Source organism: Apium graveolens, chromosome 2 (assembly GCF_009905375.1).
Source record: "Apium graveolens cultivar Ventura chromosome 2, ASM990537v1, whole genome shotgun sequence".
Lineage (NCBI taxonomy): Eukaryota > Viridiplantae > Streptophyta > Magnoliopsida > Apiales > Apiaceae > Apium > Apium graveolens.
This window is the reverse complement of record NC_133648.1, coordinates 3,881,242-3,953,330: the sequence shown is the minus strand read 5'-3', so window position 1 is coordinate 3,953,330 and position 72,089 is coordinate 3,881,242. Positions and strand designations below refer to the sequence as shown.

At 32.6% G+C, this 72,089-nt stretch overlaps 8 protein-coding genes across 17 annotated transcripts; 3 read left to right on the top strand and 5 right to left on the bottom strand.

Moving 5' to 3' along the window:
• Positions 1-17,947: 17,947 nt before the first annotated feature.
• Positions 17,948-34,608, top strand: LOC141706747 (uncharacterized). 9 transcript variants are annotated; one of them, XM_074509570.1, is made up of 21 exons: positions 17,948-18,077; positions 18,411-18,621; positions 23,863-23,919; positions 24,271-24,298; positions 24,379-24,501; positions 25,819-25,930; positions 26,289-26,323; positions 26,415-26,468; positions 26,594-26,701; positions 26,936-27,052; positions 27,938-28,006; positions 28,718-28,797; positions 29,171-29,299; positions 29,378-29,648; positions 29,944-30,039; positions 30,271-30,438; positions 31,030-31,160; positions 31,277-31,442; positions 33,192-33,316; positions 33,423-33,605; positions 34,293-34,608. In XM_074509570.1, the coding sequence occupies exons 2-21, from the start codon at positions 18,521-18,523 to the stop codon at positions 34,330-34,332; spliced, it is 2,193 nt and encodes a 730-aa protein (XP_074365671.1). In that variant the 5' UTR covers positions 17,948-18,077; positions 18,411-18,520; the 3' UTR covers positions 34,333-34,608. The 9 variants fall into 9 exon arrangements, 8 of the variants coding, with proteins under 8 accessions (XP_074365671.1, XP_074365670.1, XP_074365674.1 ...); XM_074509569.1 differs by having other exon boundaries at positions 26,286-26,323; positions 29,381-29,648; XM_074509573.1 differs by having other exon boundaries at positions 17,949-18,077; positions 26,594-26,662; positions 29,947-30,039.
• On the bottom strand, positions 18,964-23,437 carry LOC141706749 (uncharacterized). Of its 2 annotated transcripts, XM_074509575.1 has the most exons (3): positions 22,744-23,437; positions 21,262-22,518; positions 18,964-21,177 (listed from the first exon to the last, which is right to left on the bottom strand). In XM_074509575.1, the coding sequence occupies exons 2-3, from the start codon at positions 21,614-21,616 to the stop codon at positions 19,832-19,834; spliced, it is 1,701 nt and encodes a 566-aa protein (XP_074365676.1). In that variant the 5' UTR covers positions 21,617-22,518; positions 22,744-23,437; the 3' UTR covers positions 18,964-19,831. The 2 variants fall into 2 exon arrangements, with proteins under 2 accessions (XP_074365676.1, XP_074365678.1); XM_074509577.1 differs by having other exon boundaries at positions 21,262-23,437.
• A 19-nt stretch (positions 34,609-34,627) lies between the features above and the next one.
• Positions 34,628-36,588, bottom strand: LOC141684371 (pentatricopeptide repeat-containing protein ELI1, chloroplastic-like). The gene has a single exon (XM_074489299.1). The coding sequence runs from the start codon at positions 36,586-36,588 to the stop codon at positions 34,969-34,971; it is 1,620 nt and encodes a 539-aa protein (XP_074345400.1). The 3' UTR covers positions 34,628-34,968.
• A 516-nt stretch (positions 36,589-37,104) lies between these two features.
• On the bottom strand, positions 37,105-39,826 carry LOC141706746 (uncharacterized). Its single transcript, XM_074509566.1, has 3 exons — positions 39,616-39,826; positions 37,589-39,223; positions 37,105-37,450 (listed from the first exon to the last, which is right to left on the bottom strand). The coding sequence occupies exons 1-3, from the start codon at positions 39,682-39,684 to the stop codon at positions 37,385-37,387; spliced, it is 1,770 nt and encodes a 589-aa protein (XP_074365667.1). The 5' UTR covers positions 39,685-39,826; the 3' UTR covers positions 37,105-37,384.
• Positions 39,827-45,719: 5,893 nt separating this feature from the next.
• LOC141684361 (uncharacterized) lies at positions 45,720-46,295 on the top strand. The gene has a single exon (XM_074489289.1). It carries the CDS (start codon positions 45,720-45,722, stop codon positions 46,293-46,295), a length of 576 nt encoding a protein of 191 aa, XP_074345390.1.
• Positions 46,296-48,788: 2,493 nt separating this feature from the next.
• Positions 48,789-50,769, bottom strand: LOC141684351 (pentatricopeptide repeat-containing protein ELI1, chloroplastic-like). The gene has a single exon (XM_074489279.1). It carries the CDS (start codon positions 50,767-50,769, stop codon positions 49,150-49,152), a length of 1,620 nt encoding a protein of 539 aa, XP_074345380.1. The 3' UTR covers positions 48,789-49,149.
• A 516-nt stretch (positions 50,770-51,285) lies between these two features.
• On the bottom strand, positions 51,286-54,007 carry LOC141706745 (uncharacterized). Its single transcript, XM_074509565.1, has 3 exons — positions 53,797-54,007; positions 51,770-53,404; positions 51,286-51,631 (listed from the first exon to the last, which is right to left on the bottom strand). Exons 1-3 carry the CDS (start codon positions 53,863-53,865, stop codon positions 51,566-51,568), a joined length of 1,770 nt encoding a protein of 589 aa, XP_074365666.1. The 5' UTR covers positions 53,866-54,007; the 3' UTR covers positions 51,286-51,565.
• A 5,893-nt stretch (positions 54,008-59,900) lies between these two features.
• Positions 59,901-60,476, top strand: LOC141684344 (uncharacterized). The gene has a single exon (XM_074489268.1). The coding sequence runs from the start codon at positions 59,901-59,903 to the stop codon at positions 60,474-60,476; it is 576 nt and encodes a 191-aa protein (XP_074345369.1).
• The last annotated feature ends 11,613 nt before the right edge of the window (positions 60,477-72,089 follow it).

Below are 72,089 nucleotides of genomic sequence, written 5' to 3'. Positions count from 1 at the left end.
AAACTTTATTTCCTATCATATTTGTGTTTTCGTTAATACACAATATATGATAAATTGCTATTTGTCGTATTTAGTTTGTGTACATGAAAATATGAAACTGTTTCGTATCATGTTTAAATTTTAAATACACGAAAATGAAAATACACGAGATGGACTATGTACATGAACCGTATACCACAAATTAACATGTCTTGTTTGTTTACGGTATGTTGTTTTTTTCATTTTTACCAAACAGCTTGAATGCCTGGATAATGAAGCTGCCACAGCCAACCATTTCCTTCCTCATATAATTATTTTTCTGTTCTTCCGGATATTGCCTAACTATATTTCTGCTCACTCTTGCATTTTGCTTACATCATCGATGTGTAACGGTTTTACATTTGCTATTATTTTTAGACCTCAAAATGTTTTACATTTGCTTTTATTTTTAGACCTCGTTCGTGTCGTATATTTTTTTGTGTCGTGTACTCAAAAACCTAACACGAAATCAATCCATTTAGGGTATGTGTACTTCCGTTTCGTATCGTATTTCGTGTGATATTGAATTTTAATATTAATATAATTAATTAATTAATATAAATATTGAATTTTTAGGTAAAATATATGATAAATTATATAAAATATATATATTTAAATCATTTATATTTACATCATTATAAAGTTATGCATTATTTTTAAAGTATTCTTATAATTATACATATTTATATTTACATTTATTCAATTTAGATATTAATATTTATATATTCAATAAAAATATATTTATTTCGTATATCTCGTGTCGTGTCGTGTATCCAACGGGTAAATATAAAACCGACACAATATCTCATTCGTGTATCCCGTGTCGTGTATCTTTTCGTGTCGTGTACTCAAAATGCAAATGCAAATAAAAACACTAAATTTTTGTATTAAGTTCGTGTTGTGTTTTCGTGTCGTCTTAAAAATTGTTGGGTCTAATTATTTTTAAAAATGTAGACTTCATGTTTAAACAAAATCTCAAAATGTGAATACACTATTTTGTTCAGTAACCTAATACTGCCGCCGTCCGCTTAAATTGTTAATATTGTTTAAATTAAATTATTGATGTCATTTAAATTGTATAAGGAATAATTTGAACAATATTAATAATTAAAATGAGACGAATGTAACATATATTTGGAAAGTATGAAGGGTAACATGTATTTAGGAAATATCACATAATTCTATATTTTAATTGATAAATCTAATCTTTAACAATCAAAATATCATAATTTTTGTGAAGCGAAAGAAATAATCATTTAATTGATAAATTAACAAGACAAGGCATTATTAATTTATTAGTATATACCAAAACGAATATCACGGTATTGATAAAACCATGTAACGAGTCAGTTGTTTGCAAGTGTCATGACTCATGATACCATATCTAACGTAAGCATTATATTTTGTATATAATTAGAGTGAAGAAGTTTTGATGGTATCTTTTGATCGTTATGTTAGGTTAGTAATTTATTATTACCGTGTGATTCACGGGATAATTATAGTTTTTTTTGTATATATTTTTCCTGAATATTTATAATTTATTTAGCTAATTTTTAATAAAATAATTTTATTTCCTAGATAAATTTTATGTTCTTTATTAATAATGTAATTTTCTAAAAAATTGTATTTTTTTACTTATATATTTAATTATTATTGTAGCATTATATGTGACATTGATAACCTAACTATAACATATATGTTATAATTTATTTTTTTTAATTTATTATTTGAATTTTTTCATATTATAAATTTGTAAATATAATATTTTAATCATATCATATAATATGTTTACGTAATTATTTTTTTTATTTTTATATATGTTTTTCATAATCTTGTGGAGTTTGACCAAAAATTAGAAAGTTATTTGGATTTGCCTCTTGCGATGTTTATAATAATATTTATAATTTTTTAGTTCTAATAATGATTTTCAAAAAAAAATACTTTACACTTAATTGTCACAGTACTTTTAAATATATTTTATTAGATTCGTATTTCAATTTTGAATTTTAATAAAAAATTTATTATTATATTTCTTCCTAATTTTTATGTTTTATTTGATTCATGTGCTCTAAATTTTTTAAAAGACAAACGGTAATTTCCCTTGAATTTTGTAAGATACATCTGCTCTAAATATTTTAAAAGAAAAACGGTATTTTTCCTTGTTATCTATTCATAAATATTTTAAATCCAATTATTTCTTGTATTATATATATAATATAATACTTTTAATAATATTTTATATCACTTAATAATATATAATTGTAGCTCACATAATTTTTTATGTAGTTATTTTTATTTTATTTATATATTTTTTTTTCTTAATATTGTGGACTTTGTTCAAAAATTTTGTATCTTGCCAATATTTCATCATTTTTCGATACTCATTTTGAAAAAAAACTTTACATACTTTTGAACTTATTTTATTAGTCTGGTTTTCAATTTTAAATTATAATAATGCTTTATGATTATTATTACATTTCTTCTTGGTTTTTATGTGTTATAAATGTATAATTATAGTTTAATTTCTTAATTAATTATCTATTTATAAAGATTATTAAGTATTTTAATGGAATATTACAATAGTTGAAATACATATAGTAGTAATATATTTTGTGGATTTTTATTTCAATTTTAATTTATTATAGTTTTATTATTATTATTATTATCATTATTATTATTATTATTATTATTATTATTATACCTACACTTTCACCCGTGCATCCTCGCCTTATTTTTTTTCTATTTTATTATTGATTTTGAAAAAAAATACTTTACATTTAATTTTTATGGTACTTAAAATATATTTTATTATATTTGTATTTCAATTTTAAATTGTAATAATGTATTATTATTATTATTATTATTATTATATTTTTCAAACTTACTCATTCCAATTTTTTTTAAGAAAATGATAGTAATTTAACCCGATTATAAATGATTTGTTAATTATTACTTATATTTATTTTTATTAAAATAATTATTTTTTGTATTATATATAATATAATAATTTCAATATTTTTTATATCAATTAAGAATATATTATTATAGTTCAATTTCTTAATTATAAATGTTTATTATATAGATTATTAGATATTATATAGATCAAGAATATATATTATTATAGGTTATACCTAGCACGTGCAATCCACCTATGTGACGACCAAACCATGTAACCGTACCACCAAAACTCTCTTACTCTAATTATATATATATAGGATATAATTTTTGAAAAAAAAAATACTATATTGAGAGGCGTGATGTGCAGATCAAGACAACAAACACATTAACCTATGATAAAATTTCAAAGAGGAAAAAAGTCATAAAACTATAAAATGCATATATTCTTTTTATTTAGGACAATTAAATAATTTAGGAATAAGTAATAGTAATAAAGTTTTTTTAAAATGTATGAATAAATTTTTTTTACATGTAATATTATATAGGTAGAGTAACTAAAATAAAATATATGAAATTTGAAAATTTTTGCCCGCAAAGGTCGGTTCAGTTGGTTAAAGAGGGGATAACTATTTTCTTGGTCACAGGTTCGAATCTCACGGGACGGAAATTTATGATTGTACCTCCTGAGTCAGAATTTGTCGCTTAAATGCGGTTTATCTTGGTTCACGTAGTTTGCAGGCTATTACGTGTACGTAGGGTTTACCAGTGCACTCGAAGGGTAGCGGTTGCGGGTTAACTACGGTAAAAAAATTGAAAAAAATTAAATTTAGAAAATATAAAATTTCAAGGAAATAAAAAAATTAAAAACTGTATATAAATATTATTTTACAATTTTACAATTTTACAAATAAATTTTTGTACAAATAATTTTAATATAAAAAAATTATAAATAATATGAATGCTTCCCGTGCAATCCAGGACTACAAAACTAGTGTATGAAATGTAGCCAAGCAAGTTCTTGTTTTTTCTTGAGAAATATGACTTGTAACCTTATAAATGAGTATCTGTTTTCATAATCTATCGGGGTGAGATCCACTATCTGGGACGACAGAGGATAAACTCTTAACCAATTGAGCTATCAACCTAGCCTGTTAAATATATGATCCTATTGGGTCTTCCTCTAACGCCTTAAGATTTTAGATGAGCCGGTTACTCAACATATTTTTCTCCCTTTTTTATGTCGAAAGTATATGCTAATCGAAAATAATGAGATGTCAAAATTATGTGATAATTAAAGGCAACGGGATGTTGAAAGTCTGTATTAATTAAAAATAAGATCAATTTGTAAAATATACATTTAATTAGGAAAATAAATTACGATATTCAAGTTTTTTTTCAAGTTTAATTATATAAGAAATCAAGTTTATACATATGTATCTATAAATTAAAATACTTATTAATTATTAATCCACTTTATTAAGAAAAAATCGGAAACAATTTGAGAAATCTAGCATTGTGATTTTCAAATAATTTGATTCCTTAATAATCTAAACCATAACAACTGAGATTAAACATAAAAAATTGTTCTAACAAAGTCCAAACGATTCATATAATCAAGAACGGATTACAAGGGGTGATGGGGTGATGGTGTAGTTCATGTGGTAAATGAGGACTATGCCTTATCGAACCATTAGAGTTCGATTCTCTTTACTTAAAAAAGAACGGACAACAAACATGCCAATGTTATCCGGAGAACATGGCGGATGTACACATGGTACCAAATAAAATTATTATTTATTAAAATTTGAAATAGAAAAATATTCGAGATATCAAAGTAAATTTCAAAATTCTCAATATTACGTATCGTAATTTAATTAATGTCGGCAAAAAAGATAAACGAGGTGAACTCCCATTCATAGTTTCATACACGGTCAAAAAACCTTATCCGTACTTAGCAATACCGCCATAGATTTCAATGAATATTTGGAAATAAGTTGTCATGGCTTATGTAAAAAATTTATCAATAATACAGCGATAACAAAATATTTGAGAAAAAGGTTTTTGGAAGAAATTTTTAGAAATTCGATCATTTTTAGTTGTGCTGGTTAAGGAAGTTAAACTTTTGAAATAAACAATATTACATCTCCAATAGAATGAAACATTAGCTAAAAATATGTCAAACACGCATAATATATATTTTAGATATTATGTAAAAAGTTATTCACTCTAATGATGCATTCCTCTTAACTAAGAGTGCATTATTTTTAACTAAAAAATTAGTCAATCTCTATAAGTTAACTATATTTATCCAACCTATATTAGTAAGGGGTATTGAATTACAGTCTGTCTATATGACAGTTTTCTCTCTCTGTTTATATGACAGTTTTCTTGTTTTCTCAATATTTCAGTAATCATCATAGTATTCGTATCATTCTCATCACACTAATCAAATCTGAGTGAATATTATGGAACGTTCGAAACCATCTTTAGAGGAAATGTATGCAAATCTGGTAATTGAGGAGGAAGACGGAGATGAAATAGTGGTGGCAAGGGATGAAGTTGTTAAACAAAAACCAACATATATGTTGGTGGGAAAGTTTCTGACAGAGAGAAGTATAAATTTTCAAGCTATGCAAAATTTAATGGGGTCATTGTGGAGGCCAAAAGAAGGAATGGAGGTGCATGCCATGGGGGATCGGAAATATTCATTTATTTTTTATCATAAACTGGATATGCAAAAGGTTATGGAAGGAGGGCCGTGGTCATTTGAACAGGCGATGCTAGTACTTCGTCGAGTGGAAATGAATGAAGATCCAACTGCAGTCGAGAACAAAGACATGGAAATGTGGGTGCAAATTTATGATATGCCGAGAGGTTTTATCTCGGAAAATATTCTGAAGAATATAGGTGCATCATTTGAAAGATATGTCAACGTGGGTCCAGGAACATTTGAAGGGGGTTGGAAACCATATGTAAGAATTCGGGTAGCATTGAACGTTGAAAGGCCGTTGAAGAGAAGGATGAAGATAAAGAGAGAAGGAGATAGTTGTAGTTGGATTAACTTCAAATATGAGAAGTTGGGTACATTTTGCTTTGTGTGTGGTGTCATAGGCCATTCTGACCGGGATTGTCCTGTTGTTTATGCAAATCCTGATAAAATAATTGATAAGGCATATGGAGTATGGCTACGTGCACCGACAAGAAATGCAAAAACCAATGGAGAATCGAGGTGGATTCGAACTACGGGGGGCAAGGATGCATGGGGAAATCAGATGCAGAAAGATGAAGAATCAAGCGGTTACGGTGATAATCGGGGAGAAGCAAGATTCAAGGAGGTTGATGGGCGGATTTGCGAAATTGGTGGGAAGGGTGGTGAAATTGTAGTAAAATCACGTGATTTGAGGGAGCAGGCGATAGGGGAGAGAGGTATTTTCGATGGGAATCAATTAGCACTTAATGTGATTGAAGGATATAAGGATGATAATATGGAAGGTGTTGTGATTGAGTATAAAAGGAAATGAGGTGATAATGATTTCAATGATGAGCAGAATGGACGGGATAATATGCAAATAAATGAGAATCATCCAGATATGCAGGAGATTATTATAGAATATTATTCAACTTTGTTTAAATCTTCGGGTATGGATGGGAAATTGACAGCTGCTGAAAGTGTATCAAGAGTCTCAGACGAACAGAATGAGTTGCTATTGTTACCCGTAAGTGAAGAAGAGGTTAAAGCTGCGGTATTTTCTATGCATCCTCATAAGTCGCCAGGGTTGGATGGCTTTAATCCTGCTTTCAACATATTGGAGCATTGTTGGAGCAGATGTTACGCGGGTCTGTAAGTCTTTTTTTAGTAATGGTAGCTTGCCAGAGGGAATAAATCGTACATTAGTATGTTTGATTCCAAAAGTTCAGCAGCCGCAGCGAATAACAGAGTTAAGTCCTATTTCTTTGTGCAATGTGCTAATGCGTATTTTATCAAAAGTAATGGCTAATCGGCTGAAGCCATGCTTAAATTCAATCATCTCGGATAAGCAAAGTGCATTTATAGAAGGACGGTTGCTTACAGATAATGCCCTGATTGCATATGAAATAAATCATTTTATTCGAAGGAAGACACAAGGGAAGAGTGGCATAGTGGGACTGAAAGTAGATGTATCCAAAGCGTACAATCGTCTTGAGTGAAATTTTATTGAAAATATGCTCAGTAAATTTGGGTTTAGTCAAGTATGGATTGATAGGGTGATGAGTTGTGTGAAGAGTGTGTCCTATAGTTTTTTGCAAAATGGAGAAATTTTTGGGGATGTTGTGCCACAACGTGGGATTCGGCAAGGTGATCCTATATCCCCCTATTTATATATTCTATGTGCTGAGGGTTTGAGTGCGATTATGAGAAGGCATGAGGGAGTTGGATTAATTCATGGATGTGCAATTGCCAAAGGGGCTCCAGTTATTTCACACTTGCTGTTTGCTGACGATTGTTATTTCTTCTTTCGGGCAACTGAGACAGAGGCAGGCATTATGAAGAGAATCCTACAGAGGTATGAGATGGTTTCAGGGCAAACCATAAACTATAATAAATCAAGTGTTACTTTCAGTCCTAGTACAAATGTGGAGGATAGAGTTCGAGTTTGTTCGGTGCTGGCAGTTCAAGAAGTTAATCTACCTGGTAAATATTTGGGTATGTCGATGGTTGTTGGCAGAAATAAGAGTGAGGTGTTTGACTTCCTGATTGAACGTGTTGGAAAAAAATTACAGGGGTGGGGCAATGTGTCTCTGTCGAAGGGAGGTAAAGTGGTATTGCTAAAGACTGCGGCTCAGACAATTCCGAATTTTTGGATGAGTCTGTTTATGATTCCAGCGACTATATGTAATGTGATAGAGAAAAAAATGCACGGTTTCCTATGGGGACAGGGAGCTAATGGATGTGGAATAAGATGGATGGCGTGGGATAAAGTGAGTATTTCTAAGTATGGAGGAGGCTTGGGTGTCAGGTGTTTGAAGACTTTTAATACGGCTATGTTAGCTAAGCAAGGTTGGCGAATTGTGAAGGAAGTGAATCCTCTTGTATCAAGAATTATGAAAGCTCGTTACTTCCCAAAGACGGACTTTTTGAATGCAGAGTTGGGAGCAAATCCTAGCTATATGTTGAGAAGTATTATGTCTGCTCAGGAGGCTGTTAAAACTGGGTGTCGTAAAAGAATTGGGGATGGGGCAAGTACAAGGGTGTGGCATGTTCCTTGGTTACCTGATCTTGAAAACGGATGTCTAACTACTGTTATGCCAGAAGAGTTACAAGATGTGCAAGTGCAAGACTTAATGAATGAGGAACAGGGTGACTGGGAATATGATATTCTGAATGACCTCGTTAATGTGCGAGATAGAGAGCTCATTAGACGAATACCAATCCCGATTCGTAAGAGAAGAGATACGTGGTTTTGGTTGGATGATGAAAAAGGGCAATTCACAGTCAGGAGTGTCTATAGAAGTTTGCAAGGACCTTTGGATACGACATATGCTGTTTTCTGGAAGAAGTTATGGAATTTACAGATTCCGGGGAAGGTGGTAAATTTTATGTGGAGAGTTTGTCGAGGATGTCTTCCAACTTTAAAAGCATTGGAGATGAAGAGAGTAAATGTGAATTTTAGATGTTCATGGTGCTATAGTGCAAGAGAATCTGATATACATGTTCTGTTTGAATGTGAGTTTGCAAAAACGGTTTGGGGGTTAGCAGGGCTGGCGAATTTGATAATACAAAACACAAATGATACATGTTTGGATGTTTTAACTCGGGTGTTCCAGACTACTACAAGTGATAAAAGTGTGTTGGTTGCAATGATATGTTGGAGCTTATGGAATAGGAAAAATAAATGGGGTTGGGATCGTGTAAATGGGTCTGCGTTTGGAGTGCGAGCTGCAGCAGTGAACCTGTTATCAGATTGGAGCAGAGCACGAGAGATTGAGCACACACGGAGACATCGGATGCAGGAGGAGAGTAGATGGAGTAAACCACCTGTAGGGTGGGTTAAAGTTAATGTTGATGCAACAGTTTTTTCAGATAATACAATTGGGTTTGGAAGTGTTATACGAAATGAAGAATGACAGTTTCTGCGTGCGAGAAGTGGTCGAATTGCTGGATGTTGGAAGCCTAGGGAAGCCGAAGCTTTAAGCCTTAAGGAAGCTCTCTCCTGGGTTAAAGAGTTAAACCTTGATTATTGCATTTTTGAATCTGATTCGAAGGCTCTGGTACAAGCTTGTGAGAAAGGATTGGGAGATAGCTATTTTCATACTATTGTTTCAGATTGTGGTGAATTATGTAAACACTATAATAATGTGCTAATTTAGTTTGTTCGTAGGTCTGCGAATAGTGTGGCACACATGTTAGCTACATATTCTATGTCTGGCCTAAGGGAATGGGTTGATAACCCTCCTGGAGACATTGATCATGTTTTGAGTTCCGATTATTATTAATGCAAGTACGATTATGACAAAAAAAAACTATATTTATCCAACCTCTAATAACATGTAGTTAAATTACACATAATCTATTACCGTATTCAAATAATACATTCTATATATAACAACTTGAAATAATAACAACATATTATTTTTAAAATATATACAATCATTATAGCTAACTTCAAGGAGCAAATAACCTTACAAGTCTAATAAATTTTTAGATGATATCTATTTTAAAGTATTTTAACTAACAGTTTAACAATACCGCTTGAGATGCTTTTACAACATTTTAATATACAAATATCCAATCGGTTATGAAGTATATATATATCTTGGATATTAATTAACGGAAGACTCGAGTTTTGTAAAAAAACGCTATTTAAAAATATAAAAATTAAAATTTATTTCTATTTTTTATTGTTATGAGTTTTAATTATTAAATAAAAAATAAAATTACACATTTTTTTATTCAAGAAAATTATGAAAAAATAATGAAATAGTTTAAAATGATTCTATAATAAAATCACAATTATTCAAATTTATTTCATACTAGGATCAAATTTGAAATCACATTTGTTTTCAAACTTTAAATACTAAAATTTTTATTATATTTAAATATAATTATTATTCTACTTTAGCATTTAATTTTATATTTTTTAAAATAAAATGTACAATTTGTGATGATATCTTATAATATAATGAAGAGTTCTCCACGAATTTTTATATAAAAGAGTTCTCTTTTGAAAAATGACATATATATAAATATATCTTACTATTTAAAATATAATACTTTTATATTTAATAAAAAATAATTATTTTATTGAAATTTTTTTTTGCCATAATTGAAATTATTTATTTATTGGAAATTTATTGCACAACTACCCCTCCTTTCCACGTGATTTTTTATTGTTTTTTTTCACATATTTCGATATACTAAAAAAAAGGACTTTTATCTAATATGATTTTGACTTTTTTATTTTATGTAAAATAAATCTTATATTTTTATACAAAACAAATAAATTGAAAATATATTATGTAAATATATCACATTCGAACACATCCTGAAAAATTCAAAAGTTCACATAAAATGAGACAAAGGAAATATTACAGAATTATCTGCTCTAAAATATTAGGGTATTAGAAAAAAGTCATTTCATGATCTTATATGAAATTTTGAAACTTTTCCTCGATCGAAATTCATTTATGGATTGCCAGCTAAACAGTATTCTGATATCATCACGGGAAAATAAATTATATTTAATATATTAATTAACCACTCCATTCACTCTCAAAATTATAGTACATAAAAAAAACTTTTAGTTGTCCATTTTAATTTTAAATCTAAGTATTTAGATAACTTATAAAGACTGTATTATATATTTCTACAATCAATTGTACTTCACCTTCCTGTAATTTCATTTCAAAAACTACTTTGTTCCGCGTATTGTATTTAACTAAAGTAACAAATATAAAAAAAGATCAGGGTTTTGAGAGTCAGACCCCCGAAACTAGAGTTCTCACCACCATTTTTCCATTCTTCAACCTTCATCCATCAATCGGTCAAACCCCTCTTCGCTCTCTCATCTCCTCTTTATTTATCTATCATTTTCTTAATAAAACCAAAATCTAATTTTTTTGAGTTGAGATCTCTTGGAGTACCTTATTATCAAAATTGTTAGTTGTGCCCATTTTTTTGGAATATTAGTATTTTATGTTATGATGTTATTTTGTCTTTCGTTGCTGGCTTCGGCCGCTCCGAAAATGATTTATATGATATTTTTTGAGATCCGTAAGGCTTATATCAGATTTGAGACAGTGGTGGATATCGCAAAAGCTCATATTTCACAACAAAAAAATGTTCGTATTTTAGGGGTTTATGTTGCTCTAATATAAATTGATATAATTGATAGTTCAAAATATTGAGTTACAGATGATACTTATGTGAAAGTCAATTGTGTTACTACTAATTTCAGAATTGATATAGGTTGAATTACTCGAGATGTCATTATAATACTTTTTATATTAAAAAATTTGAATATTTTATGGGTTAAATAATCTGAAAACAAAAAATTTATTTGGTGAGCTCGATTTTTATTTCACAATCAGGTTGTAGCTAACAGTTCGGGGGTTTGTCTCGGCTGAGGTTCAATATTTTAATAAATTCTTCATTTTGTTGGTAAAAAAAATAAAATAACAAATATCAATATATATGTAATTTGGTCAACATTATAACTTTTAAATATGTGCCATTTTTAAAAAGTGAAGGAGCATATTATTACTCCAGGTTGTTATTAGGGACAAAGGGCATTTGTGGTCAATTGACTAAATTCCAGTGAGAAAACAAAGAGAATATATGATATCTGTACCAAGTAAAATATTAATTAACCTGAGCCAAAAATAAAAAAAATGAAGATTAAGGGAGAGTCACGTGAGCACGTGACGGGGACAGAGAGTCGGTGCATCGATATTCATAAACAAAAGAGATGCGCACGAATTGCGGACACTGCTTCCCCCTCTCTTCAACATGTCTTACCTACTTCTCACGCGCCTCCTTGTCACGTGACTCGTGGATATTTTTTCCACAAATTACCAAAAATACTCCTCACTCTTGCTTTTAATTGTTATCGTTTCCCGAAAAGTATTCGACATTTATTTTATATTAAATTGAAATTATAGTTCTATAACTATTTTTAATTTTTTTACGAATAAAAATATAATGTTAAAATTTTTATTCAGAAAAGGAAATTTTTTAAATAAAATTTAAAAATTATATTTTTTTCATCTTAAAATACGTGTCAGACACTCTTCCATAAATGATAACAATTCAGGGGACAGAGGGAGTAATTTTTTAAACAAAAGTTATGATTTTCTATTTTAAGAAAATATTTGTAAAAATACGCTATAATCAAAATAAATCAGATATGCGACTAGTTGGATATGAGTTTTTTTTTGCATTTGAGGTCGCATGAATTTGTAGAAACTCGTCCAATTTTGCATATAGGTGAATCGAATTGCAGAAAATTAATTTTTTGCAAATAAAATATTATTTTAGATTTTTTTTTAAAAAATATCTTTGTAAAAGAAAATCCAGGTTTGGATATTTTTCAAAAAAAAACCCTATTTTTGTATTATGACGGAGATTAGATTATAATCCGAAATGAGTTAATTAAAAACTTCAACGCAATGATACAACTCAATTGTTGAACAAAAGGGAAGAATTGTATTGCTGTATAATACTGCAACATGTAATAGATGCTAAAAATGTTTTTTTTTTGCACTAGAGTACTATACCGCAATATTATTAACAAAATTTAAATGATCAGATTTTCAAAGACAACAAAATCTTTATAAATAAAACTTTTAAGCACAAATTTTATTCACAAGAAAAGAATAAAACAAAAAAAATAGTTTAACTACTGTTTTTTAGCACCTTAAGACATATACACAATTTAAAACAACAATTAATTTAGGACGAAGCAAATACATGCAAATGAAAATACATTTCCCTCACTTGTTACACCTTGCTCAACTTATATTATTTTCACACTTATAACTTTCATTATGATATTCTATATTCTTATATTCTAGTACCATTCTCATTTACTATCTGCTAGGGCGTGTATGGTGCGATTTGATGCGGTTTCTAGCATTAACCGTAGCCAAACCAATATATGCGGATCGGTCCGGTTAATTGCTATTAACCGCCACCAAACTGCTTAAAACGGTTTTTCGGTTTCGGTTAATCATTTATGGGTTTCGGTTTTTATTCAATTTTTTTATACATTTTTTATTCGTACGATTTTTTATTGGCAATGTGTTGGATAAAAAATAACATCAAGTTAAATGATAATATTACATTAATCATCAAAGATTTGTCACTTTAGAATTCGTTAAATAATTGATATATTTCATAAAGTTATTTTTTGAATGTATAATTCATATTATCTTAAATAATAGGTACGAAATATGATAAAAATATATGTTCACAACAATGAAAAAAAAGAGTATATATCAAAACATATGATAAATTTGATTATATACATATTAAAAAAATTATGATTTAAGAGTATTTATATATTAATCTTAACTAATTTATGGTATTATATTATACAATATACATTACCAATGTTAAGTAAATAGTTAATTAACAAAATATTAGAATTGGATTATGATAATATATACATGTATATATACATAGTATTGTAGATATATATATATATATAAATATCGATGCGGTTAATTTCGGTTCGGTTTTGATTGAAAACCGGAACCGAAACCGCACCGCTAATTCGGTTTTCTTCGAGTTTTTTCGGTTTGGTTTATCAGGTTTTTTCGGTTATTTTTTCGATTTTTTCTGCTCACCTCTACTATCTACTATCAGCAGAGGCGGATCCAGAAATATTTTTTTAGAGGGACACTGAGTAAATTTTGATAATATTTTCAAAAAATTTAATAATAAAAAATATAAAATTTAATTTTAGAGAGGACACGTGTCCGCCGCTACCACCTACCACCGTGACTATCAGTGTTATATAAATCGACCGAAATATCGCTCAAAAATCTCGGGGAGGATATAATTAAGGCTACTATGCAAACTCTCCTAAAAGTGAAAAGGACGGCGCGTGAGGAGTAAATGAACAGCGAAGAAGAAGAAGAAAACAAAAGTGTGCGTCAATCTAATCTGAATGTCTAATCTCTCAGTCTTTATACTCTCTCTATGTCCGCATTGACCGCCCCAAGGCTCTCGCCCCACGACCGTATCTTTAACTGGGACCCACCCCCCTCCTCTGCCTAACCACCAACCTTGACCCAATCACACATTTATTTATTTATTTATTTAATTAATCTCAATTATTATTGCCTCTTTTTGGTGTCAAATTTGTGGTCATGTTAATTTTGTTTATATTCAAAAGGCATTGTTGCACGTGTTGACAAAATTCGCATTATTGCGATAAATGTGGCGGTGTTGCGAAGGACTTAGTGTTATCATTTGATGAGCAACTAGCTCTATAATGCACGAACATGTTCTATAGTGCGTGAATTGATGCTATTTTGATTGTATTTATCGACGATATATTGATGTTGCTTTATGATGGACTGATTAACTAAATATTTTTTTTATAAAATTGAGATCGATGTCGTACTTAACGTGTTTTTTCTCAAAATGAATTGAATATGCAAAAATGAAATCGTAATATACGATCAAAATATAATACAAATGAAAGCACACATATCTCATAATAATGACAACTCATAAAAATGAAATATCGCGGAGTTATTTAAAGAGTTATTATAGTTGTTTACATGGTACAATTAGTGATACAGAATACAATGAATATGAGGTAATCTTACTTTCCATATTAGAAAATATAATGATTGGATATGAAAGCCGACATATTAAATATAATATTGTACAATTGACAATATAAATACATTTTTCAATATATATCATTTTTTATGATAAATATATTAATAGATAGGTCAATAATCAATGGTAATGAAAATTGAAAAATGGACTAAATTGGTTGAACTACTGATTTACGATTTATCAAAAATCGAGAATTTATCGAAATGCTAAATCGAAATAATATCGAACGTATTTTTATATTCTTTTTAAAATATATAAGTAAAATAATTATATTTTAGATGTGTAAAATTGCATTTGTACATCCGTTCTAAGTTATAACATTATTTTGTGTGCATTATTTATTAAAATAATAAGAGTCTTAATCATCTTTTTACGCATCTCTCTTCTTCTTCCCTTATCTTTTCAGTTTTTATTCGACAACGTCTGATTTCTTCATTTAAAATCGTCATTCTTCACTAACTCGATGCTGAGTATATTTCTTCTTCCGTTTTCTCTCTTCATAGCCTCAAATTGTGTGTTTGATTCGTCAAATTTTGAACGGAAAATTGCCAATTTTGATTAAAAAAATGGCAAAATTGTTGTATGCTCCGATTTTGCTCAATAGATTGTTTGGTTGTCTTGTAGCAATTTATCGACGAAATTTTCGATTTCCATAGCACTGCAGTAATCTTATAACTCTTTTACTTATACTTCTGAAAAAATTTTAAATTGGTTAATGTATGAAAAATAATTCACCTTACTATTGTAAAATATTAATGTAATAGTAATGAACTTGATATTTTAATATTTTATTATATATATTCAAAATCTTCAAACCAGTCTTAGTTTATATTCGATTTGGTCATATAATAAGAATCTCAACTTTATTATAAACCACCCTCGTAACCCAATCTTTTATTCATATACAAAGAGAATATCTATTACATTTCTTGAATTTAATACTTGATACACTAACATTGTCATTTTCATATTAGCTAACATATTAAATTTATTTGCTGAAAATAAATTTATTTTATATAAAGTTTTCAAAAAAAATAAGAATTTAGTACATATACAGATAAATATTATTAAATTTTAGATATATAAGTGTTAATATTCAATGATAAATGGTAACATATATAATATTATTAATACTAATGAGTCAGGTGTTATTAATATATGTTATTAAATATGACAATTATTTATATTTATTAATAAGGAGTAATAATGATTTAAGTGTAATTAATACATGGTATTAAATTTGACAATTATTTGTATTTATTATTGAGGGGTAAATTAATAATTTGGAATAAATTGTCTCACCCAACCCCTTATTTGCTCTATTATATATAAAATATATGTTGAATATTCAATTTTTTTTTAAAATATCACAAAATAATACATGTCATTTGTTAATTTGTGAGTTTAGTATTAATATATAAAGGATTTATTTCATTAATAATGAATATCTAATAATACGTTAACAATTTATCATTGGTAAACAATTTTGAATAACATTTTTGAGAATTTAACATTTTTCTTATTTTTTTCTCTACCTATTGGATGAATTTTTTTTCCTAATTTCTTAATTAAACAGCTCCGGTTCTAACACTCCGCATTACATGTTGCCTATTGGTGCAATTATTAAGGATTTGACTTTTGTCGTATGTGTGAGTTTTATTTAATAAAGATATTATCTATTAAAATATTGTTATGAAACTTTAAATGCGATTTAAAAAAATAAAATAAACATATGTTCATTCGACTAGTTTCACGTTTGAATCTGGGGCAATCTTTTCCGTTACTTCGTAAAGGCAGTGTTATAAATTTCGGAAATCGGGATTATTCGGTTGATGTATCGATTTGCGATTTATCGGACAATTTTTAAAAAATCGGATGATTTATCGGCAATTTATCAGAAATCAATCAAATCAGACAAATATTTTTGACCAATTTTTTAGTGATATATCGGCGATTTTTGAAAAATCGGCCGATTTCTATAACAGAGCCTAATGGACACATATGAAACATGCCACGTGTTAATTAAATTAATTAGGAATTTTTTTGAACAAAAATATGGAATTCCTATTGCTACTCACCAATACAATTTACACCGCTCACCCAAACATAGATATAGACCTATATAAAACAATAAAATTGTTAGGAAATCCAAATTAATTCCCAATCACCACTGCTCTTCGTATATGTGAAATGCATCTTAAATTAATAAATTAGAGTAATGGTACGTATTTCGAAAAAAAATCTCAAAAATAATTCTCAACTGACACATGACGTATCTTTATTTGTGAACGTGAGGGGTCTCGTATCATTAATAAAAAGATAACCAATAATATTTGGATACTCTAACGTTCATGTTAAAATTAATAACAAAATTAGTATTTCGAATCAAATCATTCATTGCATCACTTGATACCTCGAAGCCCCAACACCTTAATACGATTTCAAATCATGTCACTTTGAGAATTAAACGAGCCCTTTAATACCATATCCCACAACGCTAAACTTGTAGATTAGCATACCATTATGTTTTGGGCCAGGATAATTAAATGCAATAATGGACGGAAGTTCTAATTGCCCATCAAATCACACACTAAAGCCCATAAATCCCACAATAAACATAACTAGTCCATAACTCAAGCCCGTTAAATAATACCATTCCCTCCTTTTCATTTGTCATTATTTCTGAAAAAGGTTCAGACACGTATTTTAAAATAAATATAAAATATAATTTTCTATTTTTTTTTTAAAATTTTTAAATAAAAATAAAATGGTTAAACTTTTAGGGCTTGATACTCCTAAGTACTCACGTAACTTAGGTCACTACGACAAATTTTTTAATGTGTGTACAAATGGAATTATTCTAATAATAAAGTTTATTTAAAAAATTACAATTATGCCATTAAAAATATACCATGAACTCGGGTAAGTCCCTTAAATACGTATTTAGGGTCATTCTTCCCTTTTAAGTCACAAAAGTATTTTTTTTGATTTTTTTTTTAAATTTACTTTTCATTTATCTTAAAATGGGTACGGCCACTCTCGTAAACGAAAAAATGGGCACGGCCACTCTCGTAAACGATAGCAAAGGGGGATAGGAGTATAATTTATCTTCAAAACAAAATCACATGTAAATCGAAATTGCAAAAAAAAATAAAAAGAAAAAGAAAAAGACCGACAATAAAACAATTAATTAATAATATTTCCATAAATTATTATAATTTGCTCTTGATCAAGCTGCAAGAACTGTTCATAACATATTCAATTATACATATAAAATTACACACAAATTTGATTATCAACAACATTGAATTTAATCGTTTTTAACTCACAGGTATAATCTCTGCTATTCATTGCTTTTACATTTACAATTATACACACAAACATCTGTATGTATATGTGTATGCATTATTGTTTTTGTGTAATTTGAATTTCACCAAACCCTACATTTGAATTATATGTATATGTGTATGTATATGTTGCTCAATTGGTTGAATTGCAAGTTTATGATCGATTGATGTGATTTTAAGCCTGTTAGTTTTCGACATTTTCTCGTAATGTTGGAATTGGATTATATGTATGTATATCGTTTGATTGGATCTCAATTTGTGGTTTGTGTGGGGAAGTGGTTGTTTAGTTATCGGTTTCGTGTTTTTAATCTGTTCAGGGTTTAATTTATGAAGCGGAGACGTGTAGGATAGTTTAGTTGAGTGATCGTGATTGTGATCGTGTGTGTGGTGATTGGTGTGTTTTTCGGAGGGAAAGGGGGGTTGGTGTATGGATAGGGAGGATGCAGCAGCTCTCGTGGAAGCCACGGGGTCGAGGTTTACGGATTTAGAGCTAATTGGAAGAGGATCGTTCGGGGATGTGTATAAAGGGTGAGTAGTAGAAATGTGTACTTAAGCTGTTTTTTTATGTGTTTTATGTCTATCTTGTAATGTTGCATGATTTTAGCTAATTGATTGCTCGTCACTTCAATCTTATTAAGAATTGTTTTGTCGTTATCTGTTGCCATATTGAGTTTCTGACGGCTGTGGTACATGTATACAAATAAATAAGTAATTTTTCTAATCTTTCAGCTGTTCCGACAATGGATTTCTAAATGTGTTTATTTCCTGTGATATATAATGCAATGAATTGAATGCATTGCTAAATAACAATATATTTTCATCTTATCAGAAGGCGAAGCAAGTTAATAATTTTAATGTTTGTTTACCTGTAAGCATAAGGGTGCATTTTTCCACAGGGCAATCGATTAATGGTACTTTGTCGGTTTGTGTCCGGTTTTACAAGAAGTGAAAAGTGCACTTCTGAATTTCCATCTTTTTCTTTCGTAGACGTGTTTTTTTTATGGCTTAATGACCTTTTCAGCCTTGAGGTTTGCACCCGTGCACCCATAAACCCTTTATGTTTAAAGTCATACCTTTTCGCCCCCCGGTATCCAAAACATACCTTTTAACCCTTGGGCCGAGTTGGGCCGCTATAACGTTGGAATCTGGCTGGGGTATTTTGGGCAGAAACTTTCTAATTTTCCCTCCTAAAACAGATAAAACTCTCCCGCCAACAGCAACCCTTGTAGTTATATATAAATATATATGGTAAATTATAGCAAACAGCTTCTCATTCTTGAAATACACAGAACATGGATCCCCATTCCAGGACTATTAAGGAGAATTGAAAAGCTAGAAGAAGAAGCGGAGAAACTTGAAGTTGTTGTTGCTGGAATGAAAACAAAACGAGGAAGGAATGTATTTGTTTATGTTACTATGTTCATGTTGTTAATCTTTGTACTGATGATGAAGAATGATGGGGAGGTTGTAGTGAAGAGACAAAATGAACTAGTTTAATTTTGTTAAATTTCTTACATATGTACTACAGATGCATGTAATGCAAGTATGAATGAATGACAAGAAAATTAAGCCCATATCAAAGTTTCAAACTTAAATTAAGCATACCAAAGTGAAATCAAAAGCTGCAGTTCAGTTTTGCAACACATCATAACAAAAGAAATCAGATCTTTAAAAGTAAACAAAAGCACTGCTTAATGTCTGAAATTGAACAAGATCAACTTAAACAAGAGAGTATTCTTCAAGTGTCCTTGTCCTTCCCTTTTCCTGATTGTTTTGCCTTGGCATCATTCCTCAAATTATTACTTGTTACCTCAATAGCAGCTCTCAAAGCCCCTGAAGTTATGACATTTTTCCCATGAGATAGGAAAGATGCAGATTTCAGCTTTGTTTTCCCAATTATGGTCTTGAATTGCTTCACAGGTGGTGGCATTTGTTTCCCCATCTTCATTGGTCCTGTGTATGTGTTGTGTAACTCTCCAGAATTTGGTCCATCTGCCATTATTGTGTCACCATCATCTTCATCAAGACATACAGGAGTATCACTTGTATTTTTGAACCTTCCAAAAGTTGTTTTGATGTACAATCTATTACTTCTTCTCACATCAGGTGGAGAGGAAGCCCTAGCAGCTCTGGATGTTTTATGTGCCTCAATCTTAGAGCTCATTTCAGCTTTTATCACTTTTCTTCTTTCCTCTTCAGCAACTTTCTGAGGGACTAAGTCATCCAATATTTGAGCTTCTTGCTGCAACTTAAATATCCGAGTCTCCTTCTGCAGTTTCAATTTTTGAGCTTCCACTTGGTACTTCAAAGGCTGGGTTTTTTTGGAGTGCTTGACTTCATCAACTTTCTTCTTCATCTTTAAGTTGTTGACTTGTTCCTTCAATAGTCCAGCTACTTCCTTTTCCTTCACCTTTTCTGCATCAATCTTCATCCTCTTCTTCATTTCTTTGATTCTTTCAGCTGCCATCATAATAGGTGAATCCAGAGTAGTTGTAAGTACTCTGTGACCCCTAAGTTCTCTAATTTTCCTTGCTGCTATTTCAATTGGGGCCTCCTCATCAACAAAAGGTTCATGCACCATATTTTCTGCAGTTGTTCTTTCTTCAGCAACCTGGCTTGGCTGGGTGACTGGTGGACCATCAAACTCCACAACCAACTCATTATATGCAGCTTGCATTTCCTCCTCTTCATGTTCATTGACATTATCCTCGTCAGGTGCTTGAATCCTTGGCTGTGCAGAACTTGATGCCTCAGCCATTGGTATCATTTCTTCTACCACATTTAACAACCCTTTTTGCCTGTCACTAATAAAAGTCCACCCATCCCCAGACCTAATATCAAAGTCCTGAACTAGTAAAGCAAGAAACCACCTCCATGTTTCTAACCTCTCAGCTTCTACTACTGCAAATGCTAAAGGGAACATACAGTTATTAGGATCAATGCCTACTGCACACAATAACTGACCTTTATACACTGTTTTAATATGGCATCCATCTAATCCAATCACCTTCCTGCACCCTAGCTTGAATCCATGTTTTAATCCACCAAGGCAGATGTAGATCCTCCTAAATTGACCAACATTTCCTGCAACAAATACAATGTAAACATAATTTAGCACAAAAGAAAAACAGATCTGAAAAATAAATACTAATAAAATACATGTCAGACCTGGTTCAATGTCAATCTCAACTGTAGAGTTGGGATTTCTTTTCAAAAGCTCTGTCTTGTAATCCCACAGCTTCTCATATTGCTCCTCATGTGTGCCATTGATGGTCTTCATGCACTTCCTTCTTGCTTTTCTGAGAATATGAGCTGGGAAATCAATTTGCAAATCCTTCAAGACAGTCTTGTGGAAAGATTTGATAGGCCAAGTTGGATTTATCCTGAATTCAGGTAGATACTTCCTTGCTAGAAAACCAGAGTTAATAAGGGGAAGACCTCTTTGCTCTCTCACACATGTGTGGTCTGTAAAGGCACAATGAATAAAAGAATAAGTTATGGTCACCAACAATAAAAGATACATTATAACATTAGTAAAAGACTAATATGTACCTGGTCCCACAGTCTTTATTTAGATGCACTTGTCAAAATTTAATCCTGCATAAATGAACCAGGGGCATGGATCCTTACAAACTGCTCTGACCCTAGTTCTATCACTCTTCACAAACTTTACTACCCTCCCCTCAGTGTAGGAATGCTTCATTATGGCCTCTCTGCATTGATAATGATCTGTGAAAATGGTCCCAACAGTCCACTTTATATTGTCACTATCCTTAAACAATGGAAATGATTGCCTTCTCTTAAGGGCATCAAATTCTTCCTCCAAGTCATTGTCTGGCAAACTCTCTAAGTCATCACAGTCACTTTCATGTCTTTCCCCTTCACTTTCATCTCCCACTTCCTTACCTAGTCCTAGGTCTTCTCTGATTCTACCTACCCATTCCACCCCCTCATCAACATTGTTAGCAAAAAGCATGTCATCATCAGTCATAGAATAGTCAGAATCATCAAAATTATAGTCATCAAGTTCATCACTACACTCCCCAACATCATTACTTCCATCTCCTTCAATCCTTTGAAATAAATTATGATCTTCAAACGAGTCTAAACTGGTTTCATCACAATGCTTGACATAAACATCTATATTGTTATTATTTGTCCTAGCAAGCCCTATCATATCCTCTATATCAGTTTGACATCTCATTAGAACCAGACCATTTTCCAAATCTTTACTAGGATTCCTATAGTACATACAAAATAGTCCACTATGACCTATAGCTTTAGTTCGAGCTCTCAAATTATCATAAGTCAATTCCCCTTCAGATTCAAAATAGTACAGTGTCACTCGACCACCAATATATTCAGTTCGTGGTTCCCATTTTAACCTCCCACCATGATATAAGGTCAAATTTATGATACCATCACCTTCAATTGCAAAATAAATCAAGTATAAGCACATTTAACAGCGTGGATACATAATTAAGTCTCTACAAAAACACCCACATAATTATCACAACATGCAACATCAATATACTTCATATATACACAGAATCATCTAATATTTAACAAGATAAGTAACATTAAAGGCTAACTCATACAAAAACAAAGACAATCAATTAAAAATCAGAATGATAGTTTAAGAAATCATACCAGTAGAGAGTTCATCTGAATCGCCCATGATTTCAGACCAATAAACGCTGTTGATCAGATGAAAATCAGAATAAAAAAGTTAGATGAAAGTGAGAGGGTTGAAGGAGATGAAAAGATAAGGGATTTTATGTTCTATACTTACAGTGTCGGAATATCGAGTGTTAAAAGACTGAATTAACCCAGCCGATTTGGGCTGTTCTGTAACGTTATTAAGGCCCAACTCGGCCCAAGGGTTAAAAGGTATGTTTTGGATACCGGGGGGCCAAAAGGTATGACTTTAAACATAAAGGGTTTATGGGTGCACGGGTACAAACCTCAAGGCTGAAAAGGTCATTAAGCCTTTTTTTATTGAAAAGTTGAATTCTGTTCCAAGTGTGCAAGGGTGTTGGGATAATCTAAATCAATAGTGTCATATATACCAAATCAGTAAAGGATGGTGTAAATAAACCTTTATGAATGCTGAAAAATAGAATAAGATTACAAATAATATAAAGTAAACATACGATTTGTTTTTTTTTTGTGAAGATGAACTGATACAAAAGATGTTATTGCTTGTAAATAGAATAAAGAATACGAATCAAATGAAACATAAATAACACCAAAGAATATGCAAGAATTAATCTATATTATAACCAATGAAACCATAGAAAAACTTAAAAAAAGAAAAACTGCCTATATTTTTAAGAGAAAATTCGGCTTCATGGCCCCTTCCACAAAATTTAAGTATTAGCCGTGGTTGCAATGAATCACGAAGATATGGTAGTGCTGGATTTGTTGAATGTTGACAACAAGAACATTTTATCGCAAATATAGACAGAAGGCAACTCTTTGTGAGCGATGATGCAAAAGCAAGAAATCAACTACCAGCATGGCAAGTACTGGAGCAGAATCCATGCCTGGCATTTCTTGTTTATTATTTATTATTTTAAGCCTGTAGACGACAAGGTGGGTGCAAATATTCTGATTGTGCATACAGTTCAACTTGTACAATGCTGTAATATTTTTGATACATTTCCTTCTTTGTTATGTACTTATTGCTTTGTCCATAAAACTTGGCATATCATTATATATTGAAGTTAGCTTACTTTTAGCTACTAATCTTTGTTTCTGGGATTCCAGGTTTGATAAGGAGCTTAATAAAGAGGTTGCGATTAAAGTGATTGATCTCGAAGAATCGTGAGTCTATAGCCTAATTCTTTTTGTTATTGATTCTATCTATAGTATCGATTTTTAACTTGAACTACTCAGTTGTGACGTGTTCTATGCATTTTCTCTATGTAGAATGTGTATCCTGTGCCTATTCTTCCTAAGCGAGCTCTGTTAAAAATGACAATACAATTAATTTAATGTTTAAAGTCTTGACTCTTGATTATGGTGACCGTATGCTTTTATTTTTGCTTGTCTAGGTGTTTGTTTTTGCAAGTGAGTTTTGTTGAGGCATCAGCATAGCCTAACACTTTATTAACTGGACACTCATAATTTCATTCATTGTTTTCTTTAACCTGATTTGTAATTAATTATCTACAGAGAGGATGAAATTGAAGACATCCAAAAGGTATACCCATCTTATATGGAGTCAGATAATAGACATGTAACAAGTTCACATATAATCTTATTTAATGTACTTTCTTTCAGGAAATTGCAGTTTTGTCACAATGTCAGTCTCCTTATATTACAGAGTACTACGGATCTTACTTGCAGCAGACTAAACTATGGATAATAATGGAATACATGGCTGGTGGCTCGGTTGCTGATCTGGTAGGTTCTTTTTTTGACATGAAATGTTTACTTAATCAATTCTAAATAATTGCAACTGGCCCGAAATTGTGGGAAATCCAAGAGAATAATTACCAAGGTCTCTTGGAGAGGCGCATGTTTAATACCATAGTGATTCCGGGAATTTAAAAGCCTAGAATTAACTATTACATAAGTCAACTCATCTGTAACATGCAGAAGGCGACTAGAAGCTAGATCCTTTGTGCTCTGCCTGTGACATGTGTATAGCCTTGGTGCTTTTGTTGCTTTTAGTTTATTTTAACATCTCAAAACCCAAATCTATGCGTAGGGGTTGGTGGGAATTGTTCAAATTTTGATATGGTTAAACAATACATAAAAGCCATACATGTTCGAACATGACACTATTAAGCAATATTGTGAAACTGTGGTGGTCAGGTGGACCTTTGTTGATTATATTTTTTTCTCACCTTTTATTTTGTCCTGTGATTGATAATAATATATGAATAATCTAGAAATACACTACTTACCATACTATGGTCATTTAACTTGCACTAAAAATGTAATTCTTATTAAAGTTATTTTGGCGACTTATAAGTAGTAGTTTTTCCTTATAGGCCTTTTATTAATATATTATATTTGTAAATATAAAAAACAAAAAAGACAAGAATTTCCAAAGTTAAACTAGATGATAACCCGTGTGAAGCGCAAGCCCGATAAAATTCATTTAGATCAATCTAAATTAATAATAATAAAATCAATGCATTTATTACAGCATAATGAAACAATTACATTGATATCATTATCTAATTTAAAAATCAGAATAAAGAATGTCAAATAAATACATTATATAATTTATTTTATTTTATTCAATTAAGCTTACTTTAAGAAAAGTAAGAAAATATAATATACATGATTCTGGTAGATACATTTCCTATGCATCTCAGTAGGCTTAAAATAAAAGAATTGTAATTATGATATGATTCCAACAATATTTCATCAGAGGACAATATAGAATTGTACGGGGGATAGGAATTTAGGGGTGGAACCAAATTTGGTACCAAGTACTATGAAAAGGGGTTTCTCTTATTAAGAAAGGTTATAGATGTGACTATGTGAGGAGGTTAATATTACTTCTATCCAAGTTAAATTTGTAATTGAAAAGAAGTCCCTCAAAATAGTACCTTGTTTCTACTTCTTAAAATTCAACTCATAGGTCAGTTTATTTAAGTCAAAAGCAAAAATTGACGAATGGAACAAAATTTACCATTGGATTACTTTACTTAAGATACTTAAAATGGTTAAATAAAAAGGCCCTGATACAGATGTTTCTTTGTTCAGATTCAACCAAATTATCCATTAGATGAAATGTCTATAGCGTGCATTTTGCGGGACTTGCTCCATGCCGTTGAATATCTTCACAATGAAGGAAAAATTCACAGAGATATTAAAGGTGTACATACTTATCATAGTTGAATACCAGTTTGTGAATTTTATGCCGGAATGTCCCGTATATCTCAGATAGTAGCTAGGATGAATAACAACTCTTAATTACATTTAAAAGAAGATTTTGCAGCAGATTTATACTGCTGATGATTAATCTGTTCTTTAGATACTCTGAAATTATCTGTAACATCTCTCTCTCTCTCCCACCCTCCCTCCCTCTCTCCCTCTCTCCTTCTCTCCCTCCCTCTCTCTCCCCCTCCCCCTCCCCCTCCCCCTCCCTCTCCATCTCTCTCTCTCTCCTCTCTCCCTCCCCCGCGTGCATCCGAATGAGTAATAACAATGTCATGTATATCCTTTTTCAGCAGCAAATATTTTATTGACAGAGAATGGTGATGTTAAGGTATATCTGCTATGTTCTAATAGTAATTATTTCAAATTTCTTAGTCACCTAGAATGCCATTCTGCTTAATTTTTCACATTTGTTGTGATAGGTTGCTGACTTTGGTGTTTCTGCACAATTAACAAGAACAATCTCCAGAAGGAAGGTACTACAGTCACTAAATCATGGCCATGTGTTTTCGCTTTATTCTGAAAATTTCTAATAAAAATGAATATATATAAATATATGTAAGGTATCAGCAGTTGACACTAATGGAATTGACCATGACAGACATTTGTAGGAACACCATTTTGGATGGCTCCAGAAGTTATTCAGAATTCCGAAGGATACAATGAGAAGGTTTTAGTCGATACTTCTGTTTGGATCCTTGTCCATTATGTGCGTGCGCGCGTGTGCGTATTTGTTAGCCATTCGTGTATTCGTGCTTCTTTTCTAAAATTTGTTCTGTACTCTCAAATCATTTTATTGCAACAAGGCTTCACTATATGCTGGCAGATGTTTGGTCTTTGAGGATAGCTGTGTATTATTAGCATTCATGTTCTATTCTTTTCTAAACTTTGTTTTTCATGTTTTCTTGAATCATTTTTTTACAACAGGCTTTGTTTTATGCAGGCAGATATTTGGTCGTTGGGGATCACTGCTATTGAGATGGCGAAAGGGGAGCCTCCGCTTGCTGATCTCCACCCGATGAGAGTCCTATTCATTATACCTCGAGAAAACCCTCCACAGGTATGGGTATTTCTGTTTGTTGCATGACCAACAGGAGATGTTAAGTTAGGTCGTTACCTTTCTGCATGTCAAGTTTATATCCAGTTTTGTCGTCTACTTGGAATAATCATTGAATTTGTCTAATGTACCCCCTCCCCAAAAAAAATCTTTTTCTCCACATAATTTGGCCAACCTATGCAGCTCAGCCATTACCAACCTTGCACCTTCTTGGTACATACAGTGTGGTGATAAGCACTGCTAAACCCCCCCACCTTTTTTCTTGTATACCTTTTTCATGTTATTATATTTCTTTTATCCATACACCATGTCATTGAAATGCACAAGACCTAATATATGCTAATAGTACTTTTTTGAGTTGATTTCTCTCCATTGAAAAGTGAAGCGTAGCAGCGGGTAAATATGGACATAATTGTTATTTATTATATATGTATTTATAAAGATAATTTAGTTGTAATTAGTTTAGTTATTATAAGTAGACAGTTATTCCCTTTATTAAATTATTATTTAATATGTACTAGGTATTAGTTCCCAACTCCTAATTAAGGTTAGTTTACTTATAAGATTTTACGTGGGCACCAACTTATAAGACCTCTATATTATAGAGGTAAATTATATGATTTGGTAGATATTTTATAGCAAGTCCGCGGATTTGTGCCAATCCTCTGCAAAGATAGGTTTAATTTCCCTCCCACCTATGTTATATTCTTTTTAATTGTATCCTACATCCAGAACCAAGCTATGCTGGTGCTTAATCTTTTGGGAGACCTTCAACCTTAATACATGTTTTAAAATACTTTATGTTCTGGTTAACAGTTTCTTTTGTACTTTAGCAAATTTCGCAGGGGTCGAGAGATGATTGATGTTTAATTTTTTTTTTTTTTGCAGTTGGAAGAACACTTTTCTCGTCCCATAAAGGAATTTGTTTCATTGTGTTTGAAGAAGTTGCCTGCAGAGGTAGCTACTTATATAGTAACACATGGCATGCACGTGCTCTCTTTATCAGCTAATATCATATTAAAATTGTTGTGGCGACTAACTGAAATGTTATTTGCACACATATTTTTTTATGTAATGGTGAAATCTTTAGAAATTGTCAAGAATACCTTGATTTCATGCCTAACAATCACAAGTATTTTAGATTTTGAATTACAGAATGTCCTTTAGTATTAGATGTTAAGTTATAGGATATTCTTTAGTATTAGATCTAACAGTTCTCATCTATATGCTCTAAAAGATATAACTGTTATACTATAACTAGCGATACCAAACTACCAACCAAACTTTTAATGGTTCGCCTTTAATAATATAGTGTATATATGGTATCCGTGCAAGACATGGGATGTAAACTAGTATGTAATGAAAGATTAAAACAAAACGAGTTTTAAAGCAAACTTCGGAATTGCAAACGGTATCTGTGCACATGCCCCGGGTTTGAGACTTGGTTTACTTAGCTTCCTTCAAAAATTCTAATTTAAAGTTATAAAAATAAATCGTTGTAATAATAATTGGTCAAGTTATAATTGTTTTTCATTTTACTTGAATGCAGAAGTACTGCATATTGGTCTGTTTTAGAACCTTGTAAACTAGTTTGTTTAATTTTTAAAATTAAAACTGTGCAAAAACTGTATAAAGGAATTCACACTTTCTTTTCCTTTTTTATTTCAGAGGCCGACTGCAAAAGATCTTTTAAAGCATCGATTTATCAGAAGTGCTAGGAAGTGTCAAAGACTTTTGGAGAGAATCAGGTGCATTTTAATTTTCACAGCAACAAGTCTTAATATCAAAACTTCATGGAATTGATTGGTTTTATCTGTCAAAATATGTTTGGCTGGTGCCTACACATGCAATATCTAGATCTTAAATTCACTGCATGTAAGTCTAATATTGAACAATGTCTAATTTCCCATGTCTTTAAATGCTAAAGCCTGCTCTTATGTTTGTTAGTTTGTTGATCATTGGACAGTACTAAAGTAAATGACCACAATGAATGTGCAAATTCAAGTCCTTATATGAAGAATGAGAGGAGGGATGCCACAGATAGATGTAGAATTACTGATGTAAGAGTTTTGAATAAGTGCTACCTGCTGTCCTGATGTTTTGTTTCTTTTATACTCACAGAGAGCGACCAAAGTTCCAAATAAAAGAAGATGGAGAAACCTTTAGAAGCGGTACAAAGGCTATAAGGGAAGCTTCTGGCACTGTGAAGGTGAAAAGGGATTCAAAAGTCGCAGATACTGTTCAAGCCAGGTTGGTCTTTTCTGTCGATTTGTGAAATTAGTTTCTGTTTACATATTGATTGCTGGCTGATGGTGCTTATGTGCACAGTAGTCAGGAAAAAACTTTAAAATCTGCGGGTTGGGACTTCAGCATCGGCAGGTCCTCTAGCACTGGAACAGTGCGAAGTGTTGTAAAACCGCCTCATGCTAGAGAAAGGAAAGTAGAGGTTTCATTCAATCAATCCCTATCGAGAAGAACATTAGCAAGTGGCAGTCGCCGGTCTTTTTCCGGAAGTACAAATAATATTCCTGATGTTTCAATTCAAAGAGATTCTGGAGATAAGGTTATTGATGAGAAACAAGACAACTACCGGGAAAATGTATATCTATGTCCCAGTCCCACTTTTCCTGATGTAAATATGCATGTGTTCTAGTTACTAATGCTGGATTTGAGAGTATTACCATTGAATCCTGGTTTACTTATGCTGTTAACACATATATTTGTTTGCTTGGAGAGTTTGGGTGAAGTTAACAAGTACAATTAATTTTTTCACAAAAAGTTATGGTTGCAGTGGTATTATTATTCTACATACATCATGTTGGGCTTTTCTCCACCCTGTCTCCTTTGTTTAAAATCTTTTTTCCACCCTGTCTCCTTACTTTGTTTAAAATTAGCAGGAAGATTTGGCTGCAAGCGGGACAGGAACCGTTGTTGTACGTTCTCCCAGAGGGGTCAAGTCATCCTCTGCGTTCAGCGATCAGAGTACCTTGGTAGGATTGCAGTTTGATTCAGACAGTGACCTATATTTTTGCTACCCTTCTATGTTAGTACAAAAGTGAGGTCCATGAAATTATATTTCCAATTAAAAGGCCTATGTGCTAAACGTTTAGAAGACATACATGCCAGTTCCATAACATTAGTCTTTCTACTCGAACATGAAAATATTATGTGCATACTTTTTGAGTCTTTTTCTTGACTTTATAAAATCAACTTGGCACCAGTCTAGCAGTACATTTGCTTCAGTAGAGGATGCTTCCACCAGTGGCACTTTTGTTTATCGTGGACAACATGATGATTTGGATTTACCTCGAACTCCAAAGTCCAGACTTGGTATCCAAGAGAAAACTTCAAATGCATCCCTTGAAGACAGTGCAATAAACCTTTCCGAGGTTGGGCATTCTCCGAAACTTATCTCCTTTGTTTAATAGTTGTAACTAATTTAAAATCTGCGAATTGATTTTCTGTTAAGCTATCAATTGTGGTCTACGTGAAAAGGGGCTCGTTTCTTATTATTAAGTAGAAATTATCCCTCAAGTATTTTTGGAACCTTTTGAACCTGATTTGTTTATAACTACTTTCTCATTTAAATTCTATCTTTATAGATTATTATACCGAAAAACTCATGTTATGAATATGTTCACTTCTTGTTTTCTGATAAATATGACTTTTCCGAATCCTGATCTGCTCGGAGATTATAATCAACGGGAGAATTTATAGAAGCACATAATGTAGAAGCCATATATTTCAATTTGTTGTACTTAATAAAGCAGCCATCAATTAATATAAACCCTTCTTAGTTTTCCACTTCCACCCTGCTCAATTATGGATGAAATTCTAATTCTTTTTCTCCCCTCCCCACACCACTAAGTGATTGATTTTGATCTCTTAAATTGCTCTAGTTAAATAAAAATATTGGAGCAATAGTTGATAGAGCTAAATAATGTGATCTATGTAAAGGTCAATTCAGTTCTTTTGTTCAGGCAAAGGCTGCACTTCAAGGAGGATTGAAGAAAGGAAATGCCAAGGAAAAGTCTGTGTGGGGCAAGGGGAACCGGGATGGGATAGAAAGTAAAAAGACAGATCAATTAACAAATAGCTCTGACTCTTCAAGGTAAAGTTATGGTTGACTTGCTGAACTATGTACTACTTAATGACGTCTTAAAGTTCTTATTATTCTTACTTGAAAGTATAGCTTTGTCAATCTAACTACTATAAATTGTACCACAGAAATTCTCGTGATTATGCTGATGCCCTAAAAGCATTTCCGAGATCACGTCAAGCAAGTGACGATGAAAGTAGTTCCAGGATGTCTGAAATGTTATTGGCTGCCCCAGTAGCTGCAATATTATTGTCTGCTCCGATAGCAACACTTCTTATTCCCTCACTAAAAGAGGTAAATCCTAATGATGTTATATCATTGGCGTACATAGTTCTTTATTGTTTTTGGATCAAAGATTCATATGGACATGAAGATGATGTTTCTCTATATTTTTTTCACCCTAAGTCCCATTGCACAGTTTTTTCATCCTAGATCTCGTTGCACATGGTTTATTTATTTATATATATAATAAATATTATTTTACCCTTGTTTTTAAAAAGTTTTTATATTATTTTACATAAAATGACAGGATTTGTTTATAAAAAGTATAATATTATATTCAAAATAATAATTGCCGTGCACAAATCCAAGTGTCGGATCCTTATAAAACGTGTCCCCGAGTCTTTTATTTTAGAGTTCAAAGAATCGTACACTATGATTTGTGTATGTGTTGGATCCTTCTAAAAAGAGTCTGAGCATCACAGGTCTAGAGTTTGATTCCACCTCTCGTTTTCCCTTTGCATTGAAATCGATTACAGAGAATAAGGTCATTCATTCTTGAGTTTGATTCTCAGGTCCACATCGAATTTTTTCATGTACTTCATAATTGAATACATAAAATAATGTCTATCATGTTCCCTCCTAAATTTAAATAAAAAAGTAATTAAGTAAATATACCACTCTGGGGCTAGAAGTTGTCTAGAGTTTGAGTTTTATTTGAGCTTTTTCATGTACTTTAAAATTACATCATAGAATAATGTTAATTATGCCTCCCCCAAAATGTAAAAAATTAGTAACCAAATCAAATATGTTGCTCCTAGTTCTAGAATATAATTCTCACCTCCCCTTTTCCTTGTGCTAAATACTTAAATGCGTAGAAAAAAGTGAATTACTTTTCTTTCCCAAAAATTGACTAAAAAAGGTAATAATTAAATCCAATATGGTATCCAACTGCGCGCTAGCCAATATGCTGCCCCTTTTGCATGTACTTTAAAACCGAATACAAATCAAATTAATTATCTCCCTCCAAAACAAAAAAAGAAGGTATTAACCAAATCAATATGCTGCTACTAGTGCTAGAAGTATGACTTTGATACTCTCTTCACCCTTTCCCTGTAATTGGAAAAATGTGATCCCTCCCAGCATGACCTCAGTGCCCAAAAGAACAACCTTCCGACTTTTTCATGCATATCAATGCTTTCCGAGGACTTTTAAATAATATTTCATCAATTTTTTTTTGTACTTTCTTTCAATACAGTCATATGCAGCTGGATGAATGCTGTTCATCAGTATTTGGTATCCGGATAATAAAACCTTATTATTGTCTTCATTTTCTTTTATCCTTACTAAAGTGCTAGTTTAAATTTATTTATCAGTTAGTCCCTTTGTTCTGTGCAGTATATAGTAGCTACTGTTGATTTAGACATAAATTAATAGGAAAAAAAAGTGAATAACAGGATCTGGGGAAGTCAGAGGCATAGGTGTCATCTCAAATGATAAGAGTCAAGTGATTATTGATTTATGACCACAATTGACAAGGCAACAAAAATTTATCACACTCTGTGTAAATTATTATGCAATACTAGTACCTTGCTATTACTGCGGTTTTATACATCAATTTCCAATGGGGTAGATTTTTGTGAAGTACACATAAAATACTCTTTCAACTTAAGAAAAGTATAAACTTAAGCCTGTGTACGGGAGGATGTGCATGCTTCAAAAAAAGTTTGAAGTTCAAGCTTAAATTATCTTTGTTTCTTATCCAAATAGGTTTCATCGGAAAGGGTCATATAGGTTTCATAACTAGTTATGTATATAGTGTAGGCTGTTGGCGATGATCAAGACGGGTCTCTTGTCCGTGGAGTGGCAACTTCTTTTGCAGAAATGGAGAGCTTGAAACCTGGATCGTTTAAAGTGTTTATGTCTAGGATGTTTCAGCGGCTAGCAAGGTGTAGGCATTATTATATTTTGCATGCTTATCTTGGCTCTAATCAACTTGGTGGATATTTTTCCAACTTCCACATTAAATAATTTTGAAGTTGAAACTTTCTGCAGTTCAGAGGAATCTTCATTGAAGGATCTTCAGCTTCTGGCTGCCCATGCATTCACGAAGGGAAAAATTGTTTCTGGGCAAACAATTAATGCAAATGCAGAAACTGAAAGCAGAAAAAAGCAGCAGAACAAAGAGGCCAAATGCAATTCCAATTTAAGCCCACTTGCGAAGTTCCTACTATCAAGGTTTGTCAAATGAAGATATCATGTTTGTTCAAGAAATGAGCAAAATTGAGCATCTGTAATTTAGAACATGGGTGAGGATCCAAGTGCAAGAGCTTTGAGTCAGAGAATAGAGAGCCATAGGCCAATGCCCAGTAACTTGTCTATGGTCTAACCTGTCCTACAAATATACAATCAATGCACATTATCTTCTCCATGGTCTGACTCAATATACACCAGTCAATTACTTTCCAATTTTTTTTCAAAAGCCAGAGTCTGTACAGAAAGTGTCAATCTTATACTAGGTGTAGGGTAAGGTCTAGGTGTATCATTTACACTACTTTCTAGCGGGATATACTTGGTAATGTTTGATTTAGTCAAATATACGCGGGATTAGGAACATTGAGATCAACTAGTGCACATGAATAAATAGCTCTATCAGTGATGTCCTAGGGTAGTAGGATATATGTAGAAGTCACAAGGAATTTGCAAGTATTAAATCGAGATACATATATGTATTTATGATAAAGGTGATATTATTCTTTCTGAAGGTTTTCTGTTCAAATATGCTGTATGAACTTAAATCATGGCAACTTATGAAGGACAGAAGGTCCATTGTTCTATTCCTTAGTGAACGTGAGTCTAATTTTATTAGGAAAACCAATCATCAGGCTTCATGTCTTTTTCTGAAGTTTTATTTTCGTGCTGCAGATGGCAAGGCCAGGCGTCGCGAGATCTAAATCCAAGTTAAGGATAGGTTTTGCAGTATCTGCCTATTATAACTCTGCCTGTGTATTTGGTGTCCGTGATTCATTTTTGTTCAGTGTACATAACATTCAAAGATATATTGTAATAGTTGTCTTGTGCATTGTCGCCCCCTTTTGTTGTTCTACATGTTTTTTAGAAGTCCCTTATAGTGTAAAATTTGAGGGATACTTTGTCTTACCTAATTGTGTACCAGCCTATACCAAGATAGTTTGTCTCATCTCGGCACAAAAATTAATTTTGTGTTCTGATTCAGCTTCTACTAAAAACAATTTAATCCAACCCTTAATATTTTTGAGGACGGATACATATACAGAAACATACCCATTACTGTATTGCAAATATCACACCTTTTTGTTATTTGATTTGGTTTGTTTGGTCTTTTGAGTGAGACATGATTTAACTGTTCTGGTGTCAAAGTAGGAAAAACCAACAGATTTGCAGGTTTGGTTTGGGGGGCTACTGCAATCAGCTGGTACCGTGTATATCAAAAGGCCCTTCATAGCCATCGGTGCAAGAATACAAGTGAAGCAGGAATCTAGGATTTACGACAGTATGACGACGGCTGTAGCCAACTATGTCCTCTACAGTCTTGACCACTCTTCCTGACAACGCGACGAACCTAAGTTTGTTGCAGGCTGTTGCCATAATCCTTGAGACATCTACTCAGCTTCTCCAGCATCAAATAGACGTCTTTCCTGTCGAGGTGTCTAATATCTCCGGCAATGAACTCATGTACTGTGTTATTCACTTCAATTGAGCTACAGCCAGGCTCCTTTTGTATCCCAGTAGCTTTCATCATGGTCCTTACCCTTTGCACACCATTCCAATTGTGTGCTGCAGCATAAATATTTGAAAGAAGCACGCAAGCGCCTGAACTTTCAAGTTTCTGATCCGTGTAGAACTTTACGATTTCCTCTCCCAAATCATCGTTTCCATGGAATCTACAAGCATCAAGTAGTGTTCTGCAAATGATAAGATCCGGATCGATATCCATGGCCTTGACAAGCTGAAACGCTTCAGTAAGTTGCCCTACTCTGCCCAAAAGATTGACCATACATCCATAATGCTCGATTCTAGGTTCAATTCCGTATTCCCCTCTCATTAATCGAAAAAATCTTGATCCTTCATGCACCAAACCAGCATGAGCACAAACGCTTAAAATTCCGATAAAAGTGATCTCTGTAGGAGGCACATTCAGCCTACACATATCACTAAAAAGCTGCAACCCTTCTATGCTCAACCCGTTCATCGCGTATCCAGAAATCATCGCGTTCCACACAACCACATCTTTCGATTTTATTTCATCAAAAACCAAACGAGCATCCTCCAAACTACCACATTTGCTATACATATCTACTAAAGCTGCTCCAACATGAACATTCATCCGAATACGTTTGTTCTTCATGTAAGCATGAACCCATCTCCCCGATTCCAAAGCTCCAAGCTGCCCGCAAGCAGAAAACACCGCTACCAAAGTTACTCCATCGGGACAAACATTATCCGATAACATTTGTCTGAAAAGAAACAAAGCCTCATTAGGCCTCCCGTGTTGAACATATCCATCGATAATCACATTCCAGCACACGATATCTCTTTCCCCCATTCCATCAAACAAAATTCTTGCACCTTCGACATCACCATGCTTCGCTAAACCAGTCATCATCGTAGTTAACGAAACCAAACTCTTCTCAGACATTGTATCAAACAGTTTTCTTGCAAGTACCAAATCGCCTCCTCTCGCGTAAACATCAACAAGAGCAGTCCTAACATAACTATTCAAATCACACCCCATTTTGATAGCTTGCCCGTGTAGCCCTTTTGCAGGACTAACTGCACAATTCTTAAGAATCGCGGAAAATGTAAACGCATTAGGCTCAATACTTTTCGACATCATTTCAGCATAAAATCGAAGAGCCTGGCTCTGCAAATTTCTATTACTGTGAGCAAGAATAATACTACTGTAAAAAAACACATCAGGGTTGTCAGTACGATCAAACAATGTGACAGAGTAATCGAGGCGACCGAGTAAAGAGTAAGAGCGTTGAAGCTTTAAGTTTACAACAGGATGATCATCGAGGCTGTTTCGGACTAAATAAGCGTGGATTTGGAGGAGTTGTTTTATCGTTTTCGAGTTGTCGATTAATGTGGCCAATCTGTCTGGAGGTAAATAATTACGGAGGCGATTTACGGAGGCTAATGGTGGTGGTGGAGTTGAGTGAAAGGTAGCAAGTGAAGACATGTTTTGGCGCTATTTTTGACTTTCACGCTTATAACTAACTTTTAACGGTTTTTTAAAAGCTTTCTTATCTTTTACCGCCATTGACAGGTAATTAACATTTAAAATTTTAAATGCTAACAATAGTATGGATACTCTTTTAAATTAATTAATATTTAACAAATTAAATATTTTTTTTGGGAAAGCAATTTAAATGTTACTCCCCCATCCTACTGGATTCTTTACACCGGGGACGGCTCCCCCATCCTACTGGATTCTTTACACCGGGGACGGAGAATCGACATGCATTTTAAGACTCCCATAAAATATGATTCCCTAAATAATTTGAAATATTTTTTTAAACTTTTATACAGAAAAAGAAAATTCTAATAATAAATTATAGAACCATATCTTATAGTAGCATTAAAATGCGTGCCAAACATGAATCCAGTGGGATGGAGGGAGTAACAATTAGATTAACAATATGCTATACTAGGGAAAAAAAATCGCGAGTAAAATATTTTTGTAAAACAAAGATACTGAAGCAGAATTGTATATTGTATTTCAAGAAGAATCTTAATACATTTCATTATTTGCAAAGAAAGTAGACTACATGGTTTCATTTTCTCCGTGTACTTCAGACCATCCTCTCCTCCGTAACTCTCTTACGTTCAAGCTTTTGGGTTTAAGACGGAAATTCAAAGTCCACATCTTCATGTCGACAAGAGAAAGGCCAATGAACGCTTGTGTTCTGTCCACGCTAGGATAGAATCACAAGCATATGCAAGCATTGCGCCCATTACCACCAGAAGCGTATTGGTCATCTCTGGAGTTTCCTTCTAGCCAACGCAGGGGCTTTATTTGGAATGTAGACCTTGTAGCTCACCTGTTTAAAGAAAAAGAAAAAAAGAATGAAAAAAGTCAGCTTTTCAAATAACTGCAGATCGAAACCAATTTATAAGCTTCATATTCACAACTGTAAAACTTTATATCCTCCACAAGGTATATATTAAATAGCTGTCACCTGCACCATTTCACCACCTCTCATCACAGACATAGTTTTCTGCTCAAATGAGTTGCCTTTGGATTCATCTTGGGGTTTAGAAATATGCTCTTCAGATATTGGTTTAATAGAAGAAGATTCTGGAGCCTCACAGACATCAGTAACTCCTACATTCTGGTTATCGCTAATACTCCCAACCACAGTTTCAGCTTTTTCAGCTGCACTCTTATGTGTAACATTCATGGGAGCCGGCGACGTTTCCTGTACTGCAGACAAAGGTGACCATGGCACTTGCTCCAGTCTACTTCCCCGCGGTTGTTCCATCAATTGTGAGGTATTAGATTCAGACTTACCAGAAATTTCTACCCTAGCTGATGGATGAACAACCCTCTGATTGACTGTGCTAGATTCAATTTCAATATTTCGTCCATCCAACTTCAGTTCTTCAGTCTGCACAAAGCGAGAGGAATTTGTCCTTATTGTCTGCCTACTGTGCTGGTTCCTTCCTCCAGTTTCACCAACTCCACTCGAGAGCTCAGGTTTAGATGACCTGTTTTGAACATCATCAGCCTTTGCAGTAAACGACTTAACATTTCTCTCACTCTTGTTTTCGTGATGAGATAGGGGTTCTGCATTTCTGCGGGGACCTCGAAATTTCATAAGATTCTCTAGAGCCTTTTGCCTCAAAATTGTCTCTAGATCTTCACTGCCAGATCCTGCAGTGGTGGTAGATGTATCAATCTCATTTTTATTACCAGAATGTTTTAATGAGGCTTTATCAGATTGATCAATCCTATCTCTGCTACTTAACTTGGACTCCATAACCACTAGTTCAGAAGCAAAATCTTCTTTTACCACCACATTTTCATCTCTTGGCTTCTCAGATTCAACATAAGATTTGTGAGCCAAGTCCCTCCTAACCCCATCGTTACTGTCATTGCTCCTGCAGGAAGGGTAATCATCCTCATCATAGAAAATTTCTTCTTTGTTTTCATCCTTATCCTGCCCAATTACTTCTTCTTCATAATGTGGATGTACAACAGTAATAACTGATTTTAAACGCCTTGGAAAAATCTCACTTGTAACTATGTCCCTGTTCTGATCAATCTCACTTACCACTTTATCCTTAATCACATCATCACTGTCATTACTATACCTACTGCATGACGAACAACTCCTAGACCTTAATTTCCTCTTTTTATCTCTACTTTTACCTGAACTTGTTTTGTCCTTCTTCCTCTTCTTAGACCTTCCCCTCTTCCTCTCATGTTCACTCTCTTCTGAATCACTAGGACTGTCATGACGACGCGTCCTCAAAGTTCCTGAATCACTGCTCGAAGAACTAACACTGACTTTTCTCTTACTCTTCTTCTTCTTCTTATGTGTTTTCTTCCTAACCTTCGAATCCCCATTTCTTTTCGAACGTTTCCTCACCTTTACATCTACACTGCTATCATCACTAGAAGAGCTTGTTCGAACCCTTTTCTTACTACTCTTTACCTTATCCCTCACACGAGACCTTCCCTTTCTACCAATATCCCCTTCCTTACCATCAGAAGACGATAAAGATAAAGACTCATCAGTATACGAAGAAACAGAATCATCGCTATAAACCCTCTTTGACTTATTTCTTTTACTTGTCTTCTTTCTCCGGGTCTAACCACATTACACATACACAATTAAAAATTAGTTCAACCAACAAAACCCGAAAGTCGAAAACTGCGATTACTTCATCAATCCATCATACACTTAAAAAAATAACACAGATTTACCTAAAAAGAACAATAAAGATCAAGTAACTCGCATCTAGCTATCACTACTAGCATAAAAATCAAATCTTGCTCAATTGTTTTTGCCCCAATTCTTGAAATTTAACATTATCATAAAAATCAAATCTTGCTCAATTTTTTCCTCAATTCTTGAAATTCAATAACAAATAAACTAAAATCCAATCATAAATAGATTAAAACAATGAGTTAAAGCAAGAATAATAAAAAAAGATAAAAACCCAAATCAATTAACAACATGGGGAGACTAATTAAAAGTACCTTTGAAGAAAGTTTTGATTTTTTCTTGATTGAAGATTTGGGTTTTGAAGAAGCAGCAGTTCGACCCATCAGAGATTCAATTTCTTTAACGTGATTCACCTGCAGATATGTAAATAAGAAGATGAAGAGAGAAAAATAAAAGCTCGAAAAGAAGGGTTACTCAACAAATAAAATCCTGCTTAAATTTTTTGTATTAAGTTAATGTTTGTTGGGTCAGGGGTGCATTGGGTGTGAATTTAGAGATCGCGTACAATCGGGTCCGGCCGGATTCGGTGGATTTGGAAAAATTCGAATTTTTTAAAATCGGGTTGGGATGGACCGGATTTCATCAAAATAGTTAGGCCCGTTTAGGCCCCGAATTGAGCCGTCAGGCTTTTTTAAATTATTTTAAAAATAATAATTTTTCTTTTCTAGTAAGAATATACAAATTTCATACTTTTTTATTGTATTTGCCGGTTTAGACTTTAGACTTGTATTTATATATATATATTTTTGATTAAAATTTAAAACAAAATATTTATATTATATTTTAGAATATTTTAGAATTTAAAATTTGCATCTCAGATCTCACAAAAGGTGTTCACGTATGAGTAAAAGACGTGTTACTATCGATTCTCAAAATAGTTTATTAGAAATTTAGGACTTAAAGTACACCAACATTGAATTTTTTTGTTCAGGAACCATAACCAAAAATGACATATAGTTTAAGAACGTATGAATTAATTATCTCAATATCTTAAAGGTCATAACTCGACTAATCAATCATTATATACAAATACAATCTAATATCATATTTAAACCAATAATTTTTTTAATAAAGTCATAATCAATTTTATAATATTATATGTTGTAAGATGTAATATGAAAATAAATTATTAAATATAAAAAATAACATGACCAGAAAAAATAAAATTGCAAATCCCAATAATAAAAAAAAATTAAATTTACTCCATTCACGGAGCGCACGTACACACATATATTAAGTGCATGATTTAAAACTAATGTGTGTAAATTGCATGGTAGTATTTAGGCATGCATGTTAATTGCTACACTCGAGGTCAATTTATATAATAATATATTTTTTTTAGATAATGGGTGTATATAAAAGTCCCACGTTAAACTTTACAAATAAAATTATTTTTAAAAATTTAAAAACACGAGTAAATTTATCATTTTACATTTATGTGTAAGATATTATAAATAAAGAATATTTATATACCTTGTTAATGAATTTCAATATAAGTTTAAATGATTTCATAGCTTAGTTGGTTATGATGGTGAATTGAATTTCATTATATGTGTTCGAATCACTTCAACATCAATATTTTTATACATACCTCTAATTATGTTCGGAAGATAATAAATTGGCTCAAGAGTTAGATTCGGAAACTAATAAATTGACTCATAAATCAAATCTGGTAAAATTAATTTGCTATGGAGTTAGGCTTATAAATTATATTGGAGTTTTATATTTTATATAAGAGACATAAGAGAAGATTACCTTTGGGCTAAACTTGTTTAAGATCCTACAAATAGTTGTAATTCTATTTTAGAACTAGAAAATTTATTGGGCCGCGTACACCTCTTCCCTCGTTATGGCCCATACATGTTCTAATCACACGCATCTCCTAACGTTTCTTCTAGAAACTTCTAAAATTTTCGCATCGCTATAAACTCCTCTATAAATTTACCCTTCTCCCGTCTATCACTCTTCACATCCATCTCTCATCTATTATTCTACACATTCATATTCGATATCATCATCGATATCATTCTGTCTTTTTTCTATTTTTCCTCCATTAAACTCATCTTAGCATCTCTATGTTGAGCATATATATCGCTTACAATTAACGAGACCAGAAATTGGTATAATTCTTGTAATGTCATTATATTTCGTGACTCCCCATAAATTCAATACATTCTCAAGAGCGACACCGCAACCAATATAAAACACAATTTCTAATCAAAGTGTTTATTATAATTTTTACTTGATTTCTTCACCTGATCTACCTTATTTGCAAGATTTTCTTCCATGTCATGCCCGCAAAAGATCAAGTATCATCAAATCAGTAAGTATTTGACTAATTAATTTTGAACACTATTACATCTATACACGTCTTCTTATACATAACCATACATTTTATTAGAAGTTGTCTACATGGTTCAGTTTTATCTAATTTAATATGAAATCAAAATTTTAGATTCCGAGTTTTTGCATTAAGAACTGCATCGACAAATGTTCGATCTGAAAAGATCGATTGGTAGATCAATTGTTGCACCAATATTCCAGAAAAATACATTTTATGTTTCTTTCCGAAATGAACGTATCAAATTTTATAATGAAAAAAGATCGTTATATAAATTTTATAAAACAAAATAATATCAAATTGAATCATAATTTTATATTAAACTTCTCTTCACATGGTTGTTGCAGCAAACAATGAAGAAAATGCTCCAAAAAATTTTGAGTTGGCTCCTCCACTCCAGTTGACCGTGTGTACTTACCAGGTAATATTCTTTCAATAATTATTTAAATAATACAATGACTTTAAATAGCGTGGAGTGGTGATGTCCTAATATTTCACAAAATATACTTGTATATACTAGTAAAAATTATTTTAGTGTTTAATGTTATATTTAATTTTTAAAAATTAAAAACGAGTACTCTATATTTAAGATGCAAGAGTAATATTTCCAACTTTATATATGTATAATAGAAGTCAAGCTTTTGCAGGTCTTACATGAAGCAACTATTTTGCGGACTTGACTACTGTCACCGTCAGGGGATTCTGCATCGAGATATTAAAGGTTCCGAGCTTTTTCTTCTACTTTTTTAAAATTTATTTTTATTTTTTTCTAAATAATTTTCGACTTCCTCTCGCAGGTTCAAATCTTCTGGTTGACAACAGAAGGAACTTAAAAATTGCTGACTTTGGTTTCCCAACTTGAGCAAGCTACATGAAATTTTGAGTTCGAAAATCAACCAGAGAAGAAGAAGAATAAATTGAATTATGGAGTAATATGTAGGAAAATAATGCAAATATCCGGCGCTTATGTAAATAATGTGATACTTGTTTTTTGTGCTAAATGTAATATTTGTATTGGTATGGTTTATTAGTGCAAATTGTTAAGCAAATTCAATACAATCTGATTTTTATCCGTCGAACAAATATCAATGGTAGTTAAACTTCCGTTGAAAAAGAATCCGTTGAATTTATTATTTCCACGAATATCCGTAGCAAACACTTTCCGTCAAACAAATATCCGCAATATTAAATATCCATCGAATAAATATCAGTGGTAGTTAAACTTCCGTTGAAAAAGAATCCGTTGAAATTAATATTTCAACAGATTTCCGTAACAAACACTTTCCGTCAAACAAATATCTCAAATATCTATAGTATTAAATATCCGTCGAACAAATATCAGCGGTACTTAAACTTCCGTTGAAAAAGAATCCGTAGAATTTAATAAAATCAATGGATATTAGTCATAAAAAGTAAATCTAAAAAGTTTAAAAAATCATTTATTTGATTATTTATTTGATTAAAACTATGAACTTATTTAATTAGTGACACACATGATTTGAATAAAGTATAGATTTTAGAATATAAATTTAGGGGTAAGGTTTTGATCGATTAGGGTTAGAAAATTTATCATATTAAACAACCAAACATAACGATTCAACCGCACAGATGTATATGTTATGAAATATAAGAGGCTTTCTAAAAGTTATATATTTTTTGAGTTGATTTATCTTAGTTATTATAGGAAAAAAAGAAAAAAATTCAAACTTCCGTGGAATTCAATCCGTGGAAATAAAGACCAACCGCCACAAATTTCTATTTCTGTAGTGTTTATTCCGTGGAAAAAAAGAAAACCAATGGATATTAGTGGTAAAAAGTAAATCTAAAAAGTTTAAAAAATCATTTTTTTGATTATTTATTTGATTAAAACTACGTACTTAACGCGCCAAAATACTTTACACCAGAAATTCTATGTAAAATGATAAGAAAACAAGCCCATATTTATTTTAATTAGTGACACAAATGATTTGAATGAAGTATAGGTTTTAGAATATGAATTTACTGGGTGATTTTGGTCTATTAGAATTTATCATATTAAATAATTAAACTTAACGATCCAACCGTACGGATGTATATATTATGAAATATAAGAGGCTTGCTAATAGTTTTATATTTTTTGAGTTTATTTATCTTAGTTATTATAATAAAAAAGAAAAAAATTCAAACTTTCGTGGAATTTAATCCGTGAAAATAAAGACCCAAATGGCACAGATTTCTATTTCCGTAGTGTTTATTCGGTGGAATTAAATGTCCGTCACGTTTATAGCCAATTATGTTGTATTTATATCGGTTGAATATGTAAATTTGATTCACGTAACAGTAATAACTTTGCTTTATATCGGTTGAATATGTAAATTATATTTCTGTCAAATAAAAGCTATATACTACGGATTTTGTATAGTGGAAATAACTCGTTTTTCTTGTAGTGATTCTCAGCTAAATTTAATTTCTTAAGTAATTAATAGTACTTAACCTAATTTGTTAATTATGGTTTGAAACATAGTTTAACTAATAATATGACAATTATTAAAAATATATTTATATAATTTAATGAAAATCCCTTTTTATATGAAGAAGAGAAAGACAGTTTTTGTTTGGTAAAGGTTTAGAATATTTTATAATTTGTATGTATCATTATGTAAATTTTAGAGATAAAAAATTGTGTTCTTTTTGCTTTCTATCATTGTTACAAAAAATTTAATTTAGTTGTTTTAAATTTGATCAACACTCAAATCTTTAAAATGTAGGAAAAAGTAATATCCCAGTTGCAGTTATGTAATACTCCCTCCGTCCCTTTCAATTGTTTACATTTTTTAGACAGTATACGACACGTATTTTAAGGTGTATATAAAGTATAGTTTTGCAATTTTTGTTTACAATTTTGTTTTTCTAAATAAAAATTAAAACATTTAACTTTTATTCAGAAAAAGAAAATTGTAAAAATAAGTTACATAACTATACTTTTTATACACCTTAAAATGCGTGTCGGACACTTCCTCAGAATGTAAACAATTGGAAGGGACTGAGAGAGTATTACTTATTCCTCACTAGACTTTTTGAATTTTAGGATTTTTTTTGACAGGTCAAATGGTAAGATTTAAAATACTAGCTATCTTTTTGAACCAATTTATAACACACTAGTTATTTGTTAAGTTTTTTATTTGAAAAAGCCCAGTTTCATTTATACGCACTTGACATCAACAACATGGAGATCACCATTCCTGTGATTCTATGAAGTTTATAGTGGAGAAGTGAGTTTATTACACTTTCACTCAGGGAGGAACTAGGGGGATCGAAGGGAGCCCCGGTCCCCGTCAACTGCAGAATAACCCTAAAATTTTAATATAAAATTTTAAAATTTACTATCAAAAATTCTTTTGGTCCCCCTAGATTTAAAAATAATAATTTGAAATTGAGAATTGATTATACAAAATTTTATTGATTTTGTTAATTATTTCATTCAAAATAATATCGATTAGATGGAAATCATGGAATTTGTTCATTAATCTTAATAATTAATAAATAAATATATAAGATAATGATAGTACAATTTGAAACAAAAAAAAAGATGCTTAAAAATAAATTCTAAAAACAGAATCTTCTCCGGTCCCAAAACCCCCAATACACACTATACATACACGTTACAAAATTACAATCACTAATATCATTTCTCTTTATCTACTCTACCTTTGCATCTAATCCGTAAAATATGAGTAAGAGAAAAGAGATTACATCCTATTTTCAACCCAAGAAGAAGCAAACAACTACTTGTGAAGATGAAGAACTTTCTGCCGCCTCAATTGATAAAGCCCCCAAAAATGCCAAATACACTTCACCAAAAATTCAAAAAGAACTTTTACATGTTTTTGCTAGGAAAGTGCAAGATTTAATTTGTGATGAGATAGATGATGCAAAATATTGTTTGATTGTGGATGAATCTAGAGATATTTCTAAAAGGGAGCAAATGACTATTGTGGTTAGGTTCGTCGACAAGGAAAACAAAAGCAAATGGTGACAATGGAACATCATTACCGAGTAGAAATTTTTACAACTGCCATAGATCAACAATTACAGGAGCTAAACAATGGATTCAGTGAACAAATGATGGAGCTTCTCATTTTAAGTGCATCACTAAATCCTAGGGATGGTTACAGGTCTTTCAACATAGAGAACATTTGCAAGTTAGCAGAAAAGTTTTATCCAGAAGATTTTTTGGGAGATGAAAAAATCCATCTACAGTGTGAACTACAACATTATGGGTTAGATGTTCCGGTTCATCCAGATTTGAAGAATCTGTCTACTCTTGGTGATTTATGTCATGGATTGGTAACCACATGGAAAGCTGACATGTATCCATTAATTGATAGACTATTAAGGCTTGTCTTGACTCTTCCAGCATCTACTGCAACATCTGAACGAGCTTTTTCTACTATAAAAATTGTGAAAACAAGTCTTCGCAATCGAATGGAAGATGAATTTCTGAAGGATTATTTGATAGTGTATATTGAAAAGGAGATTGCGGAGACCATTTCTGCCGAGGAGATCATTGATTCTTTCTATTTGATCAAAGAAATGCGTGCACATCTCAAATAAATCGGTATGTTTTCTACTTTTATTTATTTTGGTCCCCACCATGTTAGATTCCTGGTTCCGCCCCTGCTTTCACTATATGTAAAAATTCTATAACTATGACAAAATCATTATTTATAACATTTTCGCTAATTGATCAATACTAGTTTCACCTCCATATTTGTACAAAGTATTTCTGTTGACGCTAATATTATTAAACAAAGAACTTTGATTATTAATCAGTCCATGTTATAAATTGTTGTAAATGCAAAAGGGTATATCAATATTTATAATTAGAGCACTAATTAAAATGCATCAAACTAATGAGAGTTAGTGCCCTTGGGATACTATATATGATAATTAGTATATTTATATTAAAAATAATTATTTAGTATTTTTTTAATTATATAAATATTTACGACTAATTTAATTTGAAAAATATCCAAACATGGTAAAGAAAAATTTTCACTTGAAAATATATTTCAACATATAATTTAGTTTTCAATTTTTATTGAATATATTCAGTAAACTCCTATGTAGTCCACCTTTTAATTGGAGTCATCGGAGTGCATCTATATTCTACAAATAAAATATCTTCTAAAACGTGTTATCTTGCAAAACATGTTTCACAAATATCATTAGTTCAATAAAATCATACAAATCTCATATATTTACAAGTATAACATCTATGTTCAGCAACATGAACATTTATGTTCTGCAACATGAACATTTATGTTTTTAAACATGTTTGTGTGGCAAGTCATGTCTGATAAGTTTTTTCTATAATTATCAAGGCTCTACTAAATAATAGTCCAATATTTATATACAAACTTTGAAAGTATAATAAGTTTATAGTTATTTTTATTTTAGTGTGATTTGGTTAGTACTAGTTTCGGTAGACATGGCATTACATTACTCGATATAAATTTTTTAACTTATCGCTAGAAAAGTCGTAAAATAGAATTACATCTATTAAAATTTTGTGTAATTATAGGCACTTTGATTGAGTGATACCAAGCGAATAACATTCCAAAATGAATGTTAAGAAAGACGAGGGAACACATAAAGTTTTAAAAGTTGGAAACCAGGTAAGTAAAATAATCAACCGCAACCCAAGATATGTTTTTTTTACGAACAATAAGATTTTATTGAACTTAAAATATAAGAACACAGTCGAGACAAACCCCCAAACTGACAACTACAACCTGATTGTGAAACAAAAACTGAGCTAAACAAATAGCCGTTCAGAGGAATCTTCATTGAAGGATCTTCATTGAAGAATCAACTTGGTGGATATTTTTCCAACTTCCACATTAAATAATTTTGAAGTTGAAACTTTCTGCAGTTCAGAGGAATCTTCATTGAAGGATCTTCAGCTTCTGGCTGCCCATGCATTCACGAGTCTGGGCAAACAATTAATGCAAATGCAGAAACTGAAAGCAGAAAAAAGCAGCAGAACAAAGAGGCCAAATGCAATTCCAATTTAAGCCCACTTGCGAAGTTCCTACTATCAAGGTTTGTCAAATGAAGATATCATGTTTGTTCAAGAAATGAGCAAAATTGAGCATCTGTAATTTAGAACATGGGTGAGGATCCAAGTGCAAGAGCTTTGAGTCAGAGAATAGAGAGCCATAGGCCAATGCCCAGTAACTTGTCTATGGTCTAACCTGTCCTACAAATATACAATCAATGCACATTATCTTCTCCATGGTCTGACTCAATATACACCAGTCAATTACTTTCCAATTTTTTTTCAAAAGCCAGAGTCTGTACAGAAAGTGTCAATCTTATACTAGGTGTAGGGTAAGGTCTAGGTGTATCATTTACACTACTTTCTAGCGGGATATACTTGGTAATGTTTGATTTAGTCAAATATACGCGGGATTAGGAACATTGAGATCAACTAGTGCACATGAATAAATAGCTCTATCAGTGATGTCCTAGGGTAGTAGGATATATGTAGAAGTCACAAGGAATTTGCAAGTATTAAATCGAGATACATATATGTATTTATGATAAAGGTGATATTATTCTTTCTGAAGGTTTTCTGTTCAAATATGCTGTATGAACTTAAATCATGGCAACTTATGAAGGACAGAAGGTCCATTGTTCTATTCCTTAGTGAACGTGAGTCTAATTTTATTAGGAAAACCAATCATCAGGCTTCATGTCTTTTTCTGAAGTTTTATTTTCGTGCTGCAGATGGCAAGGCCAGGCGTCGCGAGATCTAAATCCAAGTTAAGGATAGGTTTTGCAGTATCTGCCTATTATAACTCTGCCTGTGTATTTGGTGTCCGTGATTCATTTTTGTTCAGTGTACATAACATTCAAAGATATATTGTAATAGTTGTCTTGTGCATTGTCGCCCCCTTTTGTTGTTCTACATGTTTTTTAGAAGTCCCTTATAGTGTAAAATTTGAGGGATACTTTGTCTTACCTAATTGTGTACCAGCCTATACCAAGATAGTTTGTCTCATCTCGGCACAAAAATTAATTTTGTGTTCTGATTCAGCTTCTACTAAAAACAATTTAATCCAACCCTTAATATTTTTGAGGACGGATACATATACAGAAACATACCCATTACTGTATTGCAAATATCACACCTTTTTGTTATTTGATTTGGTTTGTTTGGTCTTTTGAGTGAGACATGATTTAACTGTTCTGGTGTCAAAGTAGGAAAAACCAACAGATTTGCAGGTTTGGTTTGGGGGGCTACTGCAATCAGCTGGTACCGTGTATATCAAAAGGCCCTTCATAGCCATCGGTGCAAGAATACAAGTGAAGCAGGAATCTAGGATTTACGACAGTATGACGACGGCTGTAGCCAACTATGTCCTCTACAGTCTTGACCACTCTTCCTGACAACGCGACGAACCTAAGTTTGTTGCAGGCTGTTGCCATAATCCTTGAGACATCTACTCAGCTTCTCCAGCATCAAATAGACGTCTTTCCTGTCGAGGTGTCTAATATCTCCGGCAATGAACTCATGTACTGTGTTATTCACTTCAATTGAGCTACAGCCAGGCTCCTTTTGTATCCCAGTAGCTTTCATCATGGTCCTTACCCTTTGCACACCATTCCAATTGTGTGCTGCAGCATAAATATTTGAAAGAAGCACGCAAGCGCCTGAACTTTCAAGTTTCTGATCCGTGTAGAACTTTACGATTTCCTCTCCCAAATCATCGTTTCCATGGAATCTACAAGCATCAAGTAGTGTTCTGCAAATGATAAGATCCGGATCGATATCCATGGCCTTGACAAGCTGAAACGCTTCAGTAAGTTGCCCTACTCTGCCCAAAAGATTGACCATACATCCATAATGCTCGATTCTAGGTTCAATTCCGTATTCCCCTCTCATTAATCGAAAAAATCTTGATCCTTCATGCACCAAACCAGCATGAGCACAAACGCTTAAAATTCCGATAAAAGTGATCTCTGTAGGAGGCACATTCAGCCTACACATATCACTAAAAAGCTGCAACCCTTCTATGCTCAACCCGTTCATCGCGTATCCAGAAATCATCGCGTTCCACACAACCACATCTTTCGATTTTATTTCATCAAAAACCAAACGAGCATCCTCCAAACTACCACATTTGCTATACATATCTACTAAAGCTGCTCCAACATGAACATTCATCCGAATACGTTTGTTCTTCATGTAAGCATGAACCCATCTCCCCGATTCCAAAGCTCCAAGCTGCCCGCAAGCAGAAAACACCGCTACCAAAGTTACTCCATCGGGACAAACATTATCCGATAACATTTGTCTGAAAAGAAACAAAGCCTCATTAGGCCTCCCGTGTTGAACATATCCATCGATAATCACATTCCAGCACACGATATCTCTTTCCCCCATTCCATCAAACAAAATTCTTGCACCTTCGACATCACCATGCTTCGCTAAACCAGTCATCATCGTAGTTAACGAAACCAAACTCTTCTCAGACATTGTATCAAACAGTTTTCTTGCAAGTACCAAATCGCCTCCTCTCGCGTAAACATCAACAAGAGCAGTCCTAACATAACTATTCAAATCACACCCCATTTTGATAGCTTGCCCGTGTAGCCCTTTTGCAGGACTAACTGCACAATTCTTAAGAATCGCGGAAAATGTAAACGCATTAGGCTCAATACTTTTCGACATCATTTCAGCATAAAATCGAAGAGCCTGGCTCTGCAAATTTCTATTACTGTGAGCAAGAATAATACTACTGTAAAAAAACACATCAGGGTTGTCAGTACGATCAAACAATGTGACAGAGTAATCGAGGCGACCGAGTAAAGAGTAAGAGCGTTGAAGCTTTAAGTTTACAACAGGATGATCATCGAGGCTGTTTCGGACTAAATAAGCGTGGATTTGGAGGAGTTGTTTTATCGTTTTCGAGTTGTCGATTAATGTGGCCAATCTGTCTGGAGGTAAATAATTACGGAGGCGATTTACGGAGGCTAATGGTGGTGGTGGAGTTGAGTGAAAGGTAGCAAGTGAAGACATGTTTTGGCGCTATTTTTGACTTTCACGCTTATAACTAACTTTTAACGGTTTTTTAAAAGCTTTCTTATCTTTTACCGCCATTGACAGGTAATTAACATTTAAAATTTTAAATGCTAACAATAGTATGGATACTCTTTTAAATTAATTAATATTTAACAAATTAAATATTTTTTTTGGGAAAGCAATTTAAATGTTACTCCCCCATCCTACTGGATTCTTTACACCGGGGACGGCTCCCCCATCCTACTGGATTCTTTACACCGGGGACGGAGAATCGACATGCATTTTAAGACTCCCATAAAATATGATTCCCTAAATAATTTGAAATATTTTTTTAAACTTTTATACAGAAAAAGAAAATTCTAATAATAAATTATAGAACCATATCTTATAGTAGCATTAAAATGCGTGCCAAACATGAATCCAGTGGGATGGAGGGAGTAACAATTAGATTAACAATATGCTATACTAGGGAAAAAAAATCGCGAGTAAAATATTTTTGTAAAACAAAGATACTGAAGCAGAATTGTATATTGTATTTCAAGAAGAATCTTAATACATTTCATTATTTGCAAAGAAAGTAGACTACATGGTTTCATTTTCTCCGTGTACTTCAGACCATCCTCTCCTCCGTAACTCTCTTACGTTCAAGCTTTTGGGTTTAAGACGGAAATTCAAAGTCCACATCTTCATGTCGACAAGAGAAAGGCCAATGAACGCTTGTGTTCTGTCCACGCTAGGATAGAATCACAAGCATATGCAAGCATTGCGCCCATTACCACCAGAAGCGTATTGGTCATCTCTGGAGTTTCCTTCTAGCCAACGCAGGGGCTTTATTTGGAATGTAGACCTTGTAGCTCACCTGTTTAAAGAAAAAGAAAAAAAGAATGAAAAAAGTCAGCTTTTCAAATAACTGCAGATCGAAACCAATTTATAAGCTTCATATTCACAACTGTAAAACTTTATATCCTCCACAAGGTATATATTAAATAGCTGTCACCTGCACCATTTCACCACCTCTCATCACAGACATAGTTTTCTGCTCAAATGAGTTGCCTTTGGATTCATCTTGGGGTTTAGAAATATGCTCTTCAGATATTGGTTTAATAGAAGAAGATTCTGGAGCCTCACAGACATCAGTAACTCCTACATTCTGGTTATCGCTAATACTCCCAACCACAGTTTCAGCTTTTTCAGCTGCACTCTTATGTGTAACATTCATGGGAGCCGGCGACGTTTCCTGTACTGCAGACAAAGGTGACCATGGCACTTGCTCCAGTCTACTTCCCCGCGGTTGTTCCATCAATTGTGAGGTATTAGATTCAGACTTACCAGAAATTTCTACCCTAGCTGATGGATGAACAACCCTCTGATTGACTGTGCTAGATTCAATTTCAATATTTCGTCCATCCAACTTCAGTTCTTCAGTCTGCACAAAGCGAGAGGAATTTGTCCTTATTGTCTGCCTACTGTGCTGGTTCCTTCCTCCAGTTTCACCAACTCCACTCGAGAGCTCAGGTTTAGATGACCTGTTTTGAACATCATCAGCCTTTGCAGTAAACGACTTAACATTTCTCTCACTCTTGTTTTCGTGATGAGATAGGGGTTCTGCATTTCTGCGGGGACCTCGAAATTTCATAAGATTCTCTAGAGCCTTTTGCCTCAAAATTGTCTCTAGATCTTCACTGCCAGATCCTGCAGTGGTGGTAGATGTATCAATCTCATTTTTATTACCAGAATGTTTTAATGAGGCTTTATCAGATTGATCAATCCTATCTCTGCTACTTAACTTGGACTCCATAACCACTAGTTCAGAAGCAAAATCTTCTTTTACCACCACATTTTCATCTCTTGGCTTCTCAGATTCAACATAAGATTTGTGAGCCAAGTCCCTCCTAACCCCATCGTTACTGTCATTGCTCCTGCAGGAAGGGTAATCATCCTCATCATAGAAAATTTCTTCTTTGTTTTCATCCTTATCCTGCCCAATTACTTCTTCTTCATAATGTGGATGTACAACAGTAATAACTGATTTTAAACGCCTTGGAAAAATCTCACTTGTAACTATGTCCCTGTTCTGATCAATCTCACTTACCACTTTATCCTTAATCACATCATCACTGTCATTACTATACCTACTGCATGACGAACAACTCCTAGACCTTAATTTCCTCTTTTTATCTCTACTTTTACCTGAACTTGTTTTGTCCTTCTTCCTCTTCTTAGACCTTCCCCTCTTCCTCTCATGTTCACTCTCTTCTGAATCACTAGGACTGTCATGACGACGCGTCCTCAAAGTTCCTGAATCACTGCTCGAAGAACTAACACTGACTTTTCTCTTACTCTTCTTCTTCTTCTTATGTGTTTTCTTCCTAACCTTCGAATCCCCATTTCTTTTCGAACGTTTCCTCACCTTTACATCTACACTGCTATCATCACTAGAAGAGCTTGTTCGAACCCTTTTCTTACTACTCTTTACCTTATCCCTCACACGAGACCTTCCCTTTCTACCAATATCCCCTTCCTTACCATCAGAAGACGATAAAGATAAAGACTCATCAGTATACGAAGAAACAGAATCATCGCTATAAACCCTCTTTGACTTATTTCTTTTACTTGTCTTCTTTCTCCGGGTCTAACCACATTACACATACACAATTAAAAATTAGTTCAACCAACAAAACCCGAAAGTCGAAAACTGCGATTACTTCATCAATCCATCATACACTTAAAAAAATAACACAGATTTACCTAAAAAGAACAATAAAGATCAAGTAACTCGCATCTAGCTATCACTACTAGCATAAAAATCAAATCTTGCTCAATTGTTTTTGCCCCAATTCTTGAAATTTAACATTATCATAAAAATCAAATCTTGCTCAATTTTTTCCTCAATTCTTGAAATTCAATAACAAATAAACTAAAATCCAATCATAAATAGATTAAAACAATGAGTTAAAGCAAGAATAATAAAAAAAGATAAAAACCCAAATCAATTAACAACATGGGGAGACTAATTAAAAGTACCTTTGAAGAAAGTTTTGATTTTTTCTTGATTGAAGATTTGGGTTTTGAAGAAGCAGCAGTTCGACCCATCAGAGATTCAATTTCTTTAACGTGATTCACCTGCAGATATGTAAATAAGAAGATGAAGAGAGAAAAATAAAAGCTCGAAAAGAAGGGTTACTCAACAAATAAAATCCTGCTTAAATTTTTTGTATTAAGTTAATGTTTGTTGGGTCAGGGGTGCATTGGGTGTGAATTTAGAGATCGCGTACAATCGGGTCCGGCCGGATTCGGTGGATTTGGAAAAATTCGAATTTTTTAAAATCGGGTTGGGATGGACCGGATTTCATCAAAATAGTTAGGCCCGTTTAGGCCCCGAATTGAGCCGTCAGGCTTTTTTAAATTATTTTAAAAATAATAATTTTTCTTTTCTAGTAAGAATATACAAATTTCATACTTTTTTATTGTATTTGCCGGTTTAGACTTTAGACTTGTATTTATATATATATATTTTTGATTAAAATTTAAAACAAAATATTTATATTATATTTTAGAATATTTTAGAATTTAAAATTTGCATCTCAGATCTCACAAAAGGTGTTCACGTATGAGTAAAAGACGTGTTACTATCGATTCTCAAAATAGTTTATTAGAAATTTAGGACTTAAAGTACACCAACATTGAATTTTTTTGTTCAGGAACCATAACCAAAAATGACATATAGTTTAAGAACGTATGAATTAATTATCTCAATATCTTAAAGGTCATAACTCGACTAATCAATCATTATATACAAATACAATCTAATATCATATTTAAACCAATAATTTTTTTAATAAAGTCATAATCAATTTTATAATATTATATGTTGTAAGATGTAATATGAAAATAAATTATTAAATATAAAAAATAACATGACCAGAAAAAATAAAATTGCAAATCCCAATAATAAAAAAAAATTAAATTTACTCCATTCACGGAGCGCACGTACACACATATATTAAGTGCATGATTTAAAACTAATGTGTGTAAATTGCATGGTAGTATTTAGGCATGCATGTTAATTGCTACACTCGAGGTCAATTTATATAATAATATATTTTTTTTAGATAATGGGTGTATATAAAAGTCCCACGTTAAACTTTACAAATAAAATTATTTTTAAAAATTTAAAAACACGAGTAAATTTATCATTTTACATTTATGTGTAAGATATTATAAATAAAGAATATTTATATACCTTGTTAATGAATTTCAATATAAGTTTAAATGATTTCATAGCTTAGTTGGTTATGATGGTGAATTGAATTTCATTATATGTGTTCGAATCACTTCAACATCAATATTTTTATACATACCTCTAATTATGTTCGGAAGATAATAAATTGGCTCAAGAGTTAGATTCGGAAACTAATAAATTGACTCATAAATCAAATCTGGTAAAATTAATTTGCTATGGAGTTAGGCTTATAAATTATATTGGAGTTTTATATTTTATATAAGAGACATAAGAGAAGATTACCTTTGGGCTAAACTTGTTTAAGATCCTACAAATAGTTGTAATTCTATTTTAGAACTAGAAAATTTATTGGGCCGCGTACACCTCTTCCCTCGTTATGGCCCATACATGTTCTAATCACACGCATCTCCTAACGTTTCTTCTAGAAACTTCTAAAATTTTCGCATCGCTATAAACTCCTCTATAAATTTACCCTTCTCCCGTCTATCACTCTTCACATCCATCTCTCATCTATTATTCTACACATTCATATTCGATATCATCATCGATATCATTCTGTCTTTTTTCTATTTTTCCTCCATTAAACTCATCTTAGCATCTCTATGTTGAGCATATATATCGCTTACAATTAACGAGACCAGAAATTGGTATAATTCTTGTAATGTCATTATATTTCGTGACTCCCCATAAATTCAATACATTCTCAAGAGCGACACCGCAACCAATATAAAACACAATTTCTAATCAAAGTGTTTATTATAATTTTTACTTGATTTCTTCACCTGATCTACCTTATTTGCAAGATTTTCTTCCATGTCATGCCCGCAAAAGATCAAGTATCATCAAATCAGTAAGTATTTGACTAATTAATTTTGAACACTATTACATCTATACACGTCTTCTTATACATAACCATACATTTTATTAGAAGTTGTCTACATGGTTCAGTTTTATCTAATTTAATATGAAATCAAAATTTTAGATTCCGAGTTTTTGCATTAAGAACTGCATCGACAAATGTTCGATCTGAAAAGATCGATTGGTAGATCAATTGTTGCACCAATATTCCAGAAAAATACATTTTATGTTTCTTTCCGAAATGAACGTATCAAATTTTATAATGAAAAAAGATCGTTATATAAATTTTATAAAACAAAATAATATCAAATTGAATCATAATTTTATATTAAACTTCTCTTCACATGGTTGTTGCAGCAAACAATGAAGAAAATGCTCCAAAAAATTTTGAGTTGGCTCCTCCACTCCAGTTGACCGTGTGTACTTACCAGGTAATATTCTTTCAATAATTATTTAAATAATACAATGACTTTAAATAGCGTGGAGTGGTGATGTCCTAATATTTCACAAAATATACTTGTATATACTAGTAAAAATTATTTTAGTGTTTAATGTTATATTTAATTTTTAAAAATTAAAAACGAGTACTCTATATTTAAGATGCAAGAGTAATATTTCCAACTTTATATATGTATAATAGAAGTCAAGCTTTTGCAGGTCTTACATGAAGCAACTATTTTGCGGACTTGACTACTGTCACCGTCAGGGGATTCTGCATCGAGATATTAAAGGTTCCGAGCTTTTTCTTCTACTTTTTTAAAATTTATTTTTATTTTTTTCTAAATAATTTTCGACTTCCTCTCGCAGGTTCAAATCTTCTGGTTGACAACAGAAGGAACTTAAAAATTGCTGACTTTGGTTTCCCAACTTGAGCAAGCTACATGAAATTTTGAGTTCGAAAATCAACCAGAGAAGAAGAAGAATAAATTGAATTATGGAGTAATATGTAGGAAAATAATGCAAATATCCGGCGCTTATGTAAATAATGTGATACTTGTTTTTTGTGCTAAATGTAATATTTGTATTGGTATGGTTTATTAGTGCAAATTGTTAAGCAAATTCAATACAATCTGATTTTTATCCGTCGAACAAATATCAATGGTAGTTAAACTTCCGTTGAAAAAGAATCCGTTGAATTTATTATTTCCACGAATATCCGTAGCAAACACTTTCCGTCAAACAAATATCCGCAATATTAAATATCCATCGAATAAATATCAGTGGTAGTTAAACTTCCGTTGAAAAAGAATCCGTTGAAATTAATATTTCAACAGATTTCCGTAACAAACACTTTCCGTCAAACAAATATCTCAAATATCTATAGTATTAAATATCCGTCGAACAAATATCAGCGGTACTTAAACTTCCGTTGAAAAAGAATCCGTAGAATTTAATAAAATCAATGGATATTAGTCATAAAAAGTAAATCTAAAAAGTTTAAAAAATCATTTATTTGATTATTTATTTGATTAAAACTATGAACTTATTTAATTAGTGACACACATGATTTGAATAAAGTATAGATTTTAGAATATAAATTTAGGGGTAAGGTTTTGATCGATTAGGGTTAGAAAATTTATCATATTAAACAACCAAACATAACGATTCAACCGCACAGATGTATATGTTATGAAATATAAGAGGCTTTCTAAAAGTTATATATTTTTTGAGTTGATTTATCTTAGTTATTATAGGAAAAAAAGAAAAAAATTCAAACTTCCGTGGAATTCAATCCGTGGAAATAAAGACCAACCGCCACAAATTTCTATTTCTGTAGTGTTTATTCCGTGGAAAAAAAGAAAACCAATGGATATTAGTGGTAAAAAGTAAATCTAAAAAGTTTAAAAAATCATTTTTTTGATTATTTATTTGATTAAAACTACGTACTTAACGCGCCAAAATACTTTACACCAGAAATTCTATGTAAAATGATAAGAAAACAAGCCCATATTTATTTTAATTAGTGACACAAATGATTTGAATGAAGTATAGGTTTTAGAATATGAATTTACTGGGTGATTTTGGTCTATTAGAATTTATCATATTAAATAATTAAACTTAACGATCCAACCGTACGGATGTATATATTATGAAATATAAGAGGCTTGCTAATAGTTTTATATTTTTTGAGTTTATTTATCTTAGTTATTATAATAAAAAAGAAAAAAATTCAAACTTTCGTGGAATTTAATCCGTGAAAATAAAGACCCAAATGGCACAGATTTCTATTTCCGTAGTGTTTATTCGGTGGAATTAAATGTCCGTCACGTTTATAGCCAATTATGTTGTATTTATATCGGTTGAATATGTAAATTTGATTCACGTAACAGTAATAACTTTGCTTTATATCGGTTGAATATGTAAATTATATTTCTGTCAAATAAAAGCTATATACTACGGATTTTGTATAGTGGAAATAACTCGTTTTTCTTGTAGTGATTCTCAGCTAAATTTAATTTCTTAAGTAATTAATAGTACTTAACCTAATTTGTTAATTATGGTTTGAAACATAGTTTAACTAATAATATGACAATTATTAAAAATATATTTATATAATTTAATGAAAATCCCTTTTTATATGAAGAAGAGAAAGACAGTTTTTGTTTGGTAAAGGTTTAGAATATTTTATAATTTGTATGTATCATTATGTAAATTTTAGAGATAAAAAATTGTGTTCTTTTTGCTTTCTATCATTGTTACAAAAAATTTAATTTAGTTGTTTTAAATTTGATCAACACTCAAATCTTTAAAATGTAGGAAAAAGTAATATCCCAGTTGCAGTTATGTAATACTCCCTCCGTCCCTTTCAATTGTTTACATTTTTTAGACAGTATACGACACGTATTTTAAGGTGTATATAAAGTATAGTTTTGCAATTTTTGTTTACAATTTTGTTTTTCTAAATAAAAATTAAAACATTTAACTTTTATTCAGAAAAAGAAAATTGTAAAAATAAGTTACATAACTATACTTTTTATACACCTTAAAATGCGTGTCGGACACTTCCTCAGAATGTAAACAATTGGAAGGGACTGAGGGAGTATTACTTATTCCTCACTAGACTTTTTGAATTTTAGGATTTTTTTTGACAGGTCAAATGGTAAGATTTAAAATACTAGCTATCTTTTTGAACCAATTTATAACACACTAGTTATTTGTTAAGTTTTTTATTTGAAAAAGCCCAGTTTCATTTATACGCACTTGACATCAACAACATGGAGATCACCATTCCTGTGATTCTATGAAGTTTATAGTGGAGAAGTGAGTTTATTACACTTTCACTCAGGGAGGAACTAGGGGGATCGAAGGGAGCCCCGGTCCCCGTCAACTGCAGAATAACCCTAAAATTTTAATATAAAATTTTAAAATTTACTATCAAAAATTCTTTTGGTCCCCCTAGATTTAAAAATAATAATTTGAAATTGAGAATTGATTATACAAAATTTTATTGATTTTGTTAATTATTTCATTCAAAATAATATCGATTAGATGGAAATCATGGAATTTGTTCATTAATCTTAATAATTAATAAATAAATATATAAGATAATGATAGTACAATTTGAAACAAAAAAAAAGATGCTTAAAAATAAATTCTAAAAACAGAATCTTCTCCGGTCCCAAAACCCCCAATACACACTATACATACACGTTACAAAATTACAATCACTAATATCATTTCTCTTTATCTACTCTACCTTTGCATCTAATCCGTAAAATATGAGTAAGAGAAAAGAGATTACATCCTATTTTCAACCCAAGAAGAAGCAAACAACTACTTGTGAAGATGAAGAACTTTCTGCCGCCTCAATTGATAAAGCCCCCAAAAATGCCAAATACACTTCACCAAAAATTCAAAAAGAACTTTTACATGTTTTTGCTAGGAAAGTGCAAGATTTAATTTGTGATGAGATAGATGATGCAAAATATTGTTTGATTGTGGATGAATCTAGAGATATTTCTAAAAGGGAGCAAATGACTATTGTGGTTAGGTTCGTCGACAAGGAAAACAAAAGCAAATGGTGACAATGGAACATCATTACCGAGTAGAAATTTTTACAACTGCCATAGATCAACAATTACAGGAGCTAAACAATGGATTCAGTGAACAAATGATGGAGCTTCTCATTTTAAGTGCATCACTAAATCCTAGGGATGGTTACAGGTCTTTCAACATAGAGAACATTTGCAAGTTAGCAGAAAAGTTTTATCCAGAAGATTTTTTGGGAGATGAAAAAATCCATCTACAGTGTGAACTACAACATTATGGGTTAGATGTTCCGGTTCATCCAGATTTGAAGAATCTGTCTACTCTTGGTGATTTATGTCATGGATTGGTAACCACATGGAAAGCTGACATGTATCCATTAATTGATAGACTATTAAGGCTTGTCTTGACTCTTCCAGCATCTACTGCAACATCTGAACGAGCTTTTTCTACTATAAAAATTGTGAAAACAAGTCTTCGCAATCGAATGGAAGATGAATTTCTGAAGGATTATTTGATAGTGTATATTGAAAAGGAGATTGCGGAGACCATTTCTGCCGAGGAGATCATTGATTCTTTCTATTTGATCAAAGAAATGCGTGCACATCTCAAATAAATCGGTATGTTTTCTACTTTTATTTATTTTGGTCCCCACCATGTTAGATTCCTGGTTCCGCCCCTGCTTTCACTATATGTAAAAATTCTATAACTATGACAAAATCATTATTTATAACATTTTCGCTAATTGATCAATACTAGTTTCACCTCCATATTTGTACAAAGTATTTCTGTTGACGCTAATATTATTAAACAAAGAACTTTGATTATTAATCAGTCCATGTTATAAATTGTTGTAAATGCAAAAGGGTATATCAATATTTATAATTAGAGCACTAATTAAAATGCATCAAACTAATGAGAGTTAGTGCCCTTGGGATACTATATATGATAATTAGTATATTTATATTAAAAATAATTATTTAGTATTTTTTTAATTATATAAATATTTACGACTAATTTAATTTGAAAAATATCCAAACATGGTAAAGAAAAATTTTCACTTAAAAATATATTTCAACATATAATTTAGTTTTCAATTTTTATTGAATATATTCAGTAAACTCCTATGTAGTCCACCTTTTAATTGGAGTCATCGGAGTGCATCTATATTCTACAAATAAAATATCTTCTAAAACGTGTTATCTTGCAAAACATGTTTCACAAATATCATTAGTTCAATAAAATCATACAAATCTCATATATTTACAAGTATAACATCTATGTTCAGCAACATGAACATTTATGTTCTGCAACATGAACATTTATGTTTTTAAACATGTTTGTGTGGCAAGTCATGTCTGATAAGTTTTTTCTATAATTATCAAGGCTCTACTAAATAATAGTCCAATATTTATATACAAACTTTGAAAGTATAATAAGTTTATAGTTATTTTTATTTTAGTGTGATTTGGTTAGTACTAGTTTCGGTAGACATGGCATTACATTACTCGATATAAATTTTTTAACTTATCGCTAGAAAAGTCGTAAAATAGAATTACATCTATTAAAATTTTGTGTAATTATAGGCACTTTGATTGAGTGATACCAAGCGAATAACATTCCAAAATGAATGTTAAGAAAGACGAGGGAACACATAAAGTTTTAAAAGTTGGAAACCAGGTAAGTAAAATAATCAACCGCAACCCAAGATATGTTTTTTTTACGAACAATAAGATTTTATTGAACTTAAAATATAAGAACACAGTCGAGACAAACCCCCAAACTGACAACTACAACCTGATTGTGAAACAAAAACTGAGCTAAACAAATAGCCGTTTTATTTTCAGATTGCTTAACATAAAGAATATAAATATTCTTGATAATTAAAATGATTACAAAAGTTTCTCGAGTAATCCAGTCGACACCACTATCACTGAAAATAGTAGAATCACAATTGACCCGCGCACATAAAAAAGTCGACACCACTATCACTGAAAATAGTAGAATCACAATTGACCTGCGCATATAAAAAATCAGTGATAGACCAGTGTACATATATCAGTTGGTTACACCAACTGAGGTTGGGGGTACAGATATATTGAACAATCCTTTGTTGTGCGAGGTGAGCTCTCGCGATAAGTATCACAATTTCAGATTTGAAGCGGGTTGCCCAGATCTCCCAATATGCCGTAGAAATCATTCTTAATGCAACATGACAACGAATCAAAAACGCAACAAGACATACACCCAAAGATTGGGGACAATCAACAACCCAAAAAAATGGGTACGGTAACAAGATCACACCCAAAAGGATTTAAATCTCGATTTTATTGAAAACTATTATAATAGAAATTAAAGATTTAGAAATGGAGGAAACGGGATGAGAGGATGGATGGGACAGATGTAAATTTGATGTAAGGAGGGGATGGTGAAGGATGGATGATAGTTATGAATAACAGCCGACTCTCATTAGGGTTTTGAGAGAAAAATTGGGATACAATTAGTTGCTACGGGGTGTGTTTTCCCAAGATATGTGTTTATACGTGTTATTTCGTTTCATTTTTCCTTAGTTGGCATGATCATTATTATAAATTATTAGCATGGTATTCAATGGCGGAGCCAGAGTCTGACTTCTCACCATGTACTTAAGTGAGTATGTTGTGAGTTCATGGTCCAAATTCAATTTTTTTTTGTCTTTTTTATTAGACTTTTCCATTTTTTTACTTATAGTGCTAAAAATTAATATTTCAACCATTTAATCTCTAACTTATGATCATATAATTATAAATAAAATTAAATATGACTCAAATTATAAAAGAATACTAGTATTATAGGGGCACTTAACCTTTTTTAATGCAAGCACTTTATAAAATATGCATATTTATATCTTAATATTTTTAATGAAAACCGCTAATTTTTTGTTTCCGTGGGGCATGTATCCCCATTAATCCCTACATGAATCCGCCCTTGATGGTGTTTTAGAGTAGTTTATTTGCATAATAGCATCTGTACACGATGGCGATCGAAGATATATGTGAGTTTTCAGAAGTATGCCTGATAATGATTTATATAGATTCTAAGCAAGGTAAAGTTTAATATAAAATAAAATTAGTAATATTGTGAGCTTAGCCATTTTCTGAAGGCTAGTTTATAGAGAGCATTACTCATGTAATTGTAAAATCATAACACAACAAATTGTGAGAGATCAATACAAAATTAGTGCAGCTTGTGGAGTAGGAATTTCCGAACCACGTAAATCTTTGTCTTGTGTGATTGTCGTTTATTTTCTTGTTCTTGTTTATTCGCTTTGGGTTTTGCTTTCGTTGTTGTATACTCAACAATGTCACCTTATGTCTTAAGGTCGGTGAGGTAATACTGGAATAAGGTTAGTAACGAGCTGCTTTGTTCATGATAGTTAGTATGATAATCCGGGTTAAATCCCGAGTCTTTTTCAAAAATCGGGTCAAGTCCTAATTACGAGTCTAAAATAAGTCAAAGCCTACTAGCCTAAATACAACCAACTTGGGTATACAAAAAGCCCATCACAGGTGTTAGATATTGAATGCTAAGAATATAACACATAGGAGGGGGTGGGTGTGTTTCTTGAATAATTTTGTCCTTTAAAACTTGTTTGGATTTTGGTGAACAAGGCGGTTAGTAATTTGTAAAGATATTGAAGTGAGTATAAATAACACAAACACACAATATCAAAAAATCACTTAATTATATTAATTAAGTTTGTCTTGCTATAAAATATGTGTTCTTAAGAAAATAGGAACTCAGCTTTTATCTTGAGAGCGTACGAGAAAATCTAGATCTGTTTGTTACATCGGAACTAAGGACCCGTGCATGCTTTATAGACTAACAGTACGGGTTTAAAAAACTTGCACTAAAATGTACTAAACCATTTTTTAAAGCAACCTATTTCGATTTTAATTTATGTCTTAGCAAATTTGTACAAAATCTTGCAGACCTGTGACCACCCTTTGTCCGGTTAATCTTGGCCCTTGATTTTATATTCTTCAAGCTGCTTTGTAGACTTTCCAATTTAGTGAATGAATTGTTTGTTGGCTGATAATCTTGAATCTTGAACTTGTCTGCATTCTGTATTTGAGAAGTATGTCGAGATCTCCAATTTGTCCTATAGAGAAGTGACATCTTGATAAGCATAACGACTTATCGAGATCTCTGAGTTCTCTATAGGTATACTTGACTTGTCAAGGTCTCTAAATCCTTGAATGTGAAATGACTTGTCGATATGTCTGAGATGTCTACATGTAGTGACTTGTCGATATCTCTGAGATCTCTATATACATAATTTGACTTATCAATATCTCAGAGATCTCTATATGAGAAAATGACTTGTCGATATATCCAATTCTTCACATCTTCATTTGACTTGTTGATATCTCTGAGATCTCTACATGTAGAAATGACTTGTCGATATCTTCAGTTCTCTACATCTTCATTTGACTTGTCGATATCTCTGAGACTTCTCAATAAGCCATTTTGGACTTCTCTACAAGTCATTTTGGACTTCTCGAATGACTTCTCGATATAACTTGATATGTGACTTGTCGATATCTTTACTTAGAATATTTTTCATAGTACAACTTTATTCAACTCCAAGCTTCTACATCTTTTCTCTGTAGCATGATCATGGCTTGATCTTCTTCCAGAGTTTATTCCTTAGCTTGAATCTGTTCACATAAAAATCCTCCAGTCTAATCTTCTAACCATTTTTACAGGCTCAATAAATATAATACAGAATACAAATATAGATTACCATACAACTTATTCTTAGGGTTGTCAATGTGACTTAGTCTTGTTATTATACACGCATGTCTTGCAGAACAATCTCCCCCAATTTATGAGAAGATTGCTTGTAACAAATTCATGTCTGATCACAAGACTAACCCCAAGCTAAAATCAAATACATAAAAATTGACAGATTGACAAATACAAACTTTTATACATTGAGTAGTTACATAAGTTCAACAATGACAGCCATCAAGTGAATTTTTCATAACTAGCTTCTTTCCTAATGAGGTCCTTTAGATTTACTAGCACTTGAAGTTCTTCAATTATTTCTGTCCCTCTTCGGGCTTCCACCAGTTTGAGCCATTCTTCTCTTGAGTAATTGTTGAGGTAGTTAACTCTAAATATTGAAAATCTGCCAACTGTAATATTCTGAAAAATGTCCATCATTTGATTTTCTACTCATCCCCCTTGCCTTGCGCTCATTTGATCTTTGTTCAAACATTTCGATCTCCTTGGCGTACTGCATTTCCATTCCCTCCCTCTCAGCCTTCATTCTTGCATGCCTTTCATTCCTTTCTCTCAGCCTCTCAGACATTACAACCTTCCACATTCTTGTACTTGTATCCTTGTCTTTCATTAATCTAATCACCCTCTTCAATTATGTGGTTGAAAATATTTTCATTACTTCCCTGCTAAGCATAATGAAGGAGCCATCCAAATAGTAGATTCTGACTTCTGCCAAAGAGACAACCCAAACTTTGACTATTTCTTCAGATAGTTGTTGGAAATAGTCATCATTTGTTATGCTCATGTTTAGAGGTAGGAAATTATCTTGGTTAAATCAGTTCCAGATGACACCAACATCAGCTTGCATTTTCTTTGGTTTTCTCCCAACAGTCTTGAAGTGAGTTTTGATTGGAGGCTTGAATGAAGGTAGATTTGAGATTTTCTTTAAAGTGACATAAATGGATCTGATTGATATTTTGATTAAGGAGCTTGCAGTTTGTTTGTACAAGAATTTAGGTTTTTAAGGTTGAATTGGTTGAGTGTTTGTTTATCTTGGATTGGAGGTCTGAGTTGATTAGATTTATGAAACTTTCATTTCTTGGACAATTTGCTTCTTTGTTTCCTCTTCTCCATCTTTCCTCTTCTTCTTTCCATCATCTTTCTTTTCTTTATTTCCCTTTTCTTCTCATACACCTTGCTGTCAGTTGCTTTAGAAAACTGACTTAGATTTGAGCCAGAAGATTTTTGCTCATCCTTCTTCTTCTCATCATCATCCAAATAATCTTTAGTGTTAATTTGAGTTTTAAGCAACATGGTGTCAGCATTCATCAAATATCTCCCCAATATCTTGATCATTTCTTCATCTTCTACATTCGTGATCTTTTTAGTTTTCAATTCATTCTCTAGGGTCATTATCAGCCTCAAGTTCCCCATAACACAGTGCTTTGAAATTATGAAATATTTGGACCTTTTGGTTGATGAACAGATGTAGGTCACTCCCTTGCTAGGTCGAAGATATGCTTCTGGAAAAGCAGCTACTTGAGCCTTCTTGAGTTCATTTAGCAAGAGAGTGTCCACTGGAATCACCCTATTAACCTTGTTGATTAGGATGTCCAGCTCAGATGCTCTTCTAGATTGGAGATAAGTGAGCGACACCTGCATACATCTATCCACACCTGAGTCATTTATATTTGCAGTAATCCTCTTCTCTTTGAAGTTTCCTTTTATCACCATTATCACCCTTAAAAAATTGATATTTCTGTCCAAAGCCTTTTTGTGGGTGAAGAAGTTGTTGGTTAGAGAAACTCTGAGATCCATTAGCAATTCATCAAATTCTTTGTCCAAACAGGGTCCCTCGGCTACTTTCTATAGTCTTTCTACCCCAACATCATCTTGACTTTGTTGAATTGTGGCTCGGCTGGATGATTTTAGTAGTCTAGCTTCTATCTCCCCCTTAGTCTTGGTAGCAGGCAAGATTAGAGGACTAGGAAGTTCAGGTCTACTTGCATCCAGCAATTCTGGAAGAGGAATGTTTAAAGCTCCCATAATAGCTCTCAAAGATACATAATTTTGCATTTAGAGGTGTTTGTGGGAGTCTACTAGGGACTTTATATCCTGCTTTTGATTGTGCACCAAATATTTTAATTGGGAGACTTGAGCTGACAAAGAGGCATTTGAAGACTGTAGAGTTGAGATTTGAGATTGCAAGATTTGGATTTGTAGGTTGGTTGATGTAGACATAGGTTGTTGTGAGCTTGATGCTACCAAAGTACCAACAAAATTTTGCACAACATTCTTGAACTCCTCTATTACCAAGGTTGAAGGTTCAAATCTAGCTTTGTAAAGTTGATCTAGCTTGACCTTTGAGTCATTATTTTGAGTAATTTGTTTCCGGAGCACCTCATGCAGAGCTTTGAAAGACTCTCTCAGCTTAGACATATTTTCTTCCACTAGAGTTAGGGAGAGGGCTTAAGGTCTGTCTGAAAACTTGTTGAACTTGGTCTTAATGTCTTGAAATGTTGGCATCAGCTCATCAATCATATCATTCACCAATTTCTTTACTACAGCTTGATTCTTGACCAGAGTGTTTTCTATAGCTCTTCCAATATGATGAAAGGCCTTCAATTGAGCTTTGTACACCTCTGTCACAACATCATATACTTCTTGGGGAGTGAGGACCTTATCATTGCTACCCAAAATGGTCATATATTCTTCTCTAAATTTTTTTAAGGCCTCCTCCATAGTTGTAGTAAAGTCCTTTGAGAGCCATGCATCCACATTACCATCTGCTTCATCTGCAATTTTCTCCTGTTACTCTTTAACATCCTCCTTGTAAGAAAGTAAAATTGCTTGATAGTCTTGGTTTGACAAATCTGTAGTGAGGAGTTGTTGGGTGATATTTGATAGGCCTGCAAATTTCTCAACCAAAAGATCATTAACAGCTGTCGGTTGAGCTTGAGCATCTTGCAGCCATTGAGCTAGGAGGTGTGAAGGTTGAGGATTGGAGTTTAAGGTAGAAGGTTGTTCATTTGTGTTTGAGGTGTTTGGAATGGGTGTTTGGTGAGATGTATTTGAGGTAGAGGGTATTGAGGTAGAAACATCATTTGTGACAGAAGTCACAATTTTACTCACAGTCAGAACTGTGGTTATGACAGTGTGTTGTTCACCAATAATGGGAACCTACATTTGAATTGGAGGGGTCATGTACCAGGGTGTCAAACCCTTGTTCTTCTTGTAAAAAAATTGTCACTTGAATGTGCTATACTTGCCTCCCCAATAGTAGGATCATTAGAAATTTTACTCCCAGCTTTAATTGACAGTGCAAGTTCAGCTAGGATTTTGAGGGGATTTGTCCCTACTTGAGGAACCTCCAATTGAATTGGAGAGGATTTATATAGATCCCCTCAAGATTACTACCCTCAAACTTGTCAATCTGTGAAGATTGTTTGGCACATGAAGGTGCTTGAGTAATAGTCACAGGATCTTCAATCAAAACTGATGAAACCCCTGTGTTTGTGTTGGTATCATCAAGGTCTACCCTAACTTGTAGCCTTTAACCAACTAAATGTGGTTCCTGGTTGGTGAGCATGGTTTCTTGAACTGTGTCACTTGATTTTGGAAGGACTTTAGAGCTTGATTCAAGCCCTTGATTGTATGTAGAAGAAATTTGAGATATAAGAGTAGAGAGAGTATAATTGATTTTTGGCAGCTCCCCCTGAATGGATGAGGGAGTTTCAATTGATGTGCTCTCAGTGTTAGTGCCAACCATATTTCTTCTTTCATCAGCTTGAGAGTTCTCAAGTTGGGGTGCAGACTCTATACAGATTGCACTAGGGAGAGTGCTTTGTTCAATAGAGACACCTTGTTGAGAATGTGACCCTATAGTCTGTTTATTGCCCTCTTTTACAACTGCATCCTTTTGGGAGGATACAGAGGTAGCTCCATGAGTGGTCAGCTCAATTTTTTTGTCTTCTTGACCAGGTTAGACTCAAGTTTTGTTTCCTCACCACTCTCAGCAATTACAGACAAGAGTGCATTATTCCTCTTCTTTTTAATCACTCCAGCCTGTTGGGAGGATGAAGTGGTCGGTTTTCTAGCTTCTAATGGTAATGAAGAAGGGGTCTCAGTCGTGGAAGGCTCCTGTTGGTTTTCATGTATTTGTACTTCCACGGGTACATGAGCCATAATTGTTTTAGATATGGCACTAAACCTCATATCAGGCATAGGGTATGGGTAGGTTCTAAATCTCTCTAACATAAAGTTAATGATTTTTAGACCTACTGGTACCTTATTATTTGTAATTAGTGAACCAAATAATATCCTGGACACTTGCTTACAATTGCCTATTTTAGTCCTATCAATACCATTAAGTAAATATATGTCTGCAACTTTATGATTTAAAATAGATATAATAAACCTAAGAAAGAAAATTTCCTTACCTCTAGTGGCCAAAGGCATTGTGAGCTTTGTGCTGAGTTCTTACAGGACCAATAGCCCCACATTAATGTGCATGTTATAATCCATGGATAACACCGACTTTTGGACCACACTGGATATATTGTCATACCCAGTCTTCTTGCAGGTGAAGGCTCTCACTATTGAGTCAAACAGAAATGACCATTCCCTCTTGAGATGCTTCTTGTTCAAGCTGCCCAGATTGATATTCTCACTGTAATTTATAAAATCCATAAATTCAGCTAACTCTTGTTGAGTTGGTACCTCCATCATGCTGTTAATAGGGATTCACAGTGCCTTGTTGACATCATTCTCATCAAATTCCACTTGTTGGCCTTGGATTGAACAGCTTATCACAAAAGACACAGCTTGATTCTCATGTACAATACTCCTAACTACAGCTGAATTCTAGAAGTCATTGAGAAAGTAGTGGATAAGATTAGTAGTCAAAGCACCTGCAAAGTAAGTCTCAGATAAAAACTTAACAAAGCTCTTGAAACTATCAGGAGGTTGGTCAGCATTAGTGAAAGCTAAGTATTTGGTACCGTCCTATGGGATAATAGGTCTAACAGTGTTTGAAGCCATTGTAAGTGTATGAGTTTGAGTGGGTAAGAAATTTGAGAGAGAAAGAACTCAAAATGAGAGAAAATGGCTGAGGTTTGCAAAAACTAGGTCAATTGGGATCTCGAAAGCGTAAAGAGGGGTTACGTCGAGATGTCTGGGTATTTATAGAAAAAGATACGTGACTTGTCAAGAAGTAGGAATAAAGATTGGGATTTGCTTATCGAAAAGTCACGTGAATTACAAACTCATATCGAGATGTCATTTTCCTGACTCTTATCGAGAACTAGACAATGACTTATCGAGATGTAGAATAAATACCCAGTTTGTCCTGAATGAACTGAATTTTTCCAAGTTTTATTTGAATAAATCAAAATAAAATTAGAATGATTTTATATAAAAATTATTTTACTAAAATAATTTATTAAATTAAATTATTTCAGTTTTAAGTTATCGAGAAGTCTAAAGTTTAAACTTGTAGAGAACTCTATGAATAAACATATGTCGAGATCTATACTACTTATCGAGAAGTCATAATGAGGCTTGTCGAGAAGTCCTTCAAGAAGTCATGAGAAAGACTAATCGAGAACTCTATCAAGAGAGATTTCTACTACTTATCGAGAAGTCATAATGAGGCTTGTCGAGAAGTCCTTCAAGAAGTCATGATAAAGACTTATCGAGAACTCTATCGAGAAGTCTCAAAATGACTTGTCGAGAAGTCATTTAGACTTATCGAGAACTCAGTTTTCTACATACTTTTGTTCTTTTCAGTTCTGTCTTATATTAATTTCACATATTGAAAATGTAAATTACCAGTTAGACAGTTTTTCTTAGAATTTAAAAAATTTCAAGTTAAATTTTAAATTTAGAAAAATAGATATATAGAGAATTCTGAAGTATTTATAAATCATATTCCAGTTAATTTCTAATTAAATCAAATTAATTTTGATTTATCAGAAATTAATCTACTGCAACATATTAGCTGAGTTCTTACCTTTAGGATGAAGAATTTAACATTCCAATTTCACTAACAAGTCTACTGAAAGTTGCTTCATCCAAAGGTTTAGTGAAAATGTCAGCTAATTGTTTTTCTGTTGAAAAAAAATGAGTTCAATAGTACCATTTGAAGCATGTTCTCTAATAAAATGGTACCTTACATCAATGTGCTTAGTTCTAGAATGATTAACTAAATTAAAAACAATAGATATGGCACTAGTATTGTCACACATGATTGAAATTTTGTGTAACGCTAGACCATAGTCCATTAGTTGATTTATAATCCAAAGCACTTGAGCACAACAACTTCCTACAGCTATATATTCCTCAGCTGTAGAAGTTGACACATATTGGTGTTTCTTACTGTACCAAGATACAAGTCTTTGTCCAAGAAATTGACAGCTTCCACTAGTACTTTTCATGTCAACCCTGCATCCAGTTAAATCAGCATATGTGTATCCAACAGCTTCAAAACCAGTTCCTTTAGAATACCACAATCCCAAGTTTGTTGTTCCCTTCAAATATCTAAAAATTCTCTTTACTGCCATCAAATGTGATTCTTTGGGATTTGCTTGAAATCTAGCACACAGACATGTTACAAATATAATGTCTGGGCTACTAGAAGTTAAGTATAGCAAAGGTCCAACCATTCCTCTATAGCCATATATGTCTACACTTTTTCCTTTCTTATCTTCATCCAACTTGGTAGCTGTAGACATTGGTGTAGATGCAGTTGAGCAGTCAACCATTCCAAACTTCTTCAATAAATCTTTAACATATTTGCTTTGACTGATGAAGATGCCATCACTTTTTTGACTAACTTGAAGGCCAAGGAAGTAACTAAGCTCTCCAATCATGCTCATCTCATATTCACTCTCCATGAGTCTTGAAAATCTTTGACATACCTTCTCATTGGTAGAACAAAAAATGATATCATCAACATAGATTTGAACTAGGATAATATCATCACTATGCTTCTTGTAGAATATAGTCTTATCAATAGTTCCTCTAGTAAATCCATGTTTGATCAAGAATTCTAATAGTGTGTCATACCATGCTCCAGGTGCTTGCTTTAAACCATGGAGAGCTTTTAACAATTTATACACAAAGTCTGGAAATTATGGATCTTCAAAGCCAGGTGGCTGTTGCACATAGACTTCCTCTTCCAATTCACCATTGAGGAATGCACTCTTCACATCCATTTGATACACCTTAAAATTTGAAGCACTCTTCACATCTAAGGAATATTCTTATTGCTTCAAGTCTTGCATCTGGAGCAAAAGTTTCATCATAGTTAATTCCTTCCTCTTGTGAGTAGCCTTTAAAAACCAGTCTTGCCTTGTTTCTTATCACAATTCCATTTTCATTCATTTTATTCCTATACATCCATTTTGTTCCAATAATGCTTCTGTTTCATGGTGCAGGAACTAATTCCCAAACTTTATTTCTC

Excerpts from the sequence above, each read along its gene's own strand:
- LOC141706747 (XM_074509567.1), top strand. The coding sequence starts at position 18,521 with ATGGATAGGGAGGATGCAGCAGCTCTCGTGGAAGCCACGGGGTCGAGG. Across the intron at positions 28,007-28,717 it reads TGAAGAAGTTGCCTGCAGAG|AGGCCGACTGCAAAAGATCT; the intron begins GTAGCTACTTAT and ends TTTTTATTTCAG. Across the intron at positions 29,300-29,377 it reads GCAGATACTGTTCAAGCCAG|TAGTCAGGAAAAAACTTTAA; the intron begins GTTGGTCTTTTC and ends TTATGTGCACAG.
- LOC141706749 (XM_074509577.1), bottom strand. The coding sequence starts at position 21,616 with ATGTATCTTTTATTGTTGGTGACCATAACTTATTCTTTTATTCATTGT. Across the intron at positions 21,178-21,261 it reads TGAGATTGACATTGAACCAG|GAAATGTTGGTCAATTTAGG; the intron begins GTCTGACATGTA and ends TATTTGTTGCAG.
- LOC141684371 (XM_074489299.1), bottom strand. The coding sequence starts at position 36,588 with ATGTCTTCACTTGCTACCTTTCACTCAACTCCACCACCACCATTAGCC.
- LOC141706746 (XM_074509566.1), bottom strand. The coding sequence starts at position 39,684 with ATGGGTCGAACTGCTGCTTCTTCAAAACCCAAATCTTCAATCAAGAAA. Across the intron at positions 39,224-39,615 it reads AATCAAAACTTTCTTCAAAG|ACCCGGAGAAAGAAGACAAG; the intron begins GTACTTTTAATT and ends TAATGTGGTTAG. Across the intron at positions 37,451-37,588 it reads GAGGTGGTGAAATGGTGCAG|GTGAGCTACAAGGTCTACAT; the intron begins GTGACAGCTATT and ends TTCTTTAAACAG.
- LOC141684361 (XM_074489289.1), top strand. The coding sequence starts at position 45,720 with ATGGAACATCATTACCGAGTAGAAATTTTTACAACTGCCATAGATCAA.
- LOC141684351 (XM_074489279.1), bottom strand. The coding sequence starts at position 50,769 with ATGTCTTCACTTGCTACCTTTCACTCAACTCCACCACCACCATTAGCC.
- LOC141706745 (XM_074509565.1), bottom strand. The coding sequence starts at position 53,865 with ATGGGTCGAACTGCTGCTTCTTCAAAACCCAAATCTTCAATCAAGAAA. Across the intron at positions 53,405-53,796 it reads AATCAAAACTTTCTTCAAAG|ACCCGGAGAAAGAAGACAAG; the intron begins GTACTTTTAATT and ends TAATGTGGTTAG. Across the intron at positions 51,632-51,769 it reads GAGGTGGTGAAATGGTGCAG|GTGAGCTACAAGGTCTACAT; the intron begins GTGACAGCTATT and ends TTCTTTAAACAG.
- LOC141684344 (XM_074489268.1), top strand. The coding sequence starts at position 59,901 with ATGGAACATCATTACCGAGTAGAAATTTTTACAACTGCCATAGATCAA.